This window comes from Salvelinus sp. IW2-2015, linkage group LG1 (assembly GCF_002910315.2).
Source record: "Salvelinus sp. IW2-2015 linkage group LG1, ASM291031v2, whole genome shotgun sequence".
Classification (NCBI taxonomy): Eukaryota; Metazoa; Chordata; class Actinopteri; order Salmoniformes; family Salmonidae; genus Salvelinus; species Salvelinus sp. IW2-2015.
Window position 1 is genome coordinate 27,664,728 of NC_036838.1, and position 72,089 is coordinate 27,736,816.

Genomic DNA, 72,089 nt, shown 5'->3' on the forward strand with positions numbered 1-72,089 from the left:
CCGAGTCGAGCAGGTCGGTCACATATTAAGTAGTGGAATAGTATAGTATACCCACTGGGCAAAAACTGGCTGAATCAATTTTGTTTCCACGTAATTCTAAAAAATAATACCAATGTGATTACATTGAATCAACGTGGAAAACTGATTGGATTTGAAAAAGTCATCAACGTTAGGGGATTTCATTTTATTTCACCCAACTTTTCACCTAAATGACAAGGTGCAATTTTTTGTTGATTTCACGTTGAAGTCACATTAGTTGAAAACTCAACCAAATGTAAATCAAAACTAGACGTTGGAATGACGTCTGTGTCCATTGAGTAGGTTCACATGGATTTGGATATGATAAGTTCCCACAAGAGTACAGACTACAGCCTCATTATCGTGGGAAAGGCTCCGTTCTCCATATAATCTTCCCACAGAGTAATAAGCAGAAATAAATGGGATTAAAATGTGATCATTTTTCTAATCCAATTTCATTCCATCTGGAGAAATCTGTGTCCAATTGACTGAAACTTCTCATCAAACATCTTAACTAAATTCCCATCTCTTCCAATCAGTTTGTTTCTGTGGTTAGTTGTCACCACTTTGTGTACAATTTTTCTCATTGTCAGTCCATGGGAAGCTCACTGTCTCTGCACGGAATAATTAAAAGGCGCTTGAACTTCATGCAACAAGCCTCTCAACATCCGTATCATCAAATCCCACATGCCAACTCACTGAAACCACTTCTGTAATTCTATCTCACTGTTAAAGCCCCAGACAGAATGTAAAACAACATACAACAAGGAAACTGCCAGAATCCATTTGGACTGGAATTGATATTATGTAACTTTTTATTGAACACATCCTTTCCAACATGGCCACTATTGTCCCGGATGCGTCCGAAATGGCACCCTATTCCTTTTATAGTGCACTACTTTTGACAAGAGCCCATGGCTCTATATAAGGAATAGGGTGCCATTTGGTACACAGGACTGAAGTTCCCATGGCTTGAGCACGGGGACCTTGTCAAGCACCAGGAACTAACAGGGTTCTACATGGAACAGGACATTTCTCCCGTGAGCCCTGTCCACACCCTGGCCCAGTTTAGCTATCAAGATGTTAAAGAATTTAATTCACCCTCACCATGCTGTGCCTAACGTTACCCCATACTCCTGACTCAGAGCCATGTATTTAGCTTCATTACTGTTTTGAAGTGTCTGTCTTATATCTAGGTGAGACAAAATTTGTGTTGACACAAAACTACCTCCATACTTCCATTTGTTTGTATGGGTTCCATAGAGTGGTCCTAATAGTTTCAAGGCCAAACCGTTCAGACGCTACAGACGTTTTCGTGAGAAGACCGATTTTCAGGATGTCTCATGGTCTGACAAACATCGCTGGAGCTCAGCTACCTTCCACCGCAGATGCACTGATATCTCTAGCTTAAACTGACAGATTTTGATGGGGATTCTTTTATTATGTTACTTAGATTAACATTTAAGGATGAATTAAAAGAGTGTCACTATGTTTTATTTTTATCCAATCACCACAGGGGAGAGAGTAATTTGATTTGTGGAGCAAGCAAGTGAACAGCCGAGCACTAGCTCGCCAGGGTGTAAAAGCAGGTGATTACTCCTCATCTCTACAAGCCATTCCCTGTCAGAATCAATTATACCTTTTCTTAGCTTTGTTATCTTTTCATCAATCAGTTTCTATGGTTGTAAGATTTCCAACTCAATATAGAAGTGATGCATACAGTATCTAGGTGTTGACTGTCTAAAAGCATGCAAGTGTTATTTTTTAGGAGACTGATAGATTATATGGTTCTAAGAAATAAATTATAAACCAAGATCTGGCAGCAGAAGTTATTTCCGAACACTAATCTACGAAATCTGAGATAAAATCCTATCTCAGGAGGATACATTTGTCTGTTTCACATTAATAAAAATGTGTTACATTGTCTTTTATGGCAGCTGGTATCATGATACTAGGCGAGACCCAAATGCAGACACAGGAGGCAGATGGTTGGAGTTTAAGATGTTTATTAAATCCAAAGGGAATAGGCAAGAGAATGGTCATGGACAGGCAAAAAGTCATAACCAGATCAGAATCCAGGAGGTACAGAGTGGCAGGCAGGCTCGAGGTCAGGGCAGGCAGAAAAGTCAGGCAGGCGGGTACAGAGTCCAGAACAAGCAAGGGTCAAAACCGGAAGGACTAGAAAAAGGAGAAAAGGTAAAGCAGGAAAACGGGAAAAACCGCTGGTAGGCTTGGACATACAAGACGAACTGGCACAGAGAGACAGGAAACACAGGGATAAATACACTGGGGAAAACAAGCGACACCTGGAGGGGGTGGAGACAATAACGAGAACAGGTGAACAGATCAGGGTGTGACAGCTGGCCCTGTTATTATTATGGTTGTACACATTCAATCCAAGCCTAGCTTAAGACGATGAGATTCCAGCAAAGCTCCCTCCCATCTTGTCCAAAAAGTTGACTCAAGTTTGTCAAAAAGCACCTGGGTGATCATCAAGACTCTTGAAAGAATGTTCTATGGACAGATGAGTCAAATGTTTAACTTTTTGGATGACACAGGTCCCATTATGCCTGCCGAAAACCAAACACTACATTCCACAGTAAGAACCATATACCAACGGTCAAGCATGGTGGTGGTAGTGTGATGGTTTCGGGATGCTTTGCTGCCTCAGGACCTGGACGTCTTGCCTTAATTAAAGGAACAATGAATTCTGCTCTGTATCAGAGAATGTCAGGCCATCCATCTGTGAGCTGAAGCTGAATCCCAGCTGGGTCTTGCCGCAAGACAATGATCCAAAACACACAATGAAGTCTACATGAAAATAGCTAAAAAGCAACACATTTGAAGTTTTGGAATGGCCTAGTTAAAGTCCAGACCTAATCCCAATTGAGATGTTGTGGCAGGACTTAAAATTAGCAATTCATACTTGAAAACCCACAAATGTTACTGTTAAAGCAGTTCTGCATGGAAGAGTCAGCCAATGTTCCTCCACAGCGACGTGAGAGACTGATCAACAACTACAGGAAGCGTTTGGTCGGAGTTGTTGCAGCTAAATGTGGCACAACCAGCTATTGAGTGTAAGGGGGCAATTACTTTTTCACACAGGGGCATTGGGTGTTGCATAACTAAATGAAATAAGTATATCATTGTTGTGTTATTTGTTTACTCATGTTCCCTTTATCTAATATTAGGTTTGGTTGAAGATCTGATAACATTCAATATCAAAAATATGCAAAAGTTGAGAAAATTAGAAAAGTGGCAAATACTTTTCACAGCACTGTATTTTCGTATCTAAGCTGTTAAATTCCGACTCCACTTTGTCTCTGTACTGACGTTTTGCCTCTTTGATTACCTTACGGAGGGCATAACTAGACTGTTTGTACTCAACCATATTCCTAGTCACATTGCCATGGTTAAATGAGGTGGTTCGCACTTTCAGTTTGGAGCGAATGCTGCCATCTATCCACGGTTTTTGGTTTGGATATTTTTTCTTATCGTCACAGTGGGAACAACTTCCCCTATACACTTTCTGATTAACTCAGTCACTGTGTCAGTGTACACGTCAATGTTATTCTCAGAGGCAACCCGGAACATATCCCTGTCTGTGTGATCAAAACAATCTTGAAGCATGGATTCCAATTGGTCAGACCAGTTTTGAACAGTCCTTACCACAGGAACTTCCTGTTTGAGTTTCTGCCTATAGGAAGGGAGGAGCAGAATGGAGGCGTGATCTGATTTGCCGAAGGGAGGGCAGGGGAGGGCCTCAGGATTTATTAAAGTCCCAAGTTACAATAAATGCCGCCTCAGGATATGTGTTTTCCATGTTGAGAGCCATCGTGGTATTGGCTTCAGGGAGAATATACACAGCTGTAACGATGACCGGAGAGAATTTTCTCGGGAGGTAATGCGGTCGGCATTTGATTGACAGTTTAATAATTATTCCTATATCAACAATAATCTTACTCAACAGTCAATTTACTATTTTCTTATTCTGAATGGGCGTCGAGATCAAGAATCCAAACGCTCGTTAAGGACTTCAATGCAACAACGGATTTAGTTCAACGTTTTATTACAAAAAAATTAGGTAGGTACAGTTGTCTTAACTCTTAAGAATCCATTTCGGTCGTTTACTTTAAATTACTATAGCGGGCACGAACGGCCTTGTTTTTCTAAAAATAATATCTGTGTCAATATCGCAAAATTAACTTACTAACAACCTGTTGTGTATTCACGTGACAGTTGTCATCAACCAGAAACCGGAAACAGGGAACGCTGTCATTTGACTTTTAAACGTTTTTTTTTAAACTTCATTACTCAAAATGACTGCACTGAAGCGGACACGACTTTTCACTGTGAAAGAGGCTGTATCTAATGTTAGTTGGTGATATGGATTCGGACACATCCTTGCACTTTGAAAAGTGAAAACAGCAGATACAGTATTCACCCGCTTGGCATTTCTCCTGTTTTGTTGCCTTACAACCTGGAATTAAAATAGATTTTTTGGGGGGGTTTGTATCATTTGATTTACACAACATGCATACCACTTTGAACATGAAAAATATTTTTTATTGTGTAACAAACAAGAAATAAGAAAAAATATAAAACTTGAGCGCTGTCACGATCGTCTTGATAAGAGAGAGAGGACCAAGGCGCAGCGCGTGAAAAATACATCTCCTTTTATTAAAGAGACAAAAGTGAACGAAACAAAACAACAAACTGACGAACGTGAAGCTATCTTAACAAATAAGTGCWGACACTAAACACTTAGACATAGACAATTACCCACAAATGCATGATGCCCATGGCTGCCTTAAATATGGCTCCCAATCAGAGACAAATGAAAGACATCTGTCTCTGATTGAGAACCACTCAGGCAACCATAGACATACCTAGAAACATTCACTCAACCATAGACATACCTAGAAACATTCACTTTCAACCCAAACTCATACACTAAACCCAACACCCCCTTTACCATATAACCACCCAAAACGACAAAACAAAACATTCCCCATGTCCACCCTGACCTAACTAAAATAATAAAGAAAACAAAGAATACTAAGGCCAGGGCGTGACAGTACCCCCCCCAAAGGGTGCCGGACTCCGGCCGCAAAACCTGACACATAAAGGGAGGGTCCGGGGTGGGCCTTAATATGGCGGCGGCTCGGGTGCGGACGTGGCCCCCACTCCACCATTGTCAATATCCGCTTCGGTGTCTCTGGTAGATCCTGGCTGACTGGCGGCTCTGGTAGATCCTGGCTGACTGGCGGCTCTGGAAAGATCCTGGCTGACTGGCGACTCTGGAAATCCTGGCTGGCTGGCGACTCTGGAAGATCATGGCTGGCTGGCGACTCTGGCTGCTCATGGCTGGCTGGCTGCCTCTGGCTGCTCATGGCTGGCTGGCGACTCTGGCTGCTCATGGCTGGCTGGCGACTCTGGCTGCTCATGGCTGGCTGGCGACTCTGGCTGCTCATGGCTGGCTGGCGACTCTGGCTGCTCATGGCTGGCTGGCGACTCTGGCTGCTCATGGCTGGCTGGCGACTCTGGCTGCTCATGGCTGGCTGGCGACTCTGGCTGCTCATGGCTGGCTGGCGACTCTGGCTGCTCATGGCTGGCTGGCGACTCTGGTGCTCATGGCTGGCTGACGATCTGGCTGCTCATGCTGGCGAACGGATCTGGCTGCTCATGGCTGGCGAACGGCTCTGGCTGATCCTGGCTGGCGGGCGGCTCTGGCTGATCCTGGCTGGCGGGCGGCTCTGGCTGATCCTGGCTGGCGGGCGACTCTGAAGATCCTGGCTGGCTGGCGACTCTGGAAGAATCATGGCTGGCTGGCGACTCTGGAAGATCATGGCTGGCTGCGACTCTGGAGATATGGCTGGCTGGCGACTCTGGCTGGCTAGGGCTGGCTGGCGACTCTGGCTGCTCATGGCTGGCTGGCGACTCTGGCTGCTCATGGCTGGCTGGCGACTCTGGCTGCTCATGGCTGGCCTGGCGACTCTGGCTGCTCATGGCTGGCTGGCAACTCTGGCTGCTCATGGCTGGCTGGCGACTCTGACTGCTCATGGCTGGCTGGCAACTCTGGCTGCTCATGGCTGGCTGGCGACTCTGGCTGCTCATGGCTGGCTGGCGACTCTGGCTGTGCTCATGGCTGGCTGGCGTATCTGGCTGCTCTGGCTGCTGGCGACTCTGGCTGCTCATGGCTGGCTGGCGACTCTGGCTGCTCATGGCTGGCTGGCGACTCTGGCTGCTCATGGCTGGCTGGCGACTCTGGCTGCTCATTGGCTGGCTGACGGATCTGGCTGCTCATGGCTGGCTGACGGATCTGGCTGCTCATGGCTGGCTGACGGATCTGGCTGCTCTGGCTGGCTGACGGATCTGGCTGCTCATGGCTGGCTGACGGATCTGGCTGCTCATGGCTGGCTGACGGATCTGGCTGCTCATGGCTGGCGGACGGATCTGGCTGCTCAGGTGGCGAACGGCTCTGGCTGATCCTGGCTGGCGGGCGGCTCTGGCTGATCCTGGCTGGGCGGCGGCTCTGAAAGATCCTGCTGGCTGGGCGGCTCTGGAAGATCCTGGCTGACTGCGGCTGGCGGATCCTGGCTGACTGGCGGCTCTGGCGGCTCCTGACTGACGAAAGGCTCTGACGGCTCGGACAGACGGGCGGCTCTGACGGCTCGGGACAGACGGATGGCTCAGAAGGCGATGGGCAGACGGATGAATCAGATGGCGCTGGCAGACGGATGGCTCAGATGCGCTGGGCAGACGGATGGCTCAGATGGCGCTATGCAGACGGATGGCTCAGATGGCGCTAGGCAGATGGATAGCCAGATGGCGCTGGCAGACGGAAGACTCTGGCCGGCTGAGGCGCACTGTTTGCCTGGTGCGTGGTGCCGGAACTGGAGGTACCGGGCCAAGAACACGCACCTTCAGGCTAGTGCGGGGAGAAGGAACAGGGCATACTGGACCCTGGAGGCGCACATTAGGCCTAGTGCGTGGTGCCAGCACTGGTGGTACCGGGCTGGGGACACGCATCTCAGGGCTAGTGCGGGGAGCAGCAACAGGACGCACAGGACTCTGGGACACACAGGAGGCTTGGTGCGTGGTGTAGGCACTGGTGGTAATGGGCTGAGACACGCACCTAAGGTTAGTGCGTGGAGGAGGAACAGGCTTGGAAGACGCACAGGAAGCCTGGTGCGTGGTGTAGGCACTGGTGGTACTGGGCTGGGCGGGGAGGTGGCGCCGGAAATACGACCGTGCAGCGTACTGGCTCCCTTGAGCACTGAGCTGCCCAACCTTACCTGGTTGTATGCTCCCCGTCGCCCGACCAGTGCGGGGAGGTGGAATAACCCGCACCGGGCTATGTAGGCGAACCGGGGACACCATGCGTAAGGCTGGTGCCATGTAAGCCGGCCCGAGGAGACGCACTGGTGACCAGATGCGTTGGGCCGGCTTCATGACATCCGGCTCAATCCTCAATCTAGCCCTGCCAGTGCGGGAGGGTGGAATAACCCGCACCGGGCTATGAACACGTAAGGAGACACCATGCGCTCTACCTGCGTAACACGGTGTCTGCCGTATCTCGCTCTCCACGGTAAGTACAGGGAGTATGCGCAGGTCTCCTACCTGACTTCGCCACACCCTTTCAGCCCCCCCCCCAATACATTTTTGGGTTGTACTCACGGGCTTCCAGCCTTGCTTCCGTGCTGCCTCCTCATATCGCCTCCTCTCGGCTTTAGCTGCCTCCAGTCTTTCACGAGGGAGGCGATATTCTCCCGGTTGTGCCCAAGGACCCTTTCCATCCAGTATCTCTTCCCATGTCCATGAATCCTTTGTGATTGCTCCTGTTGCTGCTTGACACTGCTTGTTTCCGGTTTTGGTGGGTAATTCTGTCACGATCGTCTTGATAAGAGAGAGAGGACCAAGGCGCAGCGCGTGAAAAATACATCTCCTTTTATTAAAGAGACAAAAGTGAACGAAACAAACAACAAACTGACGAACGTGAAGCTATCTTACAAATAAGTGCAGACACTAAACACTTAGACATAGACAATTACCACAAATGCATGATGCCCATGGCTGCCTTAAATATGGCTCCCAATCAGAGACAAATGAAAGACATCTGTCTCTGATTGAGAACCACTCAGGCAACCATAGACATACTAGAAACATTCACTCAACCATAGACATACCTAGAAACATTCACTCAACACAAACTCATATACTAAACCCAACACCCCTTTACCATATAACCACCAAAACGACAAAACACAAACATTCCCATGTCAGACCCTGACCTAACTAAATAATAAAGAAAACAAAGAATACTAAGGCCAGGGCGTGACAAGCGCGCATAAGTATTCACCCCCCCCCCCCCCCCCGCAATGTCAATACTTTGTAGAGCCACTTTTGCAGCAATTACAGCTGCAAGTTTTGGGTATGTCTCTATAAGCTTGGCACATCTAGCCACAGGGATTTTTGCCCATTCTTCAAGGCAAAACTGCTCCAGCTCCTTCAAGTTGGATGGGTTCCGCTGGTGTACAGCAATCTTTAAGTCATACCACAGATTCTCAATTGGATTGAGATCTGGGATTTGACTAGGCCATTCCAAGACATTTAAATGTTTCCCCTTAAACCACTCCAGTGTTGCTTTAGCAGTATGCTTAGAGTAATTGTCCTGCTGGAAGGTGAACCTCCGTCCCAGTCTCAAATCTCTGGAAGACTGAAACAGGTTTCCCTCAAGAATTTCCCTGTATTTAGCACCATCTATCATTCCTTCAATTCTTACCAGTATCCCAGTCCCTGCCGATGAAAAACATCCCCACAGCATGATGCTGCCACCACCATGCTTCACTGTGGGGATGGTGTTCTCGGGGTGATGCAAGGTGTTGGGTTTACGCCAGACATAGCATTTTCCTTGATAGCCAAAAAGCTACATTTTAGTCTTATCTGACCAGAGTACCTTCTTCCATATGTTTGGGGAGTCTCCCACATGCCTTTTGGTGAACACCAAACGTTTACTTATTGTTTCTCTTCTTTAAGCAATGGCTTTTTTCTGGCCACTTTTCCGTAAAGCCCAGCTCTGTGGAGTGTACGGCTTAAAGTGGTCCTATAAACAGATACTCCAATCTTCACTGTGGAGCTTTGCAGTTCTTTCGGGTTATCTTTGGTCTCTTTGTTGCATCTCTGATTAATGCCCTCCTTGCCTGGTCCGTGAGTTTTGGTGGGCGGCCCACTCTGGGCAGGTTTGTTGTGGTGCCATATTCTTTCCATTTTGTAATAATGGATTTAATGGTGCTCTGTGGGATGTTCAAAGTTTCTGATATTTTTTTATAACCCAACCCTGATCTGTACTTCTCCACAACTTTGTCCCTGACCTGTTTGGAAAGCTCATTGATCTTCATGGTGGCACTTGCTTGGTGGGGCCCCTTGCTTAGTGGTGTTGCAGACCCTGGGGCCTTTCAGAACAGGTGCATATATACTGAGATCATGTGACAGATCATGTATCACTTAGATTGCACACAGGTGGACTTTATTTAACTAATTATGTGATTTCTGAAGGTAATTGGTTGCACCAGATCTTAATTAGGGGCTTCATAGCAAAGGGGGTGAATACATATGCACGCACCACTTTTCCGTTTTAAATTTTTTGTTATTTTTTTCATTTCACTTCACCAATTTGGAGTATTTTGTGTATGTCAATTACATGAAATCCAAATAAAAATCAATTTAAATTACAGGTTGTAATGCAACAAAATAGGAAAAACGCCAAGGGGGATGAATACTTTTGCAAGGCACTGTATGTTGGGTGTTGTCGATTTTTGATGCTCTGAAACTTGGGGAATAGCTCTCAGATTAGCAAGTCCTGTCATGATAACTTGGTTGCTACAGGCGAGCACATCAGCAGTGGAGCTCGAATGATTGCTCTCTGTCTCATAGAAATAGTTGAAGTGTTTAGCTGTATATAGTCAGCTAACTAGTTGCTTGTTTTCTCTTGTTTCTATCAGTGTAATTCATATGTAAATGGCCAAGTTGCTTGCTATAGCTAGCTAGCTAACTAGTTAGTCTGTCAGGCAAGAAAAGTTGTGTGTAGCGGTAAATTTGGGCTTCGCTCACGAAGCGTCAACCTCAGTTGTAGCTTTCACTAGCTAGCCACACAGACAACCAGCTAACTAGCCAACATAATAAAGGCTAGAGTAACTTGTGTTTATCTGTTGAGCTTAGGTTATGGTTTGTCATGCTTGCTAGGTGCAGATATTCATTGAGTATACATTGCCTCGTTTTCTTATTATTTGTCAGCTTAGCTGTCATGTTAGGGTAGTAGATGCCCGCTCATATGAAGAGTTGGATATTTGTTTCCATAGCCAGTTAACAAGTTGCTTTTTTTGTTTCATACCGATGCAATTCATTTGGAAACTGTCCCAGCTTCATAATTAATCAGCTAACATACATTGGCAAACCCTGTAGTCTGCAAGAAAGAAAGAGTTGATTTGGTGGAGAGAGAGGAGAGTGTGTGTGTGTGTGTGTGTGTGTGGTGTGTGTGGTGTGTGTGTGTGTGTGTGTGTGTGTGTGTGTGTGGTGTGTGTGTGTGTGTGGTGTGTGTGTGTGTGTGTGTGTGTGTGTGTGTGTGTGTGTGTGTGTGTGTTGTGTGTGTGTGTGTGTGTGTGTGTGTGTGGTGTGTGTGTGTGTGTAATGGAGGCGTTGTACCCTGTCATGCAAGTTCCTTATGGAAACACCTTATTAGGAAGAGAGTATGTGTATGGCAGTGGTGGTCAGTGCCGTTTAAAAAAAAAAATTCTCATGAGCATGGCCTTATTTCTATTACAGCATATTGGATGACTCTCATTCCTATTCCATTCACCCAGTTCAATGTAACAGCGATAGGTTAAGGCTACTGCATGAGGTTTCTACATCCTAGCCTATGAATGAAAGTTTACAACGTAGGTGCACACAGGTCAAGAGTCAAATTTGAGGTGACAGTGGCATTCAATACCGCATTGCACACTCTTGCCTGCATCTAGCTGATATAGGGTGTAATCATTAGTCCAACAGTTACAAACGAGAGTTTCTATTGGACAAATTTAATTCCTCCTCCTTTCCACTTTCCTCTCCCTCCACTCTCCCCCTCTTCACTCTCCTCCTCCACTTTCCTCTCACACCACATCTCTATCCCACCAATCATCTCCTACTCCTCTTCCTCCCTGCATTTTGCTGCTGAACCCTGACTCTCCACATCACTTCCTTCACTTTGCCTGACCTAGAGGAACAGAGTAACAGAGGGAGAGGAGAGGAGCAACAGATAGGATACAATTGTGGTCAGGAACATAATCTCCCTCTCACACTCTCTCTCTTCCTTCCTCTCTTTCTTTTTCTCAACCATACACCAGTGGAGGCTCCTCAGAGGAGGAAGGAGAGGACCATCCTTCTCAGTGAATTTCATAAACATTTAAATTGCAAAACATTTACAAGTTATAATTATTAGATAAAACCATACTAAATATAATCACGTCACTAAATAACGGATTAAAAGATGGAAGTCTACAGTACCCTCAACAGCACTCTGTAGGGTAGCACCATGGTGTAAGCGGAGGGCAGCTAACTTCAGTTCTCCTCTGGGTACATTGACTTCAATACACAATCTAGGAGGCTCATGGTTCTCATGCCCTTCCATAGAGTTACACAGTAATTATGACAACTTAAGGAAGACGTCCTTCTGCCTATCAGAGCTCTTGCAGCATGAACTGACATGTTGTCCACCCAATCAAAGGATCAGCGAATTAATCTAGTACTGAAAGCAAAACTACAGCTAGCTAGCACTGCAGTGTATAACATATGGTGAGTAACGTTAGTTGACTCAAAGAGTGAGAAAGACAATAGTTGAACAGTTTTGAACAAATACATTTCTTCCAAAATGAAGGCAAATCAAGAGAGAGAGCGAGAGAGAGCGAGAGAGAGAGCGAGAGAGAGAGAGAGAGAGAGAGAGAGAGAGAGAGAGAGAGAGAGATTGTCTTTTTTCACTTTCAGGTTCACTTACTTTGCTAGCAAATGTAACAAGCTAGTTTATCCTACTGAAACACCCTGCTCAAAGAGAGGGATGCTATGTTAGCTAGCTGGCTATGACTTTCAAACACAGCACTGGAACTCTTCCAAGTCAAGGTAAGCTTTGGTATTACTAATATATTGCCACTGGGTCCTGCCGGTGTATCTGCTTACTGACTGTACACTAACGTTACTGCATGATTGCATTCACTGAATTGTTGTCATAGTAGGCTATGATTTCTACATTTTGTGTCAGGCCTGGTCTGTACTAAATCTTATTGAGAGAGGTTACCTACATTTTGAAATAGTCTCTGAATAGTTGTTTGCATTTTTACATTATTGCAGAAGTAATACTCATTGTCAATCAAATAGCCTATTTTGTGTGGGTTTTGAAATACTTTCTGAATACTGTCCTCTGGTCACAGTTTGGATACTTTTTGAATGTATATGTAAATTACATGTATAAGTATAATATATTATACCTGGTACATTTGAGATAGTAATTTAGTCAAATCTACTACAACTTAAATACTTGTTGTGTTGAGTGTTAATCGTTTTATGCTAGTGAGTGTCTTTATACAATGGAAGACAAAATGAGTGTTGACATGAATGTGGTGTCATATTAAAGAAGAGGTTGTGGTCATTAAAACTAAGTTAACTTGTTATAATCATTTGTTCTTTGTTTTTGAGCTATGTCTGTTTGTTTGAAATGTATTTGTCATACATGTAGTGAACAGGTATCCAAATGTATATCCAAATGTGTAAAGTATGGATGTCTATTCCGAACATAAAAAACTATCAATACAAATAAGGGGAAAAAGTGACCAAACAACAAAAGCGCAGTAGAAGAAAACAAAAGCATTTGTGCTAGAAAAAAAGAACAGAAAAAAATGAGAATATATCTCACCTTCTATGTGGGTCTGGAAACAAGACTTCCTCCACATCACATGTTGTCTTGAGCTAGGCAGTGTGGAAAGTATCACCTGGTGTACCGTATCTAGGCCTGGCATGACCCCTGATCGACGTCTCCACAAGCCTCCTCCATTGCCTGTAGAAGGGGTATGCGTTGGTTGGCTGGCGATCAAACACCTTCCAATACCATGCAGAGAAGAATTCAAGAACTGAGAGTACGGGGGGAGATTGAGTGCGATGAAAAGTGGGTGACCTGTGAACCAATTGCGGACCACAGCAGCCCGGTGGAAACTAACATTGTCCCAGATGATAACGTACCTGGTCTGCTCTTTTTTTTCCCCCCTTTACTTAACTAGGCAAGTCAGTTAAGAACAAATTCTTATTTTCAATGACAGCCTAGGAACAGTGGGTTAACTGCCTGTTCAGGGGCAGAACGACAGATTTGTACCTTGTCTGCTCAGGGATTTGAACTTGCAACCTTTTGGTTACTAATCCAACGCTCTAACCACTAGGCTGGCACCTGGTCATCAGGGATTAGTCTGTTGTGGAGTATGTCCAGAAATGTGATAATGTGTGCAGTGTTGTATGGGCCTAGGATTGCATGATGGTGAAGGACGCCGTTTTGACACATTGTTATGTTGCAACCACGTTGTCCCGGGACATTGATGATGGCATGGTGTCCGATGATATTTCTGCCGCAGCTCCTTGTTTTTGCAAGGTTGAAACCAGCCTCGTCCACATATATTAGCTCATGATGCACTGCATCTGCTTCTAGCGCCATGATTCTCAGAAAGAGACAAGACAAAACAATGTAGCACAGTATGAAAAGACAGGGATCAGTCAATATGATGTAGCACCATCCACTTCCAGATCCAGTACCAATGATAGGACAGTATAGCTTACCTGCACATATTCATATCTCAGTTGTTTTACAAGATCTGCGTTTCTTTCGAATGGGACTCGGTACAGCTGCCTCATCCTAATTCTATTGTGTTTCAGTAGATGAGACAATGCAGAGAGATTCACTCTGTTGACGTTTTGGAATATGGTGCTATCTGCCATTATGTGGTCCTGCAGTTCTCTGAGTCTGATGCAGCTATTTGCAATGACCATATTTACAATATGGGTCTCCTCCTATTGGGGTGAACAGTCGACCTCTTCCACCAGATACTGGTTTTCTTGCAGTTCTGTAAACACATTTGAATGGTTTTAGTGATAGATCCTTCTCATTATGAAAGTACAGTACATATTACTGTACCAGTAAGACTACAGTTACTTACCGGTTCTCATTTCAAAATATCTGGATGATACCTGCAAACAGTATAGCGGCTCAGAATTGGTTGAACCCGTTGCCCAGCCTCCCTCATGCTCATCCCATGGTTGACAACATGGTCAACCACGGTCACTCTGATTTCATCAGTTATTTTGTTCCTGACTCCCCTTCCTCTTCCACTGCCCCGTCCTCTCCTTCTCCCCGTCCTACTTCACCTCTTCCTCCTCCTCCTCCTCCTCGTACTTCTTCATCTTCTCCTCCTCCTCGTCCTCCTCTTCCTCTTCTAGTTCTCACCCCTCTTACTCTCTGTCCAATATTGGCCTCTATTGTTGTCCAAACCAAATGTTTACCTGTGGCCTATTTATAGTGCTCAAGCTCTGATTTGTAAGTGAACTCATTATCTAAAAGTGTTTTCACATGTGTCAATGTGGAAAGGCAATTGGCGAAATAGTGTAGCAATGTAGAGACCAATGTTCACAGTTTTGCTAGCAGTGTGTTATTAAATTGCAAACTGAGTGTAAAGCAGTGAGTTGTGTTTACAGTTTTGCAAAAAGTGTGTCATAAAATTACAAACTGAGTGTAAAGCAGAGTTTGGCACACTTGGTAAATGCATTGGCTACAAGTGTAAATGGTTTCAGAGATAATGTTAGTGTTTAAGCATTCAGAAAAAACTGTAAAGAGAGAACACTGCGCTAATGAGGAAAGGATATGTCATGACCAGTTGGAACTTTATAGTTTTACTGTATATGATCATTATTAGACTGTGATTGGATACAGAACATTATTCATTTGGTTTCCATTAATATCAAGTTTCAAGTTTTTATTGTCACGTGCACAAGTACAGTGAAATGATTTTCTTGCAAGCTATTTCCCAACAGTGCAGTAATCAATATCAATGTAGTACTAAATATTACATAAGGTAGAACAAAAACTGACGACAAATAAAAATAAGAAATGAGAAGAACACAAGAAAGTAAGTAAGCTATATACAGGGTCAGTTCCAGGGTCAGTTCCAATACCATATTTACAATGTGCAGGGATACTGGAGTGGTAGAGGTGGGTATATAAAGGGGTAAAGGTAGGTTGTGTGTGTTGTGGTGTGTTGTGTGTTGTGTGTGTGTGTGTGTGTGTGTGTGTGTGTGTGTGTGTGTGTGTGTGTGTGTGTGTGTGTGTGTGTGTGTTGTGTGGTGTTGTGTGTTGGTGTGTGTGTGGTGTGTGGTGTGTGTGTGTGTGTGTGTGTGTATCTTGTGAGTGTGCATAGGTCAGTGCAAAATAAAAAAAATCATCAAGTGAGGTGGAAGGTCCTATACAGTGCCTTCAGAAAATATTCACATCCCTTGACTTTTTCCACGTTTTGTTGCATTACTAAATTTAAAATGGATTAAATTGAGATTGTTTGTCACTGGCCTACACATAATAACCCATAATGTCAAATTGGTATTATGTTTTTAGACATTTTTTACAAATTAATTACAAATGAAAAGCTGACATGTCTTAAGTCAATAAGTATTCAACCACGTTGTTGGCAATTAAGCCTAAATAAATTCAGGAGTAAAAATAAGTTGCATGGGCTCACTCTGTGTGCAATAATAGTGTTTAACATGATTTTTTAATGACTACCTCATCTCTGTACCCCACACATAAAATTATCTGCAGGGTCCCTCAGTCAAGCAGTGAATTTCAAAAACAGATTCAACAACAAAGACCAGGGAAGTTCCCCCCCCCCAAAAAGCAGATATTGAATATCCTTTTCCACATGGTGATGTTATTCATTACACTTTGGATGGTATATCAATACACCCAGTCACTACAAAGATACAGGCGGCCTTCCTAACTCAGTTACAGAAGAGGAAGGAAACCGCATAGGGATTTCACCATGAGGCCAATAGTGATTTTAAAACAATTACAGAGTTTAATGGCAGTGATAGGAGAAAACTGAGAATGGATCAACAACATTGTAGTTACGCCACAATGCTAACTTAATTGACAGAGTGAAAAAAAGGAAACCTGTAGAGAATTTAAAAAATCCAAAACATGCATACTGTTTGCAACAAGGCACTAAAGTAACACTGCAAAGAACGTGGAAAAGCAATAATTTTTTTGGTCCTGAATACAAAGTGTTATGTTTGGGGCAAATCCAATACAACACATCACTGAGTACCACTCTTCATATTTTCAAGCATGGTGGTGGCTGCATCATGTTATGTATATACTTATGATTGTTAAGGACTGAGGAGCTTTTCAGCATAAAACTGAATGGAGCTAAGCACATGCAAAATCCTAGAGGAAAACCTGTTTGAGTGTGCTTTCCACCAGACACTGAGAGATGAATTCACCTTTCAGCAAGCCAATAACCTAAAACACAAGGCCACATTTATGCTGGAGTTGCTTGCCAAGTAGACAGTGAATGTGGCCAAGTGGCCTAGTTACAGTCTTAACTTAAATCTACTTGAAAATATATGGCAAGAAATGAAAATGGTTGTCTAGCAATGATCAACAACCAATTTGACAGTTTTGGAAGAATTTTGAAAATAATAATGGGCAAATGTTGTACAATCCAGATGTGGAAAGCTCACACACACACACACACACACACACACACACACACACACACACACACACACACACACACACACACACACACACACACACACACACGCATACAATCCCCTATCATGCTACTGCTACTACTGTACTGTCATCAGGAACTATAATTCCAAATTTCTAGAGCTGCAATTTAGCAATAGGATTTTGCCAATGACAGCACTCTGTACCAAAGTAATCACAGCAAAGACCAACAGATGTTTTTTCCGCAGCACGCTGTACCAAAATCATCAGAACAAAGACCAAATAACATTTTTCTACATCACTCTGTACCAAAGTAATCACAACAAAGACCAACAGATCATAAGAGAGGATGACTGACCACAGAAAAGTACATCAATACATTAGCTCTAATGGATGTTCAGAGCATCGTTAGAGGAGACAGAACAAATAAACCAAAGAGAGGAAAAGAGAGATGAAAAGAGAAGATACATGATAAGAGCATATTTTAATTTTAAAGGTCATACTGAATATGAGGGTTTGCGGAAACTTGGGCACACAGCAAAAAATATTGGTGCTTTGTGGTTGTATGTACTTTTTTGAGAGCTGTATATGTATGATGGAACATTGATGGTGGTGTAATCAAAGTAGGAGCTATAATTGACACAGAATGTTATCTAAAGCCATCACACTGTTCATGTGGCCATTATACTGTACATGCGGCGGCAGGACACCTGCCCTAGATCCAGGTCAAATAAAGAAGGTACAGTTGTTGTTACAGTAAAAGTGATGAGTGTTAATGCTCTGGATGCTATAGCGCATGTGATTTACTATAAATACATATACTTATCGCCATAAGCAACCTAATGTACCATGAATGGGGTTATGTGTGCCCTGATCGTTTTTTGACCACAGCATGCCTTGGGATTTAAACTAACTAAATCATAAATAATGGTACTCCTGGGGGAAATACTTTTAGGGAGATTATTTTAAGGACTTTCACAATTCATAATCATGTGACCCCTGACATTTTCACACAACTCTTATGTCCCAGTGAAATGTCCAGGGAGTATCACTCGAATCAAAGGAGAGAATCTAGTGTTTCTGTATTAGATATATAATCTGTCTTGTTTTTCACCTCAGAGAAAAGCATTGAATTTGAGCGAGATGTGAGGAGCAAGGAAAGGAGCCCGTGTGTGATATCTCCGCACACTCCTAAGAGCAGACATAACAGGGCTTTTAGTACTAGACACACCATTTGCTAAATTTCACACACTAAGACGATTATCATTGTTTCACTATCTAATCGTGGCATGGGATTAAAATCTATCATTTGCTGGTTTCATTGCAGAGAGACACATAATGTTTTTTTGCAAAATACTATATATCCACCTCCCTCTCAGATAAATAATTAGTACAGCTAGGTTTTACACAGGCAAATGTAACAAATAACTACATTTTTAATAAAGAACTGTACAAATGATACAAGTGAATTTTTTTTTTTTTTTAAGAATCGATACAGTAATATGAGATTTGTATGTAAAACATCTACATTTTACATTTTAGTCATTAAGCAGATGCTGTTATCCAGAGCGACTTACAGTTATTGCATTCATCTTAAGATAGCACGGTGCGACAACCACATATCACAGTCAACTATACAGTCAACTATGTGGTGTGGGGGCTGTGCTTTGGCAAAGTGGGTGGGGTTATATCCTGCCTGTTTGGCCCTGTCCGGGGGTATCATCAGATGGGGCCACAGTGTCTCCTGACCCTTGCTGTCTCAGCCTCCAGTATTTATGCTGCAGTAGTTTATGTGTCGGGGGGCTAGGGTCAGTCTGTTATATCTGGAGTACTTCTCCTGTCTTATCCGGTGTCCTGTGTGAATTTAAGTATGCTCTCTCTAATTCTTTCTTTCTCTCTCTCGGAGGACCTGAGCCCTAGGACCATGCCTCAGGACTACCTGGCATGATGACTCCTTGCTGTCCCCAGTCCACCTGGCCGTGCTGCTGCTCCAGTTTCAACTGTTCTGCCTGCGGCTATGGAACCCTGACCTGTTCACCGGACGTGCTACCTGTCCCAGACCTGCTGTTTTCAACTCTTTAGAGACAGCAGGAGCGGTTGAGATACTCTTAATGATCGGCTATGAAAAGCCAACTGACATTTACTCCTGAGGTGCTGACTAGTTGCACCCTTGAAAACTACTGTGATTATTATTATTTGACCATGCTGGTCATTTATGAATATTTGAACATCTTGGCCATGTTCTGTTATAATCTCCACCCGGCACAGCCAGAAGCTGTGGTTCCTCTCTAGGTTTCTTCCTAGGTTTTGGCCTTTTTAGGGAGTTTTTCCTAGCCACCGTGCTTCTACACCTGCATTGCTTGCTGTTTGGGGTTTTAGGCTGGATTTCTGTACAGCACTTTGAGATATCAGCTGATGTAAGAAGGGCTATATAAATACATTTGATTTGATTTGATATACAGTAAACAAACATCCCATTCCAGCTTAACAATGGAAACATATCTATGAATAAAAATCAATTTTTCATACACATGGATGTGCCCATAAGCAATCATTTCTGATGAAAAGACACAAATGTGGAAAAACTGGTGTATATCGCGTTTTGGAAATAAACTCTTCGTATATTGCTCATCAAAATGTTTGTTCCTGGAATTTGTAACAGCTAAATATAATGTTTGATACTGCTTTGATATACATATTCTCCAGGATGGAGGTTTACTGTGATAATGTTTTACAGTTCTACAACCTTAAAACCTTGGCACACGTCCAGTGAGAATGTGATTGTGATCCAAGCCCAGGTGGTAAACCTTGTCACGTCCTACCTACCTTGACCCTACCTTGACCCTCAAATAGACATCAAACTCTCTCTAAAATGCTCACATCCCTCTCTCTCTCTTCTACACACACACACACACACACGCACGCACACACACACGCGCACACAAACACCTAAAATAGTTTCACATGCACTCTGCCGAAAGCGCAGGCCTTTTCGTCGTGAAGACAACACAGTGCTTTTCTTCAGTGCGTTTCCTGCTTTCAAGAAATGTATTTTTGAGGTTTCTTTTTTAGGGGAAAGATTGGCAGCATTTTCTATGACGTTCTCTGCATCCTGATTATGCTTAAGAGCCAAATGTGAGAGAGCGTGAGGGATAGGAAACAAAATGTATAATCAGACACAAAGCAGACTTGTTGTGGTCAATTGAAGGAGGAAAACTAGAGAGGACTGTGAGTCACCTGGAGTTCTTCTCACAACTGCACAAAGTAAAAATCTATTTTCAGACAAAGGCTGACTGACACATTCAGTAGTCCCGCTTTTCCTGCATAGTAGCTGGGCTTTGTTTTAATGGAATCACCACATCCATTTTTGCACAATTTGTCATTAAATTGCACTATTTTCTTTTGCTGCAAGTATAAGGCTTTTTAGGCATGTTGTACCTCCACCACTCAAATAAATTGCACTTTCTCAGCTCTGGGAGTGGTGTGCACTCCGTGTGTAGTGCAATTCTACATTGTGTGCAGGTTTTCAAAGAGTACCTTACAAACTTTTCAACAGTAACACAGGACATTGACTCTTAGACACTTGGAACATTGAGCCAATAATGATTTAGAATACATTGGTATGAAAATACATAAGTAATAATAGGGTAATAGCTATGCAACCCTCTCAAATTAAAATTAAATGGTATGAGTGTTTCCATGAAGTAGAAGTTGAGAAAGCATCCCAAATAGCACCATTTTCCCTATAGGGCACTCCTTTCCCTTTATGGGGCCCATAGGGCGCTGGTCAAAAGTAGTGCACTATGTAGGGAATCGGTTGCTATTTGGAACATAACCTTACTGTTTGGAATTGGTACAATATACAGTAATCACATTAAGTGAATCAGTTCATGGATAGCATATAACATCCTAGAACATCATAGGGGGTAGTTTTCTTAGGAAATGTTCTCATGTGTTTGACTAGACAACATAAAAAAACGCTGTTTTTATTTATTTTATAAGGCTAGGGAACCCCTCGACAACATCCGCTGAAAAGGCAAAGCGCGAATTTCAAAAATATTTTTGGGAAATATTTTACTTTCATACATTCACAAGTGAAATACACCAAATGTAAGCTTAACTTCTTGTTAATCTACCCATCGTGTCTGATTTCAAAAAGGCTTTACAGCGAAAGCACACCATATGATTATGTTAGGTCAGAGCCTAGTCACAAAAAACATACAGTCATTTTCCAGCCAAAGAGAGGAGTCACAAAAAGCAGAAATAGAGATAGAATTAATCACGAACCTTTGATGATCTTCATCAGATGGCACTCATAGGACTTCATGTTACACAATACATGTATGTTTTGTTCGATAAAGTTCATATTTATATCCAAAAATCTCAGTTTACATTGGCGCGTTATGTTCAGTAATGTTGTGCCTCGAAAACATCCGGTGAATTTGCAGAGAGCCACATCAACTTACAGAAATACTAATTTACAGAAATTTACAGAAGTGTTATGCACAGAATTAAAGATATACTTCTCTTTAATGCAACCGCTGTGTCAGATTTCCAAAAGACCTTTACGGAAAAAGCACACCATGCATTAATCTGAGTACAGCGCTCAGACACAAAAACAAGCCATAAAGATACCTGCTATGTTGTGGAGTCAGTAAAAGTCAGAATTAGCATTATAAATATTCACTTACCTTTGATGATCTTCATCAGAATGCACTCCCAGGAATCCCAGTTCCACAATAAATGTTTGTTTTGTTAGATAAAGTCCATAATTTATGTCCAAACACCTCCTTTTTGTTAGCGTGGACAGGTTACCTTTTTGTTAGCGAGGCGCGGGTAAGTCCAGGCGAAAGTTCAGGCGAAAAGTCCAAAAAGTTATATTACAGTTCGTAGAAACATGTCAAACGATGTATAGAATCAATCTTTAGGATGTTTTTAACATAAATCTTCAATAATGTTTCAACCGGACAATTCCTTTGTCTTTAGAAATGTAATGGAACGCAGGTCGCTCTCACGGCCACGCGCGTGACCAGCTCATGGCCTTCTGCCAGACACCTGATTGAAACAGCTCTTATTCTCTCCCCCTTCACAGTAGAAGCCTGCAACAAGGTTCTAAAGACTGTTGACATCTAGTGGAAGCCTTAGGAAGTGCAATATGACCCCATTTACACTGTATATTAGAAAGGCAATGAGTTGAAAAACTACAAACCTCAGATTTCCCACTTGGATTTTTCTCAGGTTTTCGCCTGCCATATGAGTTCTGTTATACTCACAAACATCATTCAAACAGTTTTAGAAACTTCTGAGTGTTTTCTATCCAAATCTACTAATAATATGCATATATATAAGTTTACTCTGGGCACGCTTTTCATCCGAATGTCCCAAACATTAAGTGACATTGCCAGAGAAGCCGGTGTTTAGCGAATATATTGTCACGGGTGTTGTTCGTCTCGGGCCTGCAAACTGTGCCAATAGATCCTCCAAACACCGGCTTCGAGGGCACTTATCACTTTTATACAACGGGTTACCAACATATTGAAATAATGATTACGTATTTTCATTAAAAACTTTATTTTAATTAATTAATTAATTATATTTTATCCTTGCACAAGATATAGTCCCGACACAAATCTAGGGTTTCTACTCAAACTGGCTGGTCGTTCGTTTCGATTGGTTTGGTTGCGTTTGTTTAAGCTGCTTTCTAGTTACATTTATTTGGATACATCCATAACGATGAGCTAATGATGTGGGATTTCGCCTGCCGTAGAAAATGTGCTCTCTCGTTAGGACACTTGTTCAGATGAGCTAGCCAACAACACAGCTAACACAATCACTTCAAACTGAAGCTGGAAAGACAGCAAACTAGCTGCACTTTGTTTCGTGTTACCTGTTTTCTATTGATAGTTCTTTGTGTATATCCCCAAAAATTATGCTGATTCAAGATTTCGACTGGCTGAGAAAAACTGCCTGTCTGTCTCATACGGACAAGTTCAGTACTATGGGACATCTGGAGATCGAATTTGAATATTGAAACAATGTTGCAAATGTCGGCGACAGACATTAAGGTTTATACAAGTCTCTGCTGTTGAAAACTAAATGTTAGTCTAAAAGAAATGTGAGATAATGTCTAGATGCTTTTTATGGTGGAGATGAAGTTCACAAAGTGCCTGGCTGGGCTGATGAGACAGTGGATTGCACAGTCAGATGGAACAGAATACATGTTAACGTAATACATTTAGCTGGTGGTAACTTGTGGAATAGACACAGGCTGGAATGAGGTTTTAACCAATCGGCACTCAGGATTAGACCCACCCGTTGTATCAATACAGTATATTGACACAGGTATGGTGCTGGAGTTAATATTTGTTTGATACTCACGCAAGCCGATGGAGATGTGAGAGTACTTTTCCTATTCTGAGGTTGTGAATTGAATTGTCCCTTATTAACAATACCAGGGATAATTGAGTTTCACACCCTCAGGACTTTCATGGCAGTACATTAAAAACAGTTAGAATCAGACTAAACAAGAGGTCAATGGGTGTGGCCTTTTATTTGTTAAAATAAGGACAATGGAGGCAGGGGAAGAGGAGTTATGCAAAAGGTTTGGATTATCATATTCATATTCCGTTAACCCGGTTAACGGAATATGCTCCGTTAACTGCTCAGCTTAAGTTTCAGGTTGAAGTTACATTTGAGGTTATTAGCCATATGTGTTGGTAAACTGTATGCATGCACTGGAATTTTTGGATTAAGGGCTTTCATAGAGTACATATGCCTAGTAATAGAGTACATAGGCCTAGTAATAGAGTACATAGGCCTAGTAGGGCTCCTGAGTGGTGCAGTGGTCTTAGGCACTGCATCTCAGTGCAAGAGGTGTCACTACAGTCCCTGGTTTGGATCCAGGCTGCATCACATCCGGGCCGTGATTGGGAGTCCCATAGGGCGGCACACAATTGGCCCAGCGTCATTCGGGTTTGGCCGGGGTAGGCCATCATTGTAAATAAGAATTTGTTCTTAACTGACTTGCCTAGTTAAATAAAGGTTAAAATAAAAAATGTAAGTTAATTTATTTAAAATAATTAATTGAACTACAGTTCAATAAATGGATACTTGTGATTGGTGCTATCTCTGCATGTTTGGCAAATTATGTTCCTCACTGATTAACCACTAACGCACATCCAGCAAACACTGTTGAAAATAAAATTGTGGCGTCTGGAGATTGATTGTAGCCTAGAGAGGTCGAGGTAACCTTATTCTCTGTATGAATTGATACTAGAGTAAATACTTTTCATGCGTAAAACAGTGTGCCAGTTTAACATATATTGGTGAATCCACTGATAACGCATTTTGTTTTTGTTTTAATTACTGTCAAAACAAACAATTCATGTCCTGCGTTAATTAAAGATTGGAAGATCATGCATACGGTGGCTTGCATAGCCATCTAGCGATGGCCGTTAGTATCTCAGCCGCTCCTCCGCTGAGACGATAGTGCTACCAATAAGGATGCGGGACACATTGCGCGCGGGCAGAGGGCGGGTCGAAGCTTCTTCAACTTGGTATACTGTGCTTGAAGCATTCCATTAGACCCCATGCACGCTGCACAGACACATAGGGATGCGGTAGGCAAAAGCCTCTCTTGAAAAAATCTCTCTACACGAGTTGTGTAAAGTTGGAAAGTCTCGGTCTTTCTAATACGGTATGTAAATGAATATTCATTATTCTAAAGTTATCATTTTGATCAGGATTAGTATGTATGATTGGAATTATAATTAGTAAGATTATTGTGATTATTATAATTCGTCTATTATTAGTAGCCTATTAATATTGTTGACATTGATTGATTAATTGATTTCGCTAGTATAATTGCACATTGCGCATATCATATATTTATGTATTAATTCATCCATGTTCGATTTTTTTGTCACTTTGACTTGTAAACGATATTTTTGTTTTTGTTTACCTAGAACGTATGCCTATCTCTCATAGACTACGCCTAATTGGGACACCTTACTACTGGAATTAATTTAGCCTTTATAGGCCTACCGTCGAAACATGTAAACGGAAAACAAACTTGTTAAACTTTGGAAAAACGGGGAATGATAAACAAATGAACAAGGAACAGATGAGGAGCCAATAAGTCTCCCACGTCACTGATCTCTGGTGCTGGAAGCAGTGTTTTTGCGCTCAGGGTGAAACGCTTTAGTGGCCAGTTAACGCATGAATGATGGAGAACCAACGAGACCAAGACGTGTGGGCGATGATGAACGATTCATGGACCAACTCGAGTCGCGGTGGAAACGAGACGGGTACCAGGAACCAGACCGGCGTGAACCCCCTGAAGCGGAACGAGGATGTGGCCAAAGTGGAGGTGACCGTTCTTGTCCTCGTCCTGCTGCTCGCGTTGGCCGGTAACCTTTGCGTCCTCTTGGCTATACATACGAGCAAGCACAGCCACTCTCGAATGTACTACTTCATGAAACACCTCAGTATTGCGGACCTGGTGGTGGCAATCTTCCAGGTCCTCCCGCAGCTCATATGGGACATTACATTTCGCTTCTACGGGTCTGATTTACTGTGCAGGCTGGTGAAGTACCTACAGGTTGTCGGGATGTTCGCGTCCACTTACATGCTTGTTCTAATGTCCATAGACAGATGCTTGGCGATATGTCAGCCCCTCCGCTCTCTGCAGAAGAGGAAGGACCGTTTTTATGTGATTGCTTCTTGGATGCTTAGTCTGGTTTTCAGTACCCCTCAAGTGTACATATTTTCCTTGAGGGAGGTGGGCAACGGAGTTTATGACTGTTGGGGAGACTTCGTAGAGCCCTGGGGCGCCAAGGCGTACATTACGTGGATTAGTCTTACAATCTACATAATTCCAGTGGCTATTCTAAGTATTTGCTATGGCCTGATAAGTTTTAAAATATGGCAAAACTTTAAAATGAAAACCAGACGGGATCAGTGTATGTCTCTGACACCGCGGACGTCCAAAGGTGCAACGCTCTCTCGGGTGAGCAGCGTAAGGCTCATATCAAAAGCGAAGATCCGAACTGTCAAAATGACTTTTGTCATTGTCGTAGCTTATATTGTTTGTTGGACCCCTTTTTTCTTCGTACAAATGTGGTCGGCATGGGACCCTGCTGCGCCCAGAGAAGGTAAACTATAAAGGGCTTTATGCGTGAATTACACACTGCTTTATACATGGATGGGGTTATAAGGAGGGAGGCACAGAGAGTGACATGTCATTAGTTGGGGGGGAATGTCTTGTTCTCCTGTCTCTCTCCTGGTGCTATTTGTCACTATCTGAACAGGTCAAATGTTGTTTTAGTAAGAGAGTTATGGATTTGCTCATAAGAGGGAAGAGGGCATTTTCAATGGCTTTTTGATCCGGCTCAAATGACCGGCTCAATTCGGTCTTATGTAGCAACATTTGAAATTTTTATTTTTATTTTTACATTGGATAAAAGTAGAGTCTCAGAGCTAGAAAATTGTATATTAGACACTACAGTTGAGGAACAATGGGAAAGTAATTCTGCTTTGAAAGTTGATAAACTTGTAACCCCACTTTTGAGAAAATGTCCATTGAATGTTATGGAGAGCTCATCCTTGTCTACACCCATTCAGAACCATTCACACCCTCTTAAACCCTATCCCCACCCATCTCTTTAAGGATTCACATGTGAGGCCATGTGCTAAACAGAGGGAGTACGGTGGTGTACTAAACAACCAAAGATTTCAAGACTAAAGGCTGGTTTTAACTACGTCTGTAAACAGTTGTCGCAGGGACATTATGAACATTCTATTGTCGTTCAACATCACACTTGTCTTTGTTGTTATGAAAAAGTATGAACACAAAAATGACGGGCTGCATGACATCAACAGCCTGGTGGTCCAAAAAAACGGGTATATTTTAACACCAATAAACCCATCTGTTTAAAAATGAATTTAGTATATGTCAATCTAGAAAACCAGGCAACTGAAAGCAACTTTCTAACCAATGTTTTTGTTTGTTTCTAGCTTGTTAGCTAGCTAGCTAATGTTAAGTTAGCTGGCTAGCCAGTTCAAATAATGACCATATCATATAGCTTACAACGCCTTAACTTTAGCTAATTTGTATTCTTTATTACAGGAAAATAAACTCACAGCAAGATCCTTATTTACAAGTTAATGGCGAGCTAATTACAGAACATAGCTTAGGGTTGTGAGTGTGACAAAATAAAAGCAAGGCATAAAACCGGAGAAATTTAGAACTTAGACACTGTCTCGTTGGGCTAAAGTTATATCCTAATTTGACTTTAGTGCAGGTCATGTTGTACTTCACATTACCATCTCTGGTATACACACACTGTATCAAATAAATCAAAGTTTATTTGTCACATGCACAGGATATAGAAGGTGTAAATGGTACAGTGAAATGGTTACTTGCATAGTCTTTTGTTTAGACATGTAGCTAACTAGTTAGCTAAACAATGAACCATAATCCCAACTCATAATGTTACTATCCTGCATGAATCTGTAGCTAAAGCTAATCAACTAGGTTCAATGTTAGCTAGCTAGCATTAGGCTATAACTAGCAATGCAAATGGGGCCAGCCAGCTAACGTTATCTAGCTAGCTAACAGTATGCTTTAACTTGCAATGAAAATTACTTTCTGACAAAATTAGAAATGTATAGTATCTGAAAACCTAGCTAGCTAGACTATCTTACCCGAATAAATGGAAAAAAGCTTCTCTGTCACAGATGCCATGGTTGCCCTTAGTTTGAAGATGTAATCTGGAGACAGGTGTTCTTTACAACAGCCTTTTGTGTACACTTTTTTCGACTCCCTTCCCATATTTGCAATCAAACACTTTTGCAGTTCTTCGTGATATCTTTCCAAAAGCCGTGTTATGAAGGATTACCTACACATACTGAGCAGCTCATATTATAGACAGGAGCGTGCTACATGGCAGACCTATCCAAACTCATTTATCGGCATGTCCAGCCCATCCATTTTCTAAGCCAATCATGGCAAGACCGAAGATTCCTCTCTTTTTCAGTGGCTAAACCAACTATGATCGTACTTTAACCATTTTATTCGTATTAACAGATGGCATACAAGTGTGTTATTAAGGCACATGAAAGTTCACATGTTCCAGAAGGCATTTCTGCCAAAAAACGCATTTTGATAAAACATTTAAGTTTTTGTTCAAATGCCTCTCCTGTGAAGTAGTGACGCGCGACATACGCCTAGTTTTCTTAAATGAGTCACAAATGCCAAAATGTATAATATAATCACAACCGGCCGTGATTTGGAGTCCCATAGGGCGGCGCACAATTGGCCCAGCGTCGTCCAGGTTTAGCTGTCATTGTAAATAAGAATTTGTTCCTGACTTGCCTAGTTAAATAAAGGTAATAAATTAATAATAATACTAAAGTATGTGTACACCTCTTAAAATTAGAGGATTCGGCTATTTCAGCCACACCCTTTGCTGACAGGTGTATAAAATTGAGCACACAGCCATGCAATCTCCATAAACAAACATTGGCAGTAGAATGGCCTTACTGAAGAACTCAGTGACTTTCAACGTGGCACAGTCATAGGATGCCACCTTTCCAAGTAGTCAGTTTGTGAAATTTCAACTGTAAGTGCTTTTTTTGGGAAGCGGAAAGTCTAGCAGCAACATCGTCTGAGCCGCAAAGTGGTAGGACACAAGCTCACAGAAGCGGACCACCAAGTGCTGAAGCGCGTGGCACGTAAAAATCGGCTGTCCTTGATTGCATCCCTCACTAATGAGTTCCAAACTGCCTCTCGAAGCAAAGTCAGCAAAATAACTGTTCGTCGGGAGCTTGATGAAATGGGTTTCCATGGCCGAGCAGCCGCACAAAAGCCTTAAATACAATCCATAAATACACCTCAAAATGGAAACAACAAAATTAAGGGATGAGGAGGAGAAAGTAGCAGTTATACATTCCAATAGCCCTGCAGAGCCCGTTGAGAGTTAGGGAGGGTAAATGTACTGTGACATCAAGGTGTCAGCCTTGGGACCTCTGGAAGTGGGGGAGGCTAGGAGCAACTCAGGTTTTGAATGAGCACTGTAATTGGAAAAGTCAAATATAAAAATTAAATGTATGTTCTTGACATGGCCTATCAGTGTAAAAATGGCTCCTTCAGCCAACAAAAAAGTGTTTGAAAGCTTCATCCCCCTCTTTTGTTTACCCATTCATCAGTAAAATGGGATTTTCCACCGGTCTGGGTTCAAATACTATTTGTAATACTTTCACATACTTCGACTGTGATATGTGGTTGTATCACCTAGCTATCTTAAGATGAATGCACTTACTGTAAGTTGATCTGGATAAGATCCTCTGATAAATGTAAAAGTATGCTTGATTTAATGTAGCTTGCATGTTGTAATGAACCAATAGCAAAATGCGAACTCTGCCCACCTGGTACTCCAGGCATGCTAAGCAAAACCTGAATGTATTAGAAAGATTTAAAAACTTTTTTGAACTTAGGTCTGATGTCTTGTGGTCATGGCCATGCCTTAGGCCTTCGGTCCATAAGTGATATAGATGGTGTCTGTGGCAATGAATTGCAACGGTGTCTGTCTGAGTTGTCACCGTGAGCCTATTTGTCAGCTTAGCTCTGAATGCCTGTCAAGACCATTAATGTGGAGGAAAAAGAACAGTGGATATATGACTCTGTCGTTTGGCGTGTGATTAATTCTCTGGATGGTTAGAATCATGAGCTAGTCCATGCTTCATAATGGCCATGGCCTCCTGCGCCAGACTAATCTAAAATACAAGGCCTTATTTGGGCAAAAGTCCGTTCTCCGTTCTCTCTCCTCCGTCCTTTCTCCTCCATGACCCGGAAACCGAGTCCTTCCCAGAAGAGTTTTAAATCTGCCAAACCCCATGTTGAATCAGCTATTGTTTTCATGAAGGAGAAAAGCATGCAAACATTTAAAAACAATATACTACTTATCCCTTTATCTATACGATGTCTGCACAACTAACTGTATTTTTTTTTTTATTATCACGTTATACATTTATTTTGGGATTCCACCCTGTAAACGTAATTTGCCTGAGGGAGCACGACAAGGAGTCTCATTTCATACAAGCGCATTTTCGTCCACTTTCCCTCTCGTTGCCGCCTCTCCGAGATTACCTTTGAGGAAGCCAGAGAGGACAGAGGAGTAGGATGCAGAGTTGAGCTAATCTAATTGAGAAAAGGCCTGTGTCTTTGCACAAATTAAGATCCATGACCAGAGAAGGATTTACAGTCTTAATGACAACATCCAGCAAGATGGTCTCTCTCTCTCTCTCTCTCTCTCTCTCTCTCTCTCTCTCTCTCTCTCTCTCTCTTCTCTTCTCTTACTTCACTCTGGTCGCTCTCTCACTCTCGCTCTCTCTCTCCCTCACACACTCTGCAGATTCATTATCTCAAGTCTAGTGGAGGTAGCACAACACAATATTAATTGGATGATTTCAGGAATAATGAGTGCACCTGACAAGAGTCTCTCTCTGTGCATGATTAATACATGAGTAGGAGAAAACTATTAATACATGGGTATGCCCATGTTACCATGGTGACTTATAATTGACACCTGTTCAGCTGTTCAGCTCTCAACTGTCCTAATTGATTGTCAGTTCATTTCTACTCATATAAATATAATGTAGATCGGTCTATTTCTATGGTTATACTGTAACATTGGGTACTGCTCTGAACTTCTTTAGGATCAATCATTTCTATACCAGATCAAGTTTGCCCTGCAGGCTTTGTTCAATATATCTTTATAGCCTGATGTATATTTAACAGTCTGTAGAATGAAGGAGAGGCTATGGGGAGAGAGAGAGAGAGAGAAGCTGTCACCATATCTCATCACACTCACTTCATTACCCTAATATTCCTTCGCTTGTGTAGGTGTTATACATTATATGCTTAGGAGGCTTCCTTGCATGCATGCATTATCAAATTGAATAAAGAGTTGAGAGTTCTCTGTAGATGATGGATTACATTTCAGGCCCACTTGATGAATGAGGGATAAAAAGTATATTGAAAGCAGGTGCTTCCACACAGGTGTGGCTCCTGAGTTAATTCAAGCAATTATAATCCCATCATGCTTTACACCATGCCCAAACCGGACGCGTGCGTGCGTCCATGTGTGCCATCGTGCTCAAATTGATTTTGTCCCCCCACACCAAACGCAATCACGACACACAGGTTGAAATATCAAAACAATCTCTGAACCAATTCTATTACTTTGGGGACAGGTCGAAAAGCATTAAACATTTATGGCAATTTAGCTAGCTAGCTTGCAGTTGATAGCTAATTTGTCCTATTTAGCTAGCTAGCTTGCTGTTACTAGCTAATTTGTCCTGGGATATAAACATTGACTTGTTATTTTACCTGAAATGCACAAGGTCCTCTACTCCGACAATTAATCCACACATAAAACAGTCAACCGAATCGTTTCTCGTCATCTCTCCTCCTTCCAGGCTTCTTTTTCTTCTTTGGACTTTATATGGTGATTGGCAACTAACTTTCATAATAAGGTGCATTACCACAATCGACCTCAGTTCATCATTCAATATGTTCCTAAAAACCAATGAGAAGATGGCACGTGGGTATATGCTTCTAAAAACCAACGAAGAGATGGGAGAGGCAGGACTTACAGCACGTTCTGCGTCACAAATAGAATCAACCTCTATTTTAGCGCCTGGCAACGCAGACGCTCGTTGACGCGCGCGAGCAGTGTGGGTGCAATGATGGAATAACATGTATGTGTACATTTATTTTGCAGAGTTCACACACGCGACGCGACTGGTGTGGTCAGCATGTAGGGTCATGTATAAAGATGCTGGGCAGGCCATTATTTTGGCTACCATGGCTATGCCCCCATTGGATGACAATGCCCCATCCAAAGGGCACGAGTGGTCACTGAATGGTTTGCATGAAAACAATGTAAAAAAGGGGCGTGTCAGTCACAAAATCTCAATCCTATTGAACACTCATGGGAGATTCTGGAGCGATTTCCACCATCAACAAAACACCACATGATGGAATTTCTTGTGGAAGAATGGTGACGAATAGAGCTCCAGACACTTGTACAATCTATACCGAAGTGCATTGAAGCTGTTCTGGTTCGTGGTGGCCCAACGCCCTATTAAGACACTTTATGTTGGTGTTTCCTTTATTTTGGCAGTGACCTGTGTATTGAAAGCTGTCGACAGGTGAAAATTACAGTATTTATAAAGCCTTCCTTCTCTCTCTCTTTATCCTAGACATGGCGTTCATCATTGCCATGCTGCTGGCCAGTCTGAACAGCTGCTGTAACCCGTGGATCTATATGTTCTTCGCTGGCCACCTGTTCCATGACCTGATGAGGTGCTTCATCTGCTGCTCCTCACAGTACCTGAAGGCCTCACAGTGCGGAGGGTGTGACCGCCAGCAGAGCCGCAAGAGCATCTCCACCTCCACCTTCGTCATCAAGAACCATAGTAGTCAGAGGAGCATCACTCAGACCACCAGCACATGAGGAGTGAGGACCATGGAGGAGATGAGTTTTGGGTGGGACAGGAACTCACTACTCCCGAAAGCCCTTCTTCATATCAGTCAGAGAGGGGGTTGCATGGTGAAGACTTAGATCTTCACCATGCAATGCTTATCGATGGGGTGGGCCAGATACCAGCAAGAGGTGCAGCACACAGATCTCCAGCACATGAAGACCATGGAGAGAGGTTAAGTTGCGTACTCTAAACCTGAAAGACCTTCATCCGAGGCTTGGTGTGGGCCAGGTACCCCTGTAAGACCAGGGCCTCATTTCCCAGAGCCTTTGTAGTGTTAAGATCATCGTTAGAACGATCTTACGATGTATCTTTAGTAGCCAAGCTGTTTCCCAAAACCATCATTACTAAAATTGCACTTGAAAACCCTCATTAGTTACCGAATGCCTCAGACCACTCGTAGAACAGCTAAGTGCATCGTTAGTGTGCATTGCCCTTTTATTCACAGAATATGTTAGCCTAAACATCTTGATTCTATGTTTAGCTATCTGTCTGACTGTGACCGCCGATAACTTCTGAACGAAGTTCAATACAAATATAAAGTTGCCCAAGTATTTGCCATTGTTATAAGTGGAGGATAAAACAATGCTTCAAATTAAAACTGAGATGACTTCATTAAAATATAAATATGCTACATGGGCCTATACATTGCCTTCAGAAAATGTTCACACCCCTTGACTTTTTCCACATTTTGTTGTGCTACAGCCAGATTTGAAATATCCCATAATATCAAAGTGGAATTGTGCTTTTATAAAAATGCATAAAAAATTAAAAGCTAAAATGTCTTGAGTCAATAAGTATTCAACCACTTTGTTATGGCAAGTCTAAATAAGTTCAGGAGTGAAAATGTGCTTAATAAGTCACATAATAAGTTGCATCGAGTCACTTTGTGTGCAATTATCTGTAAGGTCCCTCAGTCGAGCAGTGAATTTCAAACACAGATTTAACCACAGAGACCATGGGGTTTTCCAATTCCTCGCAAAGAAGGACACCTATTGGTAGATGGGTAAAAATAAAAAAAAGCAGACATTGAATATCCCTTTGAGTATGATGAAGTTATTAATTATACTTTGGATGGTGAATCAATACAGCCAGTCACTACAAAGATACAGGCATCCTTCATAACTCAGTTGCAGAAGAGGAAGGAAGAGGTGTCCTGTTTGCTATATGGCACTAAAAGTAAAACTGCTAACATTTTGGCAAAGAAATGAACTCTATGTCCTGAATACAAAGTGTTATGTTTGGTGCAAATCCAACACCTCACTTAGTACCACTTTTCATATTTCAAACATGGTGGTTCTGCATCATATTATGGGTAGTGTATGCTTGCTATCGTCGGTTATAACCTTTACTCTGTGTTTTAGTCTCACAAAGCTCTCCAGCATGTTACTGAAATCCCTCTAAAATGAACATTTTCTGAGGAAGAGATGTATTTTGCCCATAAGTTGTTGCCCATAGGTCAAGTTATGGTATGTCTTTGTAGCACACATATTCATTCCTGTTTCATTTTAGTTTTCCATATACTGTACAGCTGATGATAAGACTGTCAGTCAATGTGTACCATAAATCAAATGATTTATTATCTACCTGTATGGCTTTTTAAGGAAAATATTAAAAGAGACTGTGTTTCCACGCCAACCTTTCCCCTCCTCCTCTTCTTCAGCAAAAATGTTATATTGAATTCTTATTATATACACTTGATGTAAGATTTGTTTCTACACAGAGCTCTATGACTCTCTCTGTATTTCTCAGGTCTAAGTAGAGAGAAACTCAGCAGAGCTTATTCACACACCAAGCTGACCTTTCAGTCACCACAATAACAACATGGGAAATAGAATGAAGTTTCACAATGAAACCTGTTCTCTTGGTGACCTTACTGCTCAGCCAGGGAGGGATATTGCATTGTTATTGATCTCTACACAGAGAGATGTTAGATTAGATTGCCTATATCTTCAAACCATGGAGGGGATATTAAAGACACTTTATTGTTATTTATCTAAGGCTGTGTGTCCCAAATTGTACCTTTTTCCCTACACACTGCACTACTTTTGACCTGGGCATATAGGGTTCTGGTAAAAAAATAAATAGTGTACTATAGAGGAATAGGGTTCAATTTCTGACGCAATGTAAGCTATACTGTAGCTTTGTAAAATAATAAAACGTGCATATGCTTTTAAATGTGCTCCAACACACGTATATCTTTTCTTTATTGTTGTGTGGGTGATTACAGTAGATCAACGCAGGTGTTATTTTGTGTATATATGTATCTGCTCATTCACCTTTCGGATTCACCTTACAGCAGGGGTCGCCAACCTTTTCTAGCAGGAGAGCTACTTTATTTATTTTTTAAATGAAGCGTCGCGAGCTACAATTTAATTTCATAGCTTTCAAATAGGCTATTCTTTTTTCTCCTCTACCTCGGTGTACAAGAGGTGTTTTTTTGTCAATATACCTTATAAAATAATGGTTGATAAACAACTCTAATGGGGCCCGATAAAATTGAGAAAATTATGTGTAAGACTGCCTGAAATTTCAGACTATTTTGACCTTCCATGGTGACATAACCATGCAGTCAATTAGTTAATAGACCAATAAGAAAGAGAGTTCCAAACCTTTCTGCCAATAACAGCAAATGTTCAGTTTCCCCCTCCCCACTCAGACCACTCCCATACAGTCCTAGTTAAATTATTGCTTGGGAAATTGATCTTTGCTAAGAAGCAATTTTTTTGTCTTTTTGAATATTTAATTCGGAAACAATCACAGTAAGGTACATAATTGTTACTCAGAAATTATTTGATATTGAGATAGAAATGGCTACATTGGACCTTTAATTAGGAGAGGAATGTGGTGGTCTAGTGCTTTTCTCCTGTTAAGCGTACTGCTGCAGCACATGTTATGGCAGAGTTTGTAAAACAATGGCCACCCAATTGATACAAATTGTCATAATATCTTTATATCAGGTAAGCCAGCCTGGTCTTATAGACTAGAGGTAACATAGTAAATGTAAATCCGGGACACTCAAATTAGTATGATACTTACTGTATGTTATGTTTGGTATGGTTACATAAGACAGATGGTTACTTAACCCTTTAACCTAACTCATAAACTTAACCCTAACCCCTAACCCCTAGCCTAGCTAATGTTAGCAAGCTAGCTAACGATAGCCACCTCGCCACCTAGCTAGAATTCGTAACATATCATATGTTTTGCAAATTAGTAACATATAATACAAATTGTAATTCGTTACATATAATACGAAATGGGCGATGTACATCCACAAATTAATACATATCATACGAAACATAACATATCATACTAAATGGAGTGTCCCGGATTTAAGTACAGAATAATACAAAATGCTCTGAGACCAGGTTGCAGCGGTAAGCCTACTTTGCAGTTAACTACCCACAAGATTGTTATCATTAGCATCGATAACTGGCTACATACTGGATGATAGACAAATGCATGCACCAAACGGACAGACGGGAAATATTGCTGGAAATTAAGTGGTAGATATTGTGTTACCGTTGGCTTTTCAAGCAATAGAGGCTAACCAGTAGTGGGATAATGTCAATTTGGCTTTGATTGGATAGTAGCTTTATGTTTATGACAGTTTGTGCTGGAACACATAAAAAAAATGCATGTACTTTCAGAATTGCATGGCGAGCTACTCATAGGTGGGCTGCGAGCTACTCATAGGTGGGCTGCGAGCTACTCATAGGTGGGCTGCGAGCTACTCATAGGTGGGCTGCGAGCTACTCATAGGTGGGCTGCGAGCTACTCATAGGTGGGCTGCGAGCTAATTGGTAGCTAGCGATCTACCTGTTGGAGACCCCTGCCGTACAGTGTTTACAATATATTCAGGAAGTAAAGATTCCCTTTATATCAATTATTTATTTGAATGTAAATAGAATAAATGTATCACTAATGTATGAGAAAAAATAAAGAATTTGTGTGTGCTTAATTTTCTCTTCTTCTTAATGCATAGATAGAAGAGCTTGGTCCATCCACACTAAATAAATTAATAAGTAGTCAGATTGTTGTCAGTATGAACGAATGAATGAATGAATGAATAAGGTGTCATGTTTGTTAAGGTCTTGTTTTCTCAAGTCCTCTCAATGTCTATGATTCAGATCAAGTTACTCCCTGACAGATAGCGTTGAACAACACGCAGAGGCTGGAAAACGTACCATGTAGTTCTACCTAGTGGCCAAAAAGGTTTATGTCTTTAAAAAAAGTGTGGATTTACTCTGAAGCTGGGTAGTGTTCTTTAGGGCACGCAAAGCAAAATGTTTTGCAACGAAAAATGAGTGTTTCTTATTGGACAAGTCCAGGTAGTCTCTCCGTGTTTCAATCCTTTTTCCCCATTTGATGCCTAATGAACATGACCCTGGGGTCGGTTATAACCTTTACTTTGTGTTTACAGGTCCATGTTTGGAGTGTACCATGGAGTGATGACACTTTGTCTCCACTTGGTCTTTTTGTAAATATTGTATATATATATATATATATATATATATTGTGCCCATCTCATTCATATAAAATACACAAGTTGTTTTTGAAATATGTCACTGTAATTATATCTACTGCCACCACTTGTCATGCACATATTGGTCATACGGGCGTGTATTCCAACAATTTCCAGTGTAATCTATTTTTTTTTTACTGTTGTGTAGGCTTTAACTTGAACAGATTTGTATGTATATAACCCGTTATGACCATATGTACCTCTGTGATTATGCGCAAATGTGAATTGAATTGTTTCCACGCCCACCATGCGTCATGTGCGTAATGGTCATGTGAGGTGAAATGTTTATATTTTAGTATGTGAGCACTCAGTCTGTTAAACGTTTGCCAATAAAGTGGTGGATTGGGAGCATAAACAGTGTGTGGGCCTTCCTGTTTTTTAACATTTTTATCTTTAACATAAATTGGATTTTATGGTGTATCTTTGGATCAGATAACAGTATATTCCTTATCCTTTGTTGATGGTTACCTGGGTTGAATAAGACCAAACGTGGTGTCTTTATACATTTCATCTCTAGGTCATAAGATTATTTTCTGATATGGCTAAGCATGCTGTCAATTCCTATAGATTGAATTTCCATATCATTCACGAAATAGATACATTAGATATAATGTTCCCTATTGGTACTTAGACATGTTGGTGTAGATCCATCTGGCCTCACCCTTGCCTGAACATACTGGGAATTCTTTCACTAAATATTTTCTATATCAATTACGTACTGTAGGCAGATTCTAAGTCACAACTAGCACTAAAGACTGACATAACAGCAAACTGTAACAATAAACAATTAATTTATTGTAGAATCAATGTGTGAAAAATGACTAAAAAGAAAACACAATAAATCTTTTTTTTTTATAAAGTTTGTAAAATAGAGTATGGAATACCATTAAATCAATCAATCATTGATGAGTGATGTTTGTAGTGTACCATGTTGTATAGACCATAATTGACCCCCCATCTACTTGTACAAATGTACAGTAGGACCTTATTTTGAGCCAGTTTGCCACAGCAGGAAAATAATCCAGGAACTTGAAACATTTTTAGTTAAGGAAAGTCAATTCTGACATTTTAAAGTGGAAATTAAAAACTTTAGAAGGCATTTTAAACCTTGAATACACTAAAAGTGTGCAATTCTCAGCAACAAAAGAGAGATCAAATTAAGAGCACTATTCTTTTTCTCTTCTGATTGAACACACTAATCTCTATCAATCACAAGCTCTTTTTGGAAAATGAGTCAGACCCAGCATCAGCAATCAGACATGAGGCCAGGGAAGTAGCCTACTTTAGGGTGGAGAGTAGACCGTGCAGCACCATCACTACCCTATCCAAATCTTAATCTGGCCCATGCTTCTGAACCTTACACATCCTTCTGTAGCACCACCCGAACACTTGAGAATATCTTTCCCAGGGCTTCAAATAGCGGGTCGCAGAAGATGTGTATGGCCAGGGAGTAGATACGGCTGAAACACTGGGACTCTATCATGCAGCTCTTAATGCAAGGCACCACAGCCCAGATGTGGCAGAAGGAAAGGCAGGCAAATAGGAAGCCCCACAGTAGAGCCATGGGGATCCCCAAAATGGCAGACAGGATACGGTAGCACCAGTATTTGGACACAGTGAAGGTGGTGTAACTGGCCTTCCACACCCCGTCCAGACTGTGAGTCCCGTCAGGCTCAGCGATCACGTCCTCAAAGTCCACCTGCAGGTGGAGACAGAGAGGCCATTGTAATTGATATCAGGATTCCACTTCTGACACAAATGCCAATTAGACAAGACACCATTATGCTAGCTTCAGGTACATCTGTACTAAAATAAAACCTAATATCCTACTCAAAGCATTATGGGTATTGTAGTACATTATGCTACAGCCATCCACAGCTAGACCTTCTTTTAGATAATTTTTTTTTGCTTATAACTGTTGCTTAATCATCATTATATTGTGTGAAACCTCTCACTGTCCAATGCAAATACTTATATCATGAGCAAATATCTTAAAGTAACTGTCCAGTGAAAACCTCAAACAGAAATAATTTTTGCTCATCCTATACTCATATTTGTGGCCAAAGTATACATTTTAGGGGGGGAGACACTTTAAAAGCCCAACCTCAAACTTGTATTTCAAACAGATCGTTTCAAAATGCCTGCTATTTCCTCAGAGGATGATGTCATCCTCGTGAGGAGGATGAACAATCAGCGGTCTACTCGTATTAATATTTTAATGACCAGTATACGCCCACACCATTCTGTTGTTGAAGTACGCCCAGACCAATCCAACACAGAAGAAGCTTTTTAACATACTTAATTGCCATTTTTTTGTAAGGAAAACTATTTCACTCATATTGTAATTCATTCTAGGTCATATTTCATAGACATCTGGAGACACTGAACAGTTTCTATAAGAAATCACTTAAGACAGGCCAATTGGATACATTCTCACAACATGAACACATAGATGTTCTCTTTCTAACAACCTGCCTGTTTTAAAGTCACAGATCTAATTAATGGAACAGTATTTGTAAGCTGCAGTCTATCTGATATCACTACCGGTACTTATGAATGCACTTACTGTATATCTATACAGAGGCCCATGTGTGCTATAATAGCCACACAAGCTGAATGCTTAATGAGCAAATCAAAGAATACCACAGAAAACCATCAAAGACATTATGTTAAAATAACGAGATTAGAACAAATTCAATGATGGCAGTATTGGCAGATAAACATGTCGAACTGCATCTCATGCCCTTACATTGGCCTTCCCAGAAATAGAGCTACTATCTGTAGCTGGGCTGGTAAAGCGCTACAGGAATACAGGCTATTTCAGGGAACATTTTGATGGGGCACAATCGTAACCCAAAGGATACACTGCCAGCTCAAGATACCCTCCTGGCTACTCCATAGCACGAGCAATAAACAATAATTGAATAAATCATTATCATAGACACATGTGCGTATATAACAGAGTGATTCCCGTCCTTCTCCTCCCAACCTGACTCAGAACCCTCTATTTCAATGAGACAACAAATTGCAAAACCAGAAGCTCTGTCACTGACACAAAAAAGCCAAGGCATTTCCAAGTCCAGTCCGGGGCGACAATACTTCAATAGGCCCATACTTAGCTATCTGGTGCACACGCGCACACACACTTGTAATGTAGCCTACCTTCACTACATCCTCGTTGACTTGCTTGGGGTCTCTGTTGATCAGGTCAATCTCTTTATGATGTCTGTCCATCTGGAACTTCTGTTCATAACCGTTGTTGATGTCAGCCATGGTCACGGTCATATGATAGTCAGAGGAGGGGGGCAAAGAGGGACGAGGCAGGGCCCAGGTCCTGGAAGAGTACAGGGGTTCGAGAAGAGTGGTCTGAGCAAGGCTGTTACCTATCCTGGAGCTGGGCAGTAGTATATGTAGTAGTCAAAGGGGCAGAGTGGGTAGTGGGACAGGGAGTGGCTGTGCCCAGGCTTCTGGATCACCAATCACTGTGATGTCACTCCTGGAATTCCAGCAGCACTCAGCAGGCAGCTGCAACTGCTGACAGTCCCTAGTTGTCCTGTCAGACTGTAGCCACTGTAGCCATAGAATAGCACAAGCACACAAACACACATAGACTACAGGGGCAGCAGGTAGCCTAGAGGTTATGAGTGTTGGGCCGGTAACTAAAAGGTCGCTGGTTCGAATCCCTGAAATCTGCCGTTCTGCCCTTGAGCAAGGCAGTTAATCCCCAACAACTTCTCCGTGAATGTTAACTAAGTCAGCCCCACTTCTCTGATTCAGAGGGGTTGGGTTAAATGTGGAAGACACATTTTGGTTGAAAGCATTCCCTTTCCCCTTTCCTACATATGCTGTGTTGACAATATATTGTAAACACACATACCGTTGTGGCTCATTCTCCATCCACACTCATGCCATACCTCACACTGGGACCCTAAGAATTTCTTTAAGAAAAGAGCAGACCCACTGTATGTTGCATTTCACACTTCCCTCATGGTTCACCACAGTTATTATTGTAGCCTACTACAGTGTGGAGACATTTGAATCCTCCCACCTGTACACTAACAGTACGTTTTCTATGTCATATAGCAATGCTCAGATATAAACAAGTGGTCTCCCTACAGAGAAGTAGATGACATTCAATGTATGATACTCATGCTAAAATGTTTATTAAATTCTACTGTGCCATTTACTTTATATTCTTGTCTTTTCGTATTTCTTATTGTTGTTGCGTTGATGCGAAAGAACCCATAAGTAATCATTTCATTGGACGGTGTATACCATGTGTATCCCATACAACTAATAAAACTTGAAACTTGACACTTTCTATGAGGCATCTATTTATAGTGCCTTGTGATACACTACCAAGATATGTTCTGGTTATTCCCTCTATGGAGAGACTTGTAGTATATGTTTGAGCGGGTGGATCTGCTGCTGGGACAGAGAACTGTGCAAAGATCTGTAGGCAGTATATGCAGTATAATACATTTACTCCTACACCTTAAGTTGGGAGCAGACTGTGGTGATAAACAACATAACAATTATTTCCCTTCTAACATTAACTCCATAAATCGAAAATACAACTTGGCAGGAGATGTAGCATGCTGCTGATGGTGGAATGTACCATGAATATCTGACTGTTTTTTCTTGTCACTCAAACCTGTGTTTCCACAGCAACCATGTCATTAATTAAGGGCCACTCTTTTCATCGCCATTGCAGTATACAGTTATAAAATGGTAGGATGACTTTACAACAACAAAAAATATATCTGCTTTATTTCAATCACAGTTTCCCTTCTCTTGATTATAATATCCATGAGGTTGGGTAACATGATATTTTGCTATGTTTTTTAAAAGTGGTACCGTATAAACCAAATGTTTGATTTATTCCTTCACACCCATGCTTATCTGATTATGTAAAATCAAGCCTTTTTATGCTAACATCAGTACAGGACAACCTCCTCTCCTCATAGAGGAGGTCTGGATAATTGCAGCTAATTTGGTATTTTTTTAATTTAACCTTTATTTAACAAGACGGCCTACCAGGAACAGTACTATTTTTGCATGGTTTTGCATGGATTCCACCTACGTAATCTCAATTTCCATCTACGGACGTAGTTAGTGGTTAGTGATTATTGTATTATTTCACTGTAGAGCCTCCAGCCCTGCTCAATATGCCTTAGCTAACCCTTTTGTTCCACCCCCCACACATACGGTGACCTCACCTGGCTCAAATGGTGCCTCTAGAGACAAAACCTCTCTCATCGTCACTCAATACCTAGATTTACCTCCACTGTACTCACATCCTACCATACCCTTGTCAGTACATTATGCCTTGAATCTATTCTTCCGGGCCCAGAAATCGACTTCTTTTACTCTCTGTTTCGAACGCACTAGACGACCAGTTCTTATAGCCTTTAGCCGTACCCTTATCCTACTCCTCCTCTGCTTCTCTGGTGATGTAAAGGTTAACCCAGGCCCTGCAGCCCCCAGCACCACTCCCATTCCCCAGGCGCTCTCATTTGTTGACTTCTGTAACCGTAAAAGCCTTCGTTTCATGCATGTTAACATTAGAAGCCTGCTCCCTAAGTTTGTTTTATTCACTGCTTTAGCACACTCTGCCAACCCGGATGTCCTAGCCATGTCTGATGCCTGGCTTAGGAAGGTCACCAAAAATCCTGAAATTTCCATCACTAATTAAAACATTTCCCCACAAGATACAACTGCCAAAGAGGGCGGAGTTGCAATCTACTGCAGAGATAGTCTGCAGAGTTCTGTCATACTATCCAAGTCTGTGCCCAAACAATTTGAGCTTCTACTATTAAAAATTCACCTTTCCAGAAACAAGACTCTCACCGTTGCCGCTTGTTATAGACCCCCTTCAGCCCCCAGCTGTGCCCTGGATACCATATGTGAATTGATTGCCCCTCATCTATCTTCAGAGTTTGTACAGTTAGGTGACCTAAAATGGGACATGCTTAACACCCCGGCCGTCCTACAATCTAAGCTCGTTTGCCAAATCAATGAAGTCGCTCTTGCTGCTGGTGATTCTCTGATCCACATCTACGCAGACGACACCATTCTGTATACATCTGGCCCCTCTTTGGACACTGTGCTAACAAACCTCCAAACGAGTTTCAATGCCATACAACACTCCTTCCGTGGCCTCCAACTGATTTTAAATGCTAGTAAAACTAAGTGCATGCTCTCCAACCGATTGCTGCTCGCACCCTCTAGCCCGCCTAGCATCACTACTCTGGACGGTTCTGACTTAGAATATGTGGACAACTACAAATACCTAGGTGTCTGGTTAGACTGTAGACTCTCCTTCCAGACTCACATTAAGCATCTCGCAACAAAGCCTCCTTCACTCATGCTGCCAAACATACCCTCGTAAAACTGACTATCCTACCGATCCTTGACTTCGGCGATGTTGTTTACAAAATAGCCTCCAACACTCTACTCAGAAAACTGGATGTAGTCTATCCCAGTGCCATCCGTTTTATCACCAAAGCCCCATATACTACCCACCACTGCGACCGTATGCTCTCGTTGGCTGGCCCTCACTACATATTCATCGCCAAACCCACTGGCCCCAGGTCATCTATAAGTCTTTGCTAGGTAAAGCCCCACCTTATCTCAGCTCACTGGTCACCATAGCAGCACCCTCCCGTAGCACGCGCTCCAGCAGGTATATTTCACTGGTCATCCCCAAAACCAACACTACATTTGGCCGCCTTTCCTTACAGTTCTCTGCTGCCAATGACTGGAGCGAATTGCAAAAATCACTGAAGCTGGAGTCTTATATCTCCCTCTCTATCTTTAAGCATCAGCTGTCAGAGCAGCTTACCGATCACTGTACCTGTACACAGCCAATCTGTAAATAGCACACCCAACTACCTCATCCCCATATTGTTACTTACCCTCTTGATCTTTTGCACCCCAGTATCTCTACTTCCACATAATCATCTGCACATCTATCACTCCATTGTTAATGTTAAATTGTAATTGTAATTATTTTGCCTTTATGGCCTATTTATTGCCTTACCTCCCCACTCTTCTACATTTGCACACACTGTACATAGATTTTTCTATTGTTATTGACTGTACCTTTGTTTATGTGTAACTCTGTGTTGTTGTTTTTGTCGCACTGCATCTTGCTGTCACGTTCTGACCATAGTTCTTATGTGTTTTGGATGTTTTAATGTTGGTCAGGACGTGAGCTGGGTGGGCATTCTATGTTGTGTGTCTTGTTTGTCCGTTTCTATGTTTGGCCTAATATGGTTCTCAATCAGAGGCAGATGTTTTGTGTTGTCTCTGATTGGGAATCATATATAGGTGGCTTGTTTTGTGTTGGGGATTGTGGGTGGTTGTTTCCTGTCTTTGTGTTTTCTCTGCACCAGCTAGGACTGTATCGGTTTGCCACATTTGTTATTTTGTATTTGTTTAGTGTTCACAGTATTTTCGTAATTAAATATGTTGAGCACAAACTACGCTGCGTCTTGGTCCGATCCCTGTTACACATCAGACGAAGAGGAGGAAGGCTGCCGTTACACTTGGCCAGGTCGCAGTTGTAAATGAGAACTTGTTCTCAACTGGCCTACCTGGTTAAATAAAGGTGAAATAAAAATAAAAATAAATAAAAAGGACTGCTATTACTTAAAGTCTGCTTGAAAGAGCCGCTAACCTAGGTAAGCTGCTAACGTTAGCCATCATGCTCACGAAGTTAGTCCCATATGAGTTTTCCAATGAAGAAGTACATGAACGGTTCCAGCGCTGTAGGAGCTGTATCTACTATGCTTAGTTTCGGGAACAAACTGGATCACTCAGAGTTCCAATGCAGCAATTGATTGCTTGCCGAGGATTATAGGCTTGAGGTGGCTTCCTTGATCACGCAGGTAGACAGCCTACGTAAGAAATTGGTGAAAACGCAGAGTGGAATGTTGACCTTTTCTACGCCAGTGGCTCGATGCCTTTCACGCATGTTGGACGCATCGCTGTCTTGTCGTTTGTCGTTATCTGACTGGCCGATGTTGCCCGGAGTTGTTTCGCCAGGGGAGCATCTCCTGCCTCTCCTCCCCCATCTGATAGCGGAGTTGAAGGAGCACAGCAAGAGGAGCCTGGCGATCAACGATGGTCGCATGTCACGAGCTGTGGAAGCCGAAGACAGCGGCCTCACGCAAAGCAGTCAAGACTCCAAACGAGAGTCCTGGAGCGGATACAAACAATGAATAGTTTTGCCGCCCTGGAGCTTGCACCTTCATTGCTGTGGGTACTTGTGTCTGCGGCCGTTGTGCCTACTCCTACTCCTTCTCCACCAATTCGAAGTCGACGTCGGCAACCTTCCGTCCCTGCTCTGGATCGAGCGGGGTTTCTCCATCTGTCGGAGGCCTGCACCATCCTGTGAAACGTGGGAGTTGATTTCCTCGTCCTTCTCGCCAGCTGTGATTTTGGGCAGCTCTATGGTAAGAAATGTGACTGTTCCTGGTGCAAAAACAATGTCCTCCCCCGGAGCTCGAGTAAATTACATTACTAAGTTGCTTCCAAATGTACTACACCAAGACATGGACATCGATTCTATCGTAGTGGGTTTTAATGACATTGTGAAGGGCAACTCTCAACAGCTGAAACTGAATTTCAAAGAGCAGATTGACTCTCTGCTAGACACTAATAAAATACCCATCATATCTGGCCCTGTGCCCTCTCTGAATCGTGGCTTTGTATGTTTTAGCAGGAATCTTTCTCTTCACTGCCTACGTGATTATTGCAGCTCAATGGGTGTAACTTTTGTTGACAATTTCGATACCTTTTCGAAACAAAACACGTTTTATAAGGAGGGTGGGATCCACCCAAATCATTTGGGTCCCTGGATCCTTTCACAGCCTTATAACTTTGCGTTGAGACAATGACTTATCAATGACCCAAGCCCAGATCAGTTAATCACTACCATTGTGTTGTAATCATATGTAGCTTAAGAAACAAGGTTCATGAAATTAATAACTTGCTAGTAACAGATGAGATTCATATTCTGACTATCTGTGAGACTCCCTTAGACAATACCTTTGATGAAAGTAGTAGCAATACAACGTTATAACATTTACAGAAAATACAGAAATGCCAGTGGTGGAGGTGTTGCTGTTTATATTCAGAACCACATTCCTGTGAGGATTAAAGAGGATCACGTGTTCAATACTGTTGAAGTAATATGGCTACAGGTTAATCTGCCTCAACTAAAGCCCATTCTTGTGGTAGGCTGCTATAGACCACCAAGTGTTATCTGGATAACATGTGTGAAATGCTTGATAATGTATGTGATATCAACAGAGAGGTATATTTTCTGGGTATTTATATATTGACTGGCTTTCATCAAGCTGCCCACTCAAGAAAAAACTTCAAACTGTAACCAGTGCCAGGTTATCAGTCAACCTACCAGGGTAGTTACAAACAGCACAGTAATGGAATCATAAACATGTATTGATCACATATTTACTAATGCTGCAGAAATGTGCTTGAAAGCAATGATCACAATATAGTAGCCATATTTAGGAAAACCAAAGTTCCAAAGGCTGGGCCTAATATAGTGTATAAAAGGTCATACAATACGTTTTGTAGTGATTCCTATGTTGTTGATGTAAAGAATATTTGTTAGTTCATGGTGTGTAATGAGGAGCAAACAGACGTTGCACTTGACACATATATGAAATAGCTTATCCCCGGTTACTAATAAGCATGCACCCATTAATAAAATGACTGTACAAACTGTTAAATCAACCGTGGATTGATGAAGAATTAAAAAATTGTATGGTTGAGAGGGATGAGGCAAAAGGAATGGCAAATAAGTCTGGCTGCACAACCGATTGGCAAACGTACTGCAAATTCATGTGACTAAACTGAATAAAAAGAGGAAGAAATAACAAAGATAAATAACATAAAGAATGATAGTAAAAATCTTTGGAGCACCTTCAATTACATTTTGGGAAAAAAGGCAAACTCAGCTCCATCATTCGTTGAATCAGATGGCTCATTCATCATAAAACTAACTGATTTTGCCAACTACTTTAATACTTTTTTAACTGGCAAGATTAGCAAACTTAGGCATGACATGCCAGCAACAAACACTGACACTACACATCCAAGTATATCTGACCAAATTATGAAAGACAAATATTGTAATGTTGAATTCTGTAAAGTGAGTGTGGAAGAGTTGAAAAAATGATTTTTGTCTATCAACAATGACAAGCCCCCGGGGTCTGACAACTTGGATGGAAAATTACTGAGGATAATAGCAGACAATATTGCCACTCCTATTTGACATATCTTAAATTTAAGCCTACTAGAAATTGGGTGCCCTAAGGCCTGGAGGGAAGCAAAAGTAATTCCGCTACCTAAGAATAGTAAAAATGTTGTTTGACCAGTTACATAGCTATTTTACAGTAAACAAATTGACAACAGACTTTCAGTACACTTATAGGGATGGATATTCAACATACACAGCATTTATACCAATGGCTGATGATTGGTTGAGAGAAATTGATTTTAAAAAGATTGTGGGGGCTGTTTTTTTTTTTACTTCAGTGCGGCCTTTGACATTATTGATCATAGTCTGCTGCTGGAAAAATGTATGTGTTACGGCTTTACACCACCTGCTATATTGTGCATAAAAAGTTACCTGTCTAACAGAACACAGGGGGTGTTCTTTAATGGAAGCCTATCCAACATAATAGAAACAGGAATTCCCCAGGGCAGCTGTCTTACTTTTTCCAATCTTTATTAATGACATGTATGCGGATGACTCAACACTATACACGTCAGCTACTACAGCAACTGAAATGACTGCAACACTTAACAAAGAGCTGCAGTTAGTTTCAGAATGGGTGGCAAGGAATAAGTTAGTCCTAAATATTTCAAAAACTAAAAGCATTGTATTTGGGACAAATCATTCACTAAACCCTAAACCTCAACTAAATATGTGACTAAACTACTTGGAGTAACCCTGGATTGTAAACTGTGATGGTCAAACCATACTGATACAACAGTAGCTAAGTTGGGGAGAAGTCTGTCGATAATAAAGCGCTGCTCTGCCTCCAGCACTACAACAAGACTGTCACGTTCCTGACCTTATTTCCTTTGTTTAGCCTTGTTTAGTTGGTCAGGACGTGAGCTGGGTGGGCATTCTATGTTATGTGTTTCTATGTTGGGTTCATTGTATTGGCCTGATATGGTTCTCAATCAGAGGCAGGTGTTTGTCATTGTCTCTGATTGAGAACCATATTAAGGTAGACTGTTTCTCACTGTTTGTTTGTGGGGGATTGTTGCTGTGTCTGTGTTTGTTCGCCACACGGTACTGTTTCGTTTCGTTCATTCGTTCGTGTGTTCCTTCCTGTTCGTGCGTTCTTGTTTTATGTTCTCAAGTTCAGGTCTGTTCACGTCGTTTTGTTATTTTGTATTTTGTCAGTGTTCTGTTTTGTTGGATATCATTAAAATTCGACATCATGAACATTCACCACGCTGCGCCTTGGTCCTCCTCTCTTCCACCTAAAGACGAGCGTTACAAAGACAGGTCCTACAGGCTCTAGTTTTGTCGCAACTGGACTACTGTTCAGTTGTGTGGTCAGGTGCCACAAAGAGGGACGTAGGAAAATTGCAATTTGCTCAGAACAGGGCAGCACGGCTGGCCCTTGGATGTACACAGATAGAAAACATTAATATGCATGTCAATCTCTCCTGGCTCAAAGTGCAGGAGAGACTGACTTCATCACTACTTGTACTTGTGAGAGGTGTTGACATGTTGAAAGCACTGAACTGTCTGTTTAAATGACTAGCACACAGCTCAGACACCCATGCATACCCCACAAGACATGCCACCAGAGGTCTCTTCACAGTCCCCAACAGACTATGGGAGGCGCATAGTACCACAGAGTGATGACTACATGGAACTCTATTCCACATCAGGTAACTGATGCAGGCAGTAGAATCAGATTTAAACAGATTCAAATACACCTTGTGGAACAGCGGGGATTGCGAAGCAAAACAAACATAGGCGCAGACACATGCATAGACACATGATAACATACACGTACACATAGATTTTGTGTTGTAGATATGTGGTAGTGGAGTAGGGGCCTGCGGGTACACACTTAGTGTGTTGTGAAATTTGTTATCAATGTATTGTAATGTTTTTAAAATTGCATAACTGCCTTAATTTTGCCAGACCCCAGGAAGAGTAGCTGCCTTTGTAGCAGCTAACGGGCATCCATAATAAATACAAATACAACTAAAAATTGTGTGTTTGTGAAACATGGTTCACTTCAAATACAGTGAGTTTGCCTGTGCTATTGTTGAATTCCTATTTTGGTGAAGGCAGATGGCTTTCCAGGATGAAGAGAGATGCGTCCAGACCCTGAGCTGTGAAGTGAAGATAAAGGGAGGGCCAAGGAGTTCATCCTACTGGATGTTAGCATGAGAAAGGCTAATCATACATAACGAGGTCACCTGCAAGCAGATTGGGTGTGAATGAATACATTCTAGATTTGGATTGTACCACCATTCAAGAACAAGAGCCTCTTTACCCATCTATTTGAATCTTGTTTCTGCACTCAGTACAACAGTGATATTCAGAAAAGGTGTGTCTCTTTGAAGAAGAGAGATATTTCAATGGATTGATTTTGTATAAGAAAACAGGTCTGATATTGATATATTGATCATAATCCATGACACTTTATTTAAGATATATTTCATTTTTATCAGAATAGATGAAGATAAACTTGACATTTTCTCGAATACAACAAAAATAGCGGAGGCACATTTTGAACTGTGTGGCCAGATTTGATAAAGATAACACTATATTACAGTGCTGTATCTGAATTATATTAAATGTGGTCATCAAACAAGTGAATCATCTAACGCTATCACATCATGCGGAAAAAGTACACTTCAAAGCACACTTCCAGTTTATACTACATACAAATTTTACCCTAAATGATTGTGCATCCTTTACACATTCTCCTTTTCACCTTCACTCGTGACAACTTCTCAAATAGGTAACCAATCTTCTTGTTGGAGCTTGATAAACACTTTTCCTCAGTCTTGATCAATCACACTGATCTCAGTTCAGCAGTAAGGTCCCACGATCCACCAAAAGGCCTGTAGTTGTGCCCCTGGTCGGATCCTAGAGCATCCCACAAAGCTTAGTCCAGCCCTAACAGTCTCCCCAGAGGGCATTCCATAGTAGGGTAATGTTATAAACAATCCCATATTCCCAATCCTGTTTTTCCCATTATCTCTGTGTGAAGTTCTATCATTCCTTCATTCCTGTGTCAGGCGAAGTCTGATTCCACTGTGGCACCTTGCAGCACTAGTGAGGAATGGGCGGACACCAATGTCCAGTACGATGCTCCATAGGCTCTGCAGCCAGTATGTGATAATAAGGATGTAATGGACGAATGGGCTGAAGAACCTATCACGGTTAGATAGAGAATACATGGAGAAACAGAAGAAAAGAGAAGATTAGAGAAGACAAGACAAGACAAGAGAAGACAAGAGAAGAGAAAATGTCAACATGTTGATTTATGGTTCATATACTATCAGTGGGCCTTGAAATTATATTATATACCTACCATATGTGTAGGAAGCTGAGGATGGCGAAGAGCAGTGCAGTGATGATGGATATAGGGACGGCCAGCAAGACAGTTACTATCCGGTAGATCCAGACCCTGGTGACCTCGAACAGGGCATTACTCCAGATCCACACTCTGTCTCCGCTACGCACTGACACCGGCTCCGCTATCACATCCTCAAAGGTCACCTAAAGGCCGAGTCATAGTCTCAGGGTGGACGTTCCCACAGTTTACGTTCAAACTACTGCACATTTTTTGCCACTCAAAGAAATATGGATAAGTGCAGTCAATAACATGCCCACCAGAGGGCAGTACAAGCATAGAAAACCAACTGTGACAAACCACAGACTGTATTACTGTAGAACTATAAAATGTTTCAGATCTGTTTGCTAGTTTCAGTAATTAGGTTTGAATAATTGGGTTAAGACAGATTATATGCTTGACCCCACATCACCTAATATTACTATTGTGACAGCATTACTCCTTTCAGATGACAATCCAGAAAGCACAAAAAACTCATTCATGAAGTCATGCAAATGAACACAACAAATGCGGTCTTGTTAGCAGTCAGCGCCCGCGTTGATGCATTGATGCATGGTTGTGTTGAAATACCTTCAGACAGTCGTTGACTCCTCTAGGGTCTCTTTCTTTCAGCAGGGGCTTGGTGTCACTAACGTCAACTAACGGGGACACAGCCTCCTCTTCATCCATCCCATCCCCCAGTTCAGCCTTCCATAGCAGCTGAGGCTCCTCACGGTCCTCATCCAGGTCTTCATCATCAGAGTCTCCTAGGTCAATCTCTGTCCCCACTGGATCTGTTTCCCTCATCATGGTGCCCATTCGAAAGAACAAACAAAACGGTTTTCCAATTGATTTGAACTGAAGAAAAAATGTATTCAAACACGAGAGAGCAACAGGACTCACAAGCCCAGGGCCAGAAATAGACTCGCTCTGCCCACAGAAACACCTACACACTCACACACACTGTCAAACTGTGACACTCTCAGGCAGAGGGTGATCAACCAGGCTGTTTACACGGGCGTGGTCAGCAGCAAGTGGGTTATATTGGGAAAGTGAGACTGGCCTGGCTGGAATTTTCAAAGGGGCTTTGGTGTGTGGATCACTTCCCCATACCCAGGCTCAGGCCCAGGGAGAGGGGAGAGACCCTCCCTGCTGCAGGATATAAATACCTAGAGAGGAAACTATATTCTGCCTGCTTCTATGAATATAGACTGATCTTCTCATCTGATCCAATAGAGACTTTACATTACAGAGGACAATGACAACTCAATAGGGTACTGGTTTGACTTGCAAAATGTATGAACAGAAGTAAAAAGTCACTTTCCACTTGATATGAATAGGAGAAAGAAGAAACAATTTGCACACGAAGCTTTGTAGAGTAAGCCAAAATTGTGATATGAATGTCGTAGTGATATGGCAACAGGATCTCACAAACACACTTAGATAGGCTACGAGTTCTTGTGATATCGTTGGCTAGGTGGTGATTAGCCCGCCCTGCACTCTGTGACTTATTAGAAGTGGTAACTTTACCTGGCCCGGTTCCCACAGGAAGGTATTGTAAACCAGTTCTGGGCCGTACTCAATATTGCACACGTAGCATAATGCTTTGCAACGGAAAATGAAAACTAGCATTCTTAATTGACAAGTTCATGTAGTCTCTCCCTGTTTTGTCCCGTTTGCTCCCGGTTTTGTTCCAAATGAATGTCGCCCATACTCCAAGAAGAAAAGGGTCAACTAAAGTGTGTAAAGGCTGCAGCCCAACAATGCCCCCTTCTGGTCTCTCAGGGTTGGGGTCATCATTTTCTTCATGTTGGGGAATAAAAGATTTGAAAGTCTAGGTTGGAAATAAAATATGTCCCCAAATATGTCCCCTGTACCAAGAGGAATCAGATCTTTTACCTGATGGTGGTGCTCTACACATCATAAAATTCCCATTGGAACACAGCCATTTTAAAAGTGCAGGGCTTGTGCAACGTGCCATACCTTCATTTTTTGTCTTATAGGAATGATATAATGTACAAATGAAGAGAATGCTGAAGTCTCTACCTATCTATTGATGTAAATTAATCCCCTGTCTGATTCTTATTTTTTCTCACCAAAATATTTCTTGCTAGCTATGAGTCTGAAATGGGGAATTGAATTTGAATGCTTTGAATATTAACATTTGTTCAATCTAAAAATGTCAATAGTTAGATTTTTCGGGGATGTGCTCAGCAATTGTTTTATTTACTACATCTGGAAAATGCTTTATAAACGGGAAAATAGAAATGACAATACATTGACTGCATAGAATTCAAACATTTAATGTGGTGTTATAGAGCATTGGCAAACTGCACAGTAAATTACCATAAAGTGCTTAGCTATAAATGTTTTATGAATGAATAGATTTGACTTTACTTTGACCGTGCGTTATAGACCGGTATCGACCAACTTAATTGTGATGTGGAGGGGGGTTGTTAATGAGGAAGAACGAGTTATGATATGACCCTCAACTACACAGTTTGATCTGTAAAAGCTCCCCTGAAGATTCAACCATGTGGGGATTTTCATGCACCATTGACCTCAGTGAGAAGAAGAAGGTAAGTCATGGGTCTATACTGGCCATTGCGGGAAATGTGGCTGGTTCAGGCTATATAGCAGCAGCATTTTCAAAACGTGGTTTTGGCCTTTCGGCATATTCACTAACAGAAGCACTTTTCAGAACAGCCATAATGATGACCCTGTGCTGTCATTGTAATAATGCATCTATTAAGAAACGTACATAGGAGCTCTTGCATGACATGAATGCACTAGAGTTTTGGTATGGATATATTTCATTAACCTTTAATAATGTGGTTGGGACCTGCTAGAACACAGTCATGAAATGCTTATAGATGTGTATTAAATGCGTTATGGATATGTAGCCAAAGTAAGTCGTTACCCAACCGATAACCAAATGTGTGTTCATTGTGGAGCCATATTCTCAAAGTTCCAAAGTATATTCGTCACGTGCCACAGGATACAACAGGTTTAAAACAGTACAGTGACATTCTTACCATGAGAGCTCTTTCCTAACAATTTCTTGATAATAATAATAATAATATAGATAATAATAGAAAATATAATTAAAAAAATTAAGTAAGAATAAAAACCACACAAGAACTACGATGAGAGTCAAATAATAGGAGAATGCAAGTATATACAGGTCAGTGACAGTACCTTATTCAATGTGCAGGGATACTGGAGTGGTTGAGATGGGTTTATACATAAAAAGTGACTGGTAGTAGGATATACATGTAAACAGGGCTGAAAGTGACTGGTAGCAGGAATACATAAATACTTATGGTAATAGAAATATATGCACGTAAACAGGCATAATAGTGACTATTAGTAGGATAAATAGATAAATACTAATGATAATGGCACTCAATAACCAATGGACAGCAACGTAATGGAGTAATAAATGTAATCAATAATAATTTTAGCAGCAGCGTAGGTTGTGTCTGAGTGGGCAGAGACCTGTGGATGGGTATAGAGTCAGTGTGCATAATCTGTGGGAGAGGGAGAGCAGTAGTTGTTAGCCAGGGTAAAGAAGCTATTTAGTATTCTGTTTGTCTGAGTCTTATTTCGGATGGGAGCATGGAGAACAGCCCATGTCTCGGTTGGCTGGAGTCAGACACCATCTGGCTCACCCCCAGTGAATCGCTGGGCCGTCTGCACCACACTTTGTTGGGCCTTCCGGACGTGGGCGGTGCAGTTGCCTTACCAGATGGTGATACAACCAGTTAGAATGCTCTCAATGGTACAGCTGTAAATGTTCCTGAGCATCTGAAGGGCCATTCCACATGGAGGGGTGTTCAGTCCCAGGGTCCCGAACTTGGAGGGCACTATAATGTTGAACGCTGAGCTGTAGTCGATGAACAGCATTCTCACAAAGGTATTCCTCTTGTCCAGGTGGGAGAGGACAGTGTGGAGTGCAATTGAGATTGCATCGTCTGTAGATCTGTTGGGGCGGTATGTAAATTGGAGTGGGTCTAGGGTGTCTGGGATGATGGAGGTGATGTGTGCACTGACCAGCCTTTCAAAGTACTTCATAATGACAGATGTTAGTGCTACAGGGCGGTAGTAATTATGGCAGGTAGCCTTAGAGTTCTTGGGAACAGGAATGATGGTGGTCAGCTTGAGATATGTGGGGATTACAGACTGGGACAAGGATAGGTTGAAAATTACAGTGAAGACGCCTGTCAGCTGGTCTGCCCACGCTCTGTGAACGTTCCCTGCAATACTGTCTGGCCCGTGGCCGTACAAGTGTTGACCTAATTAAAAACCTTCCTCACATCACCCAGTCCTCTGGGACGACGGGGGCCCCCATGCACGGCTCTGTGTTGTTTTTGTCAAAGCATGAATAGAATTCATTGAGTTTGTCTGGTAGAGGCATTATTGAATAGATCGAAGCTAGGTCTTCCTATGTAATCAATAATGGATTGTTGCCCATGCGACATGTGACGAGCGTCGGAGCCAGTTTAATAGGATTAAACCTTCCTATATTGTCCTTTTGCCTGTTTGATGGTCATAGTGTGACTTCTTGTATGTGTTTGTGTCCTCAGCCATAGCCTCAGGGTTGGCTGTGATAGCCCTGTGTGAGTGTCAAGTCCTGACCTTAGTTCCGTTTTTATGTCTTTTGGTCTTTTATGTATTTTGGTTTGGTCAGGGCGTGAGTTGGGGTGGGCATTCTATGTTTTTCATTCTATGTTTTGTATTTCTATGTGTTTGGCCTGGTATGGTTCCCAATCAGAGGCAGCTGTCTATTGTTGTCTCTGATTGAGAACCATACTTAGGTAGCCTTTTCCCACCTGGTGTTTGTGGGTAGTTGTTTCCTGTTTTGTGTTGTGTTCACCTTTCAGGACTGTTTCGATTTTCGTTGTTTCACTTTTGTTATTTTGTATTTAGTGTTCAGTCATAATAAATTTAACATGGACACGTGCCACGCTGCATTTTGGTCCGATCTTTCCTGTTCTTCAGATGAAGAAGATCGTTACAGTGAGGTAGCCATGTCCTTTATCTTAGTGCATACTTCTGTCTTAATACACGGCATTTGACTGGGGAAGCAGCAAAACTTCACTGTGGGGACAACGTCGGCAATGTACTTCTTGATGAAACCCGAGACAGAGGTGGTTAGCTCGTTGATGCTATCGGCGGAGTACCGAAACATCTTCCAGTCAGCGCTAGCAAAGCAGTCCTGCAGCATAACCTCCGATTCTGACCATATCTCTACAGAGCACGTCACGGGTACTTCTTGTTTGAGGTTCTGTTTGCAAACAGGAAGCAGGAGTACAGACAATCTGATTTACCAAAAAGGGGATGATAGAGGGCCTTGTGGTTAACAGTGGTCTAGGACTTCATCGCCCCTAGTGGCTTAGCAGATGTGTTGATAAAAGTTGGGCATCACGTCTTAGTGACGCATAATTACATTCACCAGCAACAAGAAAAGCAGCCTCCAGGTGCATTGTTTCCTGCTTGTTTTTATAGCCTCATACAGAGTGTACACTGAGTATTCAAAACATTAAGGACACCTGCTCTTTCCATGACATTAACTGACCAGGTGAATCCAGGTGAAAGCTATGATTCCTTATTGATGTCACTTATTAAATCCACTTCAATCAGTGGAGATGAAGGGGAGGAGACAGGTTAAAGGACTTTTAAGCCTTGAGACAACTGAGACATGGATTGTGCATATGTACCATTCAGAGGATGAATTGTCAAGACAAAAAATGTAAGTGCTTTTGAACAGGGTATGGTAGTAGGTGCCAGCCACACCGGTTTGCATCAATAACGGCAACTCTCCGGGGGTTTTCACACTCAACAGTGTCCTGTGTGTATCAAGAATGGTCCACCACACAAAGGACATCCAACCAACTTGACACAACAGTGGGAAGCATTGGAGTCAACATGGGCCAGCATCCCTGTGGAACGCTTTTAACACCTTGTTGAGTCCATGATCCGACAAATTGAGGCTGTTCTAAGCACAACAGGGGGGGGGGGGGTAAGAAGGGTTATCATTCATGATAACAGATGGAGGGTGGAAGGGTCAGCATTTGACCATCAAGTATTCCAAGATAGGTAAACAATAGGTCAAGACTTTCTCTGCACTAGTCTGCACGCCATCTGTTGTTGATGAAGAGACATACTCCTCCATACTCCCTCTGGATTTCCCTGAATCTAATGTCCTGTCCACACGGTGAAAGGATAATCCTTTGAGTTGTATCTCACATACACTTCACAATTATTACACTGAATCATATGGTAATGTGGCTAATGTAATACGTTATAGGTGACACACCAATGTCCTCTCACCAATAGTCAGCTAGTGTTGATTCTCTATTGCCCCCCTATGGAAATAGGAGACCATGACATTTCACACAGGGGATTTTACCCAGTAGTCTTTACTTGTGTCCTCATGTCCTCTTGTTTCTTCTTCTCCTCATGTCCTCTCATCCTGTCCTCTCTTCCCTTCCTCTCCCCACCTCTTTCTAAAAATATCACATCGGTAGGACATCTTTTCACCAAAAGAAGTCAGTCATACATTAAGGTTTTATTTGGAAAACTGCATTGAAGCACTATAGATTTTCAAACTAAATACCGTCTGGTTAATACAATCATTAGTGGTGGACTGTATTGTGCCTTCAGAAAGTATATACAGACCTTGACTTTTTCCACTTTTGTTGTATTACAGCCTGAATTTAAAATGGATTAAATGTTGATTTTTTTTCTCCCACTGGCTTACATACAATAACCCATAATGTCAAAGTGGAATGATGTTTTTCAATTTCATTTACTAACATTTTTCTATTTAAAGCTGAAATGTCTTGAGTCAAGACGTATTCAACTTCTTTGTTATGGCAGGCTAAAAAATTTGCTTAACAAGTCATAATTAGTTGCATGAACTCACTCTGTGTGCAATAATAGTGTTTAACAGGATTTTTGAATAACTACCTCATCTCTGTACCCCGCACATACAATTATCTGTAGGGGCTCTCAGTCGAGCAGTGAATTTCAAACACAGATTCAATCACAAAGACCAGGGAGGTTTTCTAATGCCTCACAAAGAAGGGCACCTATTGGTAGATGGTTAAAAATGTCAAAAGCAGACATTGAATATCCCTTTGTATTTTTATATGTATTATGGATTCCCTTTGAGGATGGTGAAGTTATGAATTACACTTTGGATGGTGTATGAATACACCCAGTCGCTAAAAAGATACAGGTGTCCTTCCTACTGTAACTCAGTTACCGGAGAAGGAAAATGTTAATGTTCAGGGGTTTCAGCATGAGGCCAACAGGCACTTTAAAGCAGTTACAGAGTTTAATGGCTGTGATAGGAGAAAACTGACATTGCAGTTACTCCAAAATACTAACCTAATTGACAGAGTGTTTGCAACAAGGTACTAAAATAATACTGCAAACAAATGTGGCAAAGCAATTAACTTCATGTTCTGAACATAAAGTGCTATGTTTGGGGCAAATCCAATACAACGCATTACTGAGTACCACTCTCCATATTTGCAAGCATAGTGGTGGCTGCATCATCTTATGGTTATGCCTGTAATCGTTAAGGACTGGGGAGTTTTTCAGGACAGAAAATAAACAGAATGGAGCTAAGCACAAGCAAAATCGTAGAGGAAAACCTGGTCCAGTCGGCTTTCCAACAGACACTGTGAGATGAATTCTCCTTTCAGCAGGACAATAACCTAAAACACAAGGCCAAATCTACACTGGAGTTTCTTACCTAGAAGACAGTGAATGATCCTGAGTCACCAAATTACATTTTTGACTTAAATTTGCTTGAAAATATATGGAAAGACCTGAAAATGATTAGCAATAATCGACAACAAATTGACAGAGCTTGAAGAATTTTGAAAAGAATAATGGGCAAATGTTGCAGAATCCAGGTGTGGAAAGCTGTTAGAGACTTACCCAGAAAGACTCACAGCTGTAACTGCTGCCAAAGGTGATACTAAAATGTATTGAATACTTATCTAATCAAGATATATTAGTGATTTATTTTATTTTATTTTGTTACTAATGTTATAATTTTTCTTCCACTTAGACATGAGTATTTTGTGTAGATCGTTGACAAAAAATTACAAATAAATACATTTTATTTCCCACTTTGTAACACAACAACATGTTGAAAAAGTCAAGGGGTGTAACGGCGTTCCTCCTCCTCTTCATCCGAAGAGGAGGAGCAGGGATCGAACCAAAATGCAGCGTTTCTTGTAGACATAATATTTATTAAACAAAACGGAAAAACACGAAAACACTTACACAAACTACAAAACAACAAACGAAGTAGACAAACCTGAACGTAAGAACTTACATGTAACGAAGAACGCACGAACAGGAAAATGACTACACAAAACGACGAACGAACGAAACAGTCCCGTATGGTGCAAACAAACACAGACACAGGAGACAACCACCCACGACAAACAATGTGACAACACCTACCTTAATATGATTCTCAATCAGAGGAGATGAAAACCACCTGCCTCTAATTGAGAACCATATTAGGTACCCATTAACCAACATAGAAACAGAAAACATAGACTGCCCACCCAAACTCACGTCCTGACCAACTAACACATACAAAAACTAACAGAAAACAGGTCAGGAACGTGACATAACCCCCCACTTAAGGTGCGAACTCCGGGCGCACCAGCACAAAGTCTAGGGGAGGGTCAGGGTGGGCATCTGACCACGGTGGTGGCTCAGGCTCTGGGCGAGGTCCCCACCCCACCATAGTCAATCCCAGCTTACGTCTCTCCCTCAGAATGACCACCCTCTTACTCCACCCACCTAATATACCGGGTAACATCAAAATAAGGGACAGCTCCGGGACAAGGTAGCTCAGGACAGATAGGTAGGTCAGGATAGAGAGGTAGCTCAGGATAGAGAGGTAGCTCAGGATAGAGAGGTAGCTCAGGATAGAGGGGCAACTCCGGACGAAGGGCAGCTCCGGACAGAGAGACAGCTCTGGACTGAGGGCAGTTCTGGATACTTGGCAGCTCTGGGCTGAGGACAGCTCATGGTTGGCTGACGCTCTGGACGCTCATGGCTAGCTGACGGCTCTGGACGCTCATGGCAGCTGACGGCTCTGGACGCTCATGGCTGGCTGACGGCTCTGACGCTCATGCTCGCTACGGCTCTGGACGCTCATGGCTCGCTGACGGCTCTGGCTGCTCATGGCTGGCTGACGGCTCTAGACGCTCATGGCTGGCTGACGGCTCTGGACGCTCATGGCTCGCTGACGGCTCTAGACGCTCATGGCGGCTGACGGCTCTGACGCTCATGGCTCACTGGCGCTCTAGCAGATCCAGTCTGGTTGGCGGCTCTGCAGATCCTGTCTGTTGGCGGCTCTGGCAGATCCTGTCTGGTTGGCGACTCTGGCAGATCCTGTCTGGTTGGCGCTCTGGCAGATCCTGTCTGACGAATGGCTCTAGCGGCTCCTGACTGACTATCGGCTCTGACGGCTCGGACAGACGCGGCGCTCTAATGGCTCGGACAGACGGATGGCTCAGATGGCGCTGGGAGACGGATGGCTCAGATGGCGCTGGGAGATGGATGGCTCAGATGCGCTGGGAGACGGATGGCTCAGATGGCCTGGGGAGACGGATGGCTCGAGATGCGCTGGGAGACGGATGCTCAGATGGCGCTGGGGAGACGATGGCTCTGCCGGAATAAGGCGCACTGTAGACCTGGTGCGTGGTGCCGGAACTGGAGGCACCGGGCTAAGGACACGCACCTTCATGCTAGTGCGGGGAGCAGGGACAGGGCACACTGGACTCTCAAAGCGTACTATTTGCCTGGTGCGTGGAACCGGCACTGGTGGCACCGGGCTGAGGGCACGCACATCAGGACGAGTACGGGGAGAAGGAACAGTGTGTACAGGGCTCTGGAGACGCACAGGTGGCTTAGTGCGTGGTGCCGGAACTGGAGGCACTGGGCTGGAGACACGCACCATAGGAAGAGTGCGTGGAGGAGGAACAGGGCTCTGAAAACGCACTGGAAGCCTGGTGCGTGGTGTAGGCACTGGTGGTACTGGGCTGGGGCGGGGAGGTAGCGCCGGAAATACAGGACCGTGCAGGCGTACTGGCTCCCTTGAGCATTGAGCCTGCCCAACCTTACCTGGCTGAATACTCCCCGTCGCCCGACCAGTGCGGGGAGGTGGAATAACCCGCACCGGGCTATGTAGGCGAACCGGGGACACCATGCGTAAGGCTGGTGCCATGAATGCCGGCCCGAGAAGACGCACTGGAGACCAGACGCGTTGAGCCGGCCTCATGACACCTGGCTCAATGCCCAATCTAGCCCTACCAGTGCGGGGAGGTGGAATAACCCGCACCGGGCTATGCACACGTACAGGAGACACCGTGCGCTCTACTGCGTAACACGGTGTCTGCCCGTACTCCCGCTCTCCACGGTAAGCCTGGGAAGTGGGCGCAGGTCTCCTACCTGCCCTCGGCCCACTACCGCTTAGCCTCCCCCCCCAAGAAATTTTTGGGGTTTCTTCTCGGGCTTCCAGCCACGTCTCCTTGCTGCCTCCTCATACCAACGCTCTTGGGCTCTCGCTGCCTCCATCTCCTCACGAGCGTGGCGATATTCCCCAATATGCGCCCAGTGTCCTTTTCCCTCCAATACTTCCTCCCAAGTGCACGAGTCCTGCTTACTTGGCCGCTGCTCGAATTTCCGCTGCTTGGTTCTGGTAGGGTGGGTGGTTCTGTAACGGTTCTCCTCTTCCTCTGAAGAACTAACAAAATAACAAAACGAATGTAGACAAACCTGAACGTAAGAACTTACATGTAACGAAGAACGCACGAACAGGAAAATGACTACACAAAACGACGAACGAACGAAACAGTCCCGTATGGTGCAAACAAACACAGACACAGGAGACAACCACCCACGACAAACAATGTGACAACACCTACCTTAATATGATTCTCAATCAGAGGAGATGAAAACCACCTGCCTCTAATTGAGAACCATATTAGGTACCCATTAACCAACATAGAAACAGAAAACATAGACTGCCCACCCAAACTCACGTCCTGACCAACTAACACATACAAAAACTAACAGAAAACAGGTCAGGAACGTGACAAGGGGTGTCACGACTCCCACCGAAGGTGGCTCCCCTGCCTGTTCGGGCGGCGCTCGGCGGTCGTTGTCGCCGGTCTACTAGCTGCCACCGATCCCCTTTTCCTTTTCTGTTTGTTATGTCTTATTGGTTGCACCTGTTTCGGGTTTGAGTTTTGATTCAGGACTATGTAAGCCTGTTAGGCCCTGCCTGCTATTGTGCGGGCTAGTTTTCTGTTAGTCGAGGTTTGTTGCGTGTTGTGTTCCCTGTCTGTTTGTGCCCAGTTTTGGGTTGGACTCTTTTGATTATCGCCTGTTGTTTTGGGCGTTTATTTTGGATACCGCAATAAAGCTCGGTTTACCCCATTATCCTCTGCTCTCTGCGCTTGACTCCGCACCCACCACTCCTGGCTTTGTGACAAGGGGTGTGAATACTTTCTGAGGGAACTGTATGCTCAGACACTCTCATGGTAAATGCTTTAAAATCCATTTTGAATAAATTATGTAAATATTACTAGTGAGGGAGATACACCTTCACCCCTTCAGCAAGAACTGGACCATACTGTACTGTATTTACTGTACTAATGCTGAAATAAAAACACAGCATTTACCATTAAACTACATATTTAGTTATGGATATAGGGATATAGAACACAAAATAAACCTGTATGAATTTTGTGGATTGAAGCATACAGTGACTGCACACACACAATAATTGTAACATCAGATCAGATTTCACTACATACTGATTTTACACATCTGATCACTGCAGTAATCAGACACAAGTTAGCCATCACTAGTGGTGACCAGGGCTACAGGTTCACTGATGATGACAATAACTGCACAAGCTGTGATGAGCAAATAGTTCCCATGTTAAGTACTGTTCCTAGAAAATGTTTGCATCTAAGAGGCACTATGTTGATTTAGAAACTGCATTACTCCGTCTGAAGGAATGTGATTTTGAGATTGTTGTTTTATAACTGTAGCATACCAAATGTGGTGGTTGAAGTATGTAATTGTGCCTGACCTGTGCTTCATGTGACGTCAAATTGTCATTCAAACTCAATTTACCAAAACAATATCAGATCTCTTTTCCACAATTGCATCAGTGGAGAGGAGGGTAGGGCTGTAGTTCCATTGAAAGTTATGATTCTTCAAAGCGTGTCTTTGAACGAACATTTTGGACTGCTCAAGACTCCGGGTTACTATGGCAACTTGAGAGATTTATTTTGAGGAACGGGATCGTCTCTGACTCGGTGCTCAAGTAGACCAATGTCATTTTCTTCCCCTCTCAAATGAATATACCACCTGGTAAATAGAGAGTGGATTAACCACAGTTAATGAGAACATTGCCATGATGTGGGATTCCATGAACGTTCTGCTATATAATGTTAAGACAGTTTGGGAAATGAGAGTTTTTATTCATTCTTTCATATGTAATCCTCTGAAATTTCAAATAAGGTCTGTCATCTTGTGATTTATGCTATATTTGCAAACCCCAAATAAAAGAAAATAAAATTCAGCTTATTGATGTTTCATTTAGTGGGTTAGTTAGATCTTGACCAAAGTAATGGAACAATGCAACAATGGGCTTACTACCAAGTACCAACATCTTTCCTCCCAGCATGAGGGCTTCCCAGCTGGTCTTTAGAGGAAGTGGAGACCAGTGCTCATTTGTTGTCTACTAATTACTGTAATCATTATGTTGGACCGCCCATCTGCCCAACAGAAATACAGAACCGTTAATAAAAGTACTTTACGTTTCACAGTGGTGATGGTAAAAAGGTTAGTGGGTGTTTAATATAGTCCACTACCAAGGTTACAAAGGAATACTAGAACTAGAGACACAGTATAAAGAGATGCAGTATGTATATACAGTACCAGTCAAAAGTTTAGACAAACCTACTCATTCAACGTTTAAAAGAAACAACTATTTTCTACATTGCAGAATAATACTGAAGACATCAAAACTATGAAATACTACATATAGAATCAAATGTTAAACAAATCAAAATATATTCTATATTTGAGATTTTTCTTTGCCTTGATGACAGCTTTGCACGCTCTTGGCATTCTCTCAACCAACTTCATGAGGTAGTCACCTGGAATGCATTTCAATTAACAGGTGTGCATTGTTAAAAGTTAATTTGTGGAATTTCTTTCCTTCTTAATGCGTTTGAGCCAATCAGTTGTGTTGTGACAAGGTAGGGGTGGTATACAGAAGATAGCCCTATTTGGTAAAAGACCAAGTCCATATTATGGCAAGAACAACTCAAATAAGCAAAGAAAAACCCTGGAATGAGTAGGTGTGTCCAAATGTTTGACTGGATCTGTATATATACGTATATATAGACAGATATTTAAAACTATACTTAGATTAAACATGAGAAAAATACTACATAGAAATCAACCTCTACGGGATCGGTGTCCCTAAACCGGGATAGTTGTTGCTCAATGTGCGGGAATGTGACTAGAACTTTCTGGGACATAGACATGTCTTATTCGCGCAGAAAGCTTAAATTCTTGTTAATCTAACTGCAGTGTCCAATTTATAGTGGCTATTACAGCATAAAAACACCATGCTATTGTTTGAGGATAGTGCACAACAACAAAACACTTATCACAGCAACTGGTTTGATACATTCACCTCTGAAGGTAATGTACTTACGTTCAGTAATATTGCTCTGATTTGTCATCCTGAGGGTCCCAGATAAAATGTAGCATAGTTTTGTTTGATAAAATCTATTTTTAATTCAAATGTAGGAACTGGGTTCTACAGTTTGACCCCACTGCTGTCTCTGGCGCTACACAAAATATTGTGTAGTGATGTAATTCTTCACTGGATCCGTCTGAAACTTTGCACACACACTGCTGCCATCTTGTGAACAACATCTAAATTACACATAAAGTCCTATCTCAATGTATGGCCTTTCTCTTGCATTTCAAAGATGATGGAACAACAAAAATTGAAAATGCATGTTTCTTGTTTTGTATTATCTTTTACCAGATCTAACGTGTCATATTCTCCTACATTATTTTCACATTTCTACAAACTTCAAAGTGTTTCCTTTCAAATGGTATCAAGAATATGCATATCCTTGCAAATTAGATTTGGGAATGTCATTTTAGGCGAAAATTGAAAAAAGGGTCTGATCCTTATTAAAAGGTGTTATACACAAGATAGCCCTATTTGGTAAATAGGTCCATATTTGGCAAGAACACCTCAAATAGCAAAGAGAAACGACAGTCAATTCATTATTACTTTAAGACTTGAAGGTCAGTCAAACCGGGAAAATGTCAAGAACTTTGAAGTTTCTTCAAGTGCAGTTGCAAAACCATCAAGCGCTATGATGAAACTGGCTCTAATGAGAACGCGCACAGGAAAGGAAGACCCAGAGTTATCTCTGCTGCAGAGGATAAGTTCATTAGAGTTACCAGCCTCAGAAATTGCAGCCCAAATAAATGCTTCACAGAGTTCAATTAAACAGACACATCTCAACATGCAAATGTTGCAGAGAAACCACTACTACACCCACACGCCCAACCGGACCTGCACATGTGTCTGCGTGCTTCATCGCGCACAAATTGATTTTGTTCCCCCACACCAAACGCGATATTTAGGTTGAAATATCAAAACAAACTCTGAAACAATTATATTAATTTGGGGACAAGTCAAAAAGCATTTAACATGTATGGCAATTTAGCTAGCCAGCTTGAGGTTGTTAGCTAATTTGTCCTATTTGCTAGCTAGCCTGCAGTTGATAGCTAATTTGTGCCTACTTAGCTAGCTAGCTTGCTGTTGCTAGCTACTTTGTCCTGAGTTGTTATTTTACCTGAAATGCACAAGGTCCTCTACTCCGACAATTATTCCACACATAAAACGGTCAACCGAATCGTTTCCAGTCATCTCTCCTCCTTTCAGGCATCTTTTTCTTCTTTGGACTTTATATTGTGATTGGCAACTAACTTTCATAATAAGGTGCATTTCACAACTGCCCTCAGTTCATCTTTCAATCACCCACGTGGGTATAGTTCCAAAAAACCATGAGAAGATGGCACGTGGGTATATGCTTCTAAAAATCAATGAGGAGATGGGAGAGGCAGGACTTGCAATGCGTTTTGCGTCACAAATAGAATCAACGCAGACACTCGTTGGCGCGTACGAGCAGTGTGGGTGCAATGATTGAATAACATGTATGTGAAAATGTATTTTGCAATGCTTGCGCATGCGACGCGTCCGGTTTGGGCATGGTGTAAAGGACACCAATAAGAAGAAGAGACTTGCTTGGGCCAAGAAACACGGTGGAAATCTGTCCTTTGGTCTGATGAGTCCAAATTTGAGATTTTGGGTTTTAACCGCCCATGTCTTTGTGAGACGCAGAGTAGGTGAACGGATGATTTCCGCATGTGTGGTTCCCTCATGAAGCATGGAGGAGGAAGTGTGATGGTGTGGGAGTGCTTTTCTGGTGACACTGTCTGTGATTTATTTTAGAATTAAGGCACACTTAACCAGCATGGCTACAACAGCATTGTACAGCGGTACGCCATCCAATTGGTTTGAACTTAGTGGGACTACCATTTGTTTTCAACAGGACAATGACCTAACGCACCTCCAGGCTGTGTAAGTGCTATTTGACCAAGAAGGAGAGTGATGGAGTGCTGCATCAGATGACCTGATGACAATCACCGACCTCAACCCAAGTGAGATGGTTTTGGTTGGGCTGGAGTGAAGGAAAAGCAGCTAACAAATGCTTAGCATATTTGGGAACACCTTCAATACTGTTGGAAAAGCTCTCCTTTTGTTCTCTCTTATTTCACACACACACACACACACACACACACACACACACACACACACACACACACACACACACACACACACACACACACACACACACCACACACACACACACACACACACACACACACACACACACACACACACAGTGTTCTTAACAATGTTTCCTCAATCTGTCGGGACGGATAATGCCTCATAAGGCGGCCAACGCATAGGATGAAGAAGACACACTAACTCCAATTGTCCTAAATTGTAGTACTCACAAACACACACATATGCGTCATCCTACACTCTTAAAAGAGATGTGTTAAAAACAACATATATGGGGCTCCCGATTGGCGCAGCGGTCTAAGGCACTGCATCGCTGTGCTAGAGGCATCACTCGTTCCCATGCTGTATCCCGGTCGTGATCGGGAGTCCCATAGAGCGGCGCACAATTGGCCCAGTGTCGTCTGGGTTAGGGGACGGTTTGGCCGGGGGGGGCTTTACTTGGCTCATCGCACTCTAGGAACTCCTTGTGGCGGGCAGGGCGCCTGCAGACTGAACTCAGTTGTCAAGTGAATGGTGTTTTCTCCGACACATTGATGCGGCTGGCTTCCGGGTTAAGCAGGCGGGTGTTAAGAAATGTGGTTTGACTGGTCATGTTTCAGAGGACGAATGARTCGTCCTTTGCCTCCCGAGCCCGTTGGGAAGTTGCAGCGATGAGACAAGATCGAAACTGGGGAGAAAAAAGGGGGTCAAATAAAAACAAAACATGCTGCTAAAATGATTGCTGTACACTGTACTGCATGATTGTTGCGGGTTTACTAGCGCATTAATTATAGTAGCTATGTTGACTATGACATTAGCTAATATGGTGACAACGATGTAGGCTGTGTGTAGCTTTTAGTGGTTATGGTATGAAGGTTTGGCTTGGGAAGGCTTATTCGCCTGGTTACAGACAGCTGTTGTGTTGTGCACTGAAGTCCATAAGCGAAGGGATAAGGTGAGAGGAGGAGAGCGCATAGAATATACAATGAGTAAAGTGATCATGCTGTTTGTATGTGGCTGCTATGAAAGTGAACTGTATTTGCAGGTGATGAAGGGTGTATTCATTTGGCCAATTCTGTTGTAAAACGATTCTTAACCGGAAGCAAAAGGAACAAAACTGGCATAAACATACCTGCATTTGTCCAATAGAAACTCTTGTTTGCAACTGCTGGACTAATGATTACACCCTAGATCAACTGGATGCATGCAAGAGTGTGCAAGGCAGTATTGTATGTGTCACTGTCTGTCACCTTGATTACTACATTTTTTCTGTCATTCGTGGGCAAGGTTGTAGCAACCTCATGATGGGTATATGGAAAATTAGAGTATCATGTAGTAGCCTAAACCAATCAATGTTATATTGAGCTGGGTGAATGGAATATTTGTATTTGTATTTATTATGGATCCTCTTAATGGGGTCCGGCAAAATTAAGGCATATAATACAATTTTAAAACATTACAATACATTCACAGATTTCACAACACACTGTGTGCCCTCAGGCCCCTACTCCACCACTACCACATATCTAGAGTACTAAATCCATGTGTAGTGGTATAGTGCGTATTTTATCGTATGTGTGTGTGTGTGTGTGTGTGTGTGTGTGTGTGTGTGTTGTGTGTGTGTGTGTGTGTGTGTGTGTGTGTGTGTGTGTGTGTGTGTGTGTGTGTGTGTGTGTGTGTGTGTGTGTGTGTGTGGTGCATGCGTCTGTGCCAATGTTTGTGTTGCTTCGCAGGCCCCGCTGTTCCATAAGGTTTTATTTTATTTGTTTTTTTAATGTAATTTTACTGCTTGCGTCAGTTACTTGATGTGGAATAGGTTCCATGTAGTCATGGCTCTAGTGGTAGTACTGTGTGCCTCCCATAGTCTGTTCTGGACTTGGGAACTGTGAAGAGACCTCTAGTGGCATGTCTTGTGGGATATGCATGGGTGTCCGAGCTGTGTGCCAGTAGTTTAGACAGACAGCTCGGTGCATTCACCATGTCAATACCTCTCATAAATAAAAGTAGTGATGAAGTCAATCTCTCCTCCACTTTCAGCCAGGAGAGATTGACATGCATATTGTTGACATGCTGCCCTGTTTTGAGCCAATTGCAATTTTCCTAAGTCCTTTTTTGTAGCACCTGACCACACGACTGAACAGTAGCCAAGGTGCAACAAATTTAGGGCCTGTAGGACCTGCCTTGTTGATAGTGTTGTTAAGAAGGCAGAGCATCGCTTTATTATAGACATACTTCTCCCCATCTTTATTATAGACTTCTCCCCATCTTAGCTACTACCGCTTCATGTCACGACTTCTACCGAAGGTAACTCCTCTCCCTGTTCGGGCGGCGCTCGGTGTCGCCGGTTTACTAGCCGCCACCGATCCCTTTTTCCTTTTCTGGTTGTTTTGTCTGTGTTCCTTTTCACACCTGGTTTCAATTGCGTTTATTTCTGTGTGTATATAGGGCACCTGTTACCTGCCTTATTTCGTGCGGGATTAAGCCTGTGGGTATTTTGCGCTCGTTTATCGTGGATGTTTCTTGTTCTCGTTATTACGCACGTGTAGTTTATTTTCGGAACTGAGTTTGTTCCTCCGTGCGTTTGGCCCGAGTTTCTGTATTGTTTTCACTATTTAGGCACTGTGAACTGTGGGACCTTATATAGACAGATCTGTGCCTCGATAGAATCCTGTCTCTGAGCTCTACGGACAATTCCTTCGACCTCATGGCTTGGGTTTTGCTCTGATCTGCACTGTGAACTGTGGGACCTTATATAGACAGATCTGTGCCAATTTTGTATTGGTAGACTATGTATATATAATTATTATATTAAACACGCTTCTCAGTAATCCCTGCTCTCCTGCGCCTGACTCCTACACCTCTCACCGAGACGCACCTTATCACACTTCAATATGTTTTGAACATGACAGTTTGCACTTTAGTGTTACTCCAAGCAGTTTAGTCATCTCTTCTTGCTCAATTTCCACATTATTTATTACAAGATTTAGTTGAGGTTTAGGGTTTAGTGAGTGTTTTGTTCCAAATACAACGCTTTTAGTTTTCTACATATTTAGGGCTAACTTATTCCTTGCCAACCACTCTGAAACTAACTGCAGCTGTAGCAGTCATTTCAGTTGCTGTAGTAGCTGACGTGTATAGTGTTGAGTCATCCACATACATAGAAACTCTGGCTTTACTCAAAGTCAGTGGCATGTCGTTAGTAAAAATTGAAAAAAGCAAGGGGCCGAAACAGCTACCCTGGGGAATTCCTGATTCTAACTGGATTATTTTTTATATGCTTCCATTAAAGAACACCCTCTGTGTTCTGTTCGACAAGTAACTCTTTATCCACATTATAGCAGGGGGTGTAAATCCATAACACATATGTTTTTCCAGCAGCAGACTATGATCAATAATGTCAAAAGCTGCACTGAAGTCAAACAATAATGAATGAATGAATTACAGTCATATAATATATTGTAATAGAAATAAGGCCCATAAAAAAATATCTCCTCCCTTAAATGGCAACGACCGCCACTGGTGTCGTCCCTAACTAGACACACGGATGTGTTACATATTCCAACACAGTGATTGTTTGAATAGTAACACAACATGTGTCGTCCCTAACTAGACACAGCGATGTGTCAAAATATGTTTTTATTTTTTTAAACACATTGTGTTGTTTTCCACCTAAATCCATTTTAAAATACTGTTAATAACTGGGAAAGATGTGTATAAAAAAAACTCAATTTATTCAACTGATTCATACAATTTATAGAGTGCCATAAAGTTATACAATTTGTAACTGGGATTTAGGTAAAGTTAGTCTCCCTGAAAACATGACAGCATATCCAATGGTCTGAAATAATTTATCCTAAACATTTCATACTCTTTTCTACCAAATAAGCGGGTGTCGAAATACATCACAAAATACATCACAGTGGCAATTATAAGAAACACCTCTTCCTTTTAACATTCTGGAATGATGTGAACTATTTCTCCAAAAACACATTCACCTCTGTTGTCACAGTTCAGAGGGAGGAAAGTTTGTTCTGTAAGTCTGACTTCAAGCAGACCAAAATTGTGGAAGCGAAGGTAACCTGCCTAAATGATTACGTACCCGTAGCTCTTACGTCTGTAGCCATGAAGTGCTTTGAAAGGCTGGTCATGGCTCACATCAACACCATCCTCCACTCCAATTCGCATTCCGCCCCAACAGATCCACAGATGATGCAATCTCAATCGCACTCCACACTGCCCTTTCACACCAGGACAAAAGGAACACCTATGTGAGAATGCTGTTCATTGACTACAGCTCAGCGTTCAACACCATAGTGCCCACGAAGCTCATCAATAAGCTAAGGACCCTAGGACTAAACACCTCCCTCTGCAACTGGATTCTGGTCTTCCTGACGGGCCGCCCCCAGGTGGTAAGGGTAGGCAACAACACGTCTGCCACGTTGATCCTCAACACTGGGGCCCCTCAGGGGTGTGTACTTAGTCCCCTCTTGTACTCCCTGTTCACCCACGACTGCGTGGCCAAAAACGACTCCAACACCATCATTAAGTTTTCTGATGACACAACAATGGTAGGCCTGATCACCGACAACGATGAGACAGCCTATAGGAAGGAGGTCAGAGTGTGGTGCCAGGACAACAACCTCTCCTTCAATGTGAGCAAGTCATAGGAGCTGATCATGGACTACAAGAAAAGGCGGGCCAAACAGGCCCCCATTAAAATTGACGGGGCTGTAGTGGAGCGGGTCAAGAATTTCAAGTTCCTTGGTGTCCACATTACCAACGAACTATCATGGTCCAAACACACAAAGAAGGTTGTGAAGAGGGCACGACAAAACCTTTTCCCCCTCAGGAGACTAAAAAGTTTTGGCATGGGTCCCTCAGATCAGTCTTGTTTTTCACATTCTGGAATGATGTGAACTGTTTCTCCAAAAAGACGTTCACCTCTGGTGTCACAGTTCAGAGGGAGGACACTCCCTGTTCTATAGGTCTGACCCAATACACTAACTGAGTGTGCAACATCGATAGTGCTACAAATTCCAAAATCATTGTCAATAGTTTGCTGGTTTTGAAAGAACAGATCGGGTTTTTTTGTGCAAATATCCTACCTTGAAGGAGAGGCATTTTGGGATACAAACTTATTTAATCAGCAGCTCGCTCAATTTCCAGCTGAACATACTCTCTACTTGGTTCTTGTAAGCTAATGTTAATGCTAGGCGTTTCATTGGGCATAATGAATCAAGAAATGATGCTTAGAGATGAGCGGCCTATCTGGATAGAGGGTTTTAAATAGGTTTTGATGGTCTTTAATCAACTGCTTTAAAATCACAGCTAGTCCATTTGTGATTACAGGGGAACATATTGTGCTGCATATTTCCCTCAGAAGACTGAACAACTGCCAATTCGGACTTTGCAAACTAATGTGGTCCAGTAAGAAAGCCACATTTGAGTGGCAATTGTTTTATGGTATTTTCCGATATTCTCAAATTCAGAATTACGCTTGGCTTATTCTTCTCATTCCCATAATAAAAACTTGATAATCTGTCTTTTAGCTGTTACAAAGTGAATTTGTTTTTGTCATAGATAAAATACTGTAACATTAGTTTTACTTCCAAAGAGGGCAAATATTCTAATACA

The 72,089-nt window shown here is 42.3% G+C and overlaps 3 protein-coding genes across 3 annotated transcripts; 1 reads left to right on the top strand and 2 right to left on the bottom strand.

The window, feature by feature from the left end:
* Nucleotides 1-24,404: 24,404 nt before the first annotated feature.
* Nucleotides 24,405-34,543, top strand: LOC111963925 (isotocin receptor-like). Its single transcript, XM_023987513.2, has 3 exons — nucleotides 24,405-24,503; nucleotides 24,772-25,959; nucleotides 32,072-34,543. Exons 2-3 carry the CDS (start codon nucleotides 25,029-25,031, stop codon nucleotides 32,323-32,325), a joined length of 1,185 nt encoding a protein of 394 aa, XP_023843281.1. The 5' UTR covers nucleotides 24,405-24,503; nucleotides 24,772-25,028; the 3' UTR covers nucleotides 32,326-34,543.
* A 3,110-nt stretch (nucleotides 34,544-37,653) lies between these two features.
* On the bottom strand, nucleotides 37,654-40,338 carry LOC111963928 (caveolin-3). Its single transcript, XM_023987523.2, has 2 exons — nucleotides 40,044-40,338; nucleotides 37,654-38,580 (listed from the first exon to the last, which is right to left on the bottom strand). The coding sequence occupies exons 1-2, from the start codon at nucleotides 40,164-40,166 to the stop codon at nucleotides 38,239-38,241; spliced, it is 465 nt and encodes a 154-aa protein (XP_023843291.1). The 5' UTR covers nucleotides 40,167-40,338; the 3' UTR covers nucleotides 37,654-38,238.
* Nucleotides 40,339-49,774: 9,436 nt separating this feature from the next.
* LOC111963932 (caveolin-2) lies at nucleotides 49,775-51,487 on the bottom strand. The gene is made up of 3 exons (XM_023987531.2): nucleotides 51,104-51,487; nucleotides 50,492-50,679; nucleotides 49,775-50,331 (listed from the first exon to the last, which is right to left on the bottom strand). The coding sequence occupies exons 1-3, from the start codon at nucleotides 51,329-51,331 to the stop codon at nucleotides 50,181-50,183; spliced, it is 567 nt and encodes a 188-aa protein (XP_023843299.1). The 5' UTR covers nucleotides 51,332-51,487; the 3' UTR covers nucleotides 49,775-50,180.
* Between the last annotated feature and the right edge of the window lie 20,602 nt (nucleotides 51,488-72,089).

Bases quoted from the DNA above. Each gene is read 5' to 3' on its own strand.
- LOC111963925 (XM_023987513.2), top strand. From the start codon at position 25,029: ATGATGGAGAACCAACGAGACCAAGACGTGTGGGCGATGATGAACGAT. The intron at 25,960-32,071 runs GTAAACTATAAA...TCTTTATCCTAG, and splicing joins CCCTGCTGCGCCCAGAGAAG to ACATGGCGTTCATCATTGCC.
- LOC111963928 (XM_023987523.2), bottom strand. From the start codon at position 40,166: ATGACCGTGACCATGGCTGACATCAACAACGGTTATGAACAGAAGTTC. The intron at 38,581-40,043 runs GTAGGCTACATT...CTCCACCTGCAG, and splicing joins TCAACGAGGATGTAGTGAAG to GTGGACTTTGAGGACGTGAT.
- LOC111963932 (XM_023987531.2), bottom strand. From the start codon at position 51,331: ATGGGCACCATGATGAGGGAAACAGATCCAGTGGGGACAGAGATTGAC. The intron at 50,680-51,103 runs GTATTTCAACAC...CTCGGCCTTTAG, and splicing joins GAGTCAACGACTGTCTGAAG to GTGACCTTTGAGGATGTGAT. The intron at 50,332-50,491 runs GTAGGTATATAA...TAACCGTGATAG, and splicing joins CTCAGCTTCCTACACATATG to GTTCTTCAGCCCATTCGTCC.